Source organism: Nuphar pumila, chromosome 1 (genome assembly GCF_984573655.1).
Source record: "Nuphar pumila chromosome 1, dmNupPumi1.hap1.1, whole genome shotgun sequence".
NCBI classification, from domain to species: domain Eukaryota; kingdom Viridiplantae; phylum Streptophyta; class Magnoliopsida; order Nymphaeales; family Nymphaeaceae; genus Nuphar; species Nuphar pumila.
Window position 1 is genome coordinate 36,748,345 of NC_143249.1, and position 72,089 is coordinate 36,820,433.

General features: G+C 36.6%; 2 protein-coding genes, 1 long non-coding RNA gene and 1 pseudogene across 5 annotated transcripts in view; all 4 read right to left on the bottom strand.

The window, feature by feature from the left end:
* Nucleotides 1-1,522: 1,522 nt before the first annotated feature.
* On the bottom strand, nucleotides 1,523-5,741 carry LOC149848697 (vesicle-associated membrane protein 714-like). Its single transcript, XM_089996969.1, has 4 exons — nucleotides 5,438-5,741; nucleotides 3,837-4,027; nucleotides 3,316-3,479; nucleotides 1,523-1,995 (listed from the first exon to the last, which is right to left on the bottom strand). Exons 1-4 carry the CDS (start codon nucleotides 5,652-5,654, stop codon nucleotides 1,905-1,907), a joined length of 663 nt encoding a protein of 220 aa, XP_089853095.1. The 5' UTR covers nucleotides 5,655-5,741; the 3' UTR covers nucleotides 1,523-1,904.
* Nucleotides 5,742-29,165: 23,424 nt separating this feature from the next.
* On the bottom strand, nucleotides 29,166-30,214 carry LOC149848698 (WD repeat-containing protein LWD2 pseudogene; annotated as a pseudogene). The gene has a single exon (XR_016433052.1). The product of XR_016433052.1 is annotated as a WD repeat-containing protein LWD2 pseudogene (transcript).
* Nucleotides 30,215-33,828: 3,614 nt separating this feature from the next.
* LOC149848699 (peptidyl-prolyl cis-trans isomerase CYP18-2-like) lies at nucleotides 33,829-55,048 on the bottom strand. Its single transcript, XM_090012222.1, has 6 exons — nucleotides 54,929-55,048; nucleotides 54,694-54,789; nucleotides 54,525-54,579; nucleotides 54,329-54,418; nucleotides 50,158-50,242; nucleotides 33,829-34,204 (listed from the first exon to the last, which is right to left on the bottom strand). The coding sequence occupies exons 1-6, from the start codon at nucleotides 54,998-55,000 to the stop codon at nucleotides 34,066-34,068; spliced, it is 537 nt and encodes a 178-aa protein (XP_089868348.1). The 5' UTR covers nucleotides 55,001-55,048; the 3' UTR covers nucleotides 33,829-34,065.
* Nucleotides 55,049-71,632: 16,584 nt separating this feature from the next.
* Nucleotides 71,633-72,089, bottom strand: part of LOC149848700 (uncharacterized) — an 8,322-nt gene continuing 7,865 nt past the window's right edge. For both annotated transcript variants that reach the window (XR_016433057.1, XR_016433056.1), the window contains exon 2: nucleotides 71,633-71,867. This is a non-coding gene — a long non-coding RNA (uncharacterized LOC149848700). The remainder of the gene's footprint in view (nucleotides 71,868-72,089) is intronic.

Consider the following 72,089-nt stretch of genomic DNA (forward strand, 5'->3'; position numbering starts at 1 on the left):
CGCCGAAGCAAGGAAAACCCCGGGTGAGGCCCCACAACCACCCTGCCTTACGTGGCCCACCTTTAAAAGCTACGGAGGCACCCGTAAGCCAGCAGGGTTTGATCCGGTGCCTTCATCTCAGTACCCTCACAACCACCCTACTGGCCATCCGGGCGACCCGCGCAGTGGTGAATGCATGAATTTGTTTGTTGTTACAAAACTTAACATAATTCTTGGGTGTGTCTTAGGGCAGTCAATGGCTTAAGGCTTATCCAACTAAAGCTATGTGGACCTTATAATAATCGGGTCTGGACCATCCAAAGTAAGTCCAACCATATAAGTAGGCTGGGCCTATAGCGTCCAACTAGTAACCATGTCTGGACCTGGACTGATGGCTTATAAACCAGGCCCCAATCCCACAAAAAATGAAAAAAAAGCGTATGGTTTTTTATAATAGAAAGAAAAGGGGTGGCTAACCTAATTAAACCGAATTTATTTAACCATTTGGATCCTAACCAGGACCTGGTCCACCAAGTCACGTTCGATCGTACCTAAACACAAGCAAACTTAGCTGGGTCCTGGCCAGGTCCGACCATTAGACAACCCTAGTGTGTTGAATGCGTCAGCATATTCAGAAAGATCTGATAAGAATGAGAAATGAAACATGAATCCAAAATATTCTTAATTATATATTATAAATAAAAACGCTTAGTGCCCACAAGGGGGCTTGCTCATTTGGTAGGTCCGACTTGTGGATAGTCTAAGGGAAAACCCCCCATCACCGACCACACGTTGGCTGGCCTCCAGTTGGTAAAACCCTTGAGATCTCCCCTGCCCACCGGAGAGTACACCCAGCTTCAACCTTGCAGCAAGTGATGTCTCTCGTGCATTTCAAACTTGTGACGCCTCATCAACTTGGTGACATTCATAAGTCACCCCTACCAGATGAGCGAAGCCTTGGTGGGCGAAAAGTTTCTGTATTACCAACTTCAATTTACACAAAAAAAAAACCTCCAAGAACTTCCTATCCATAGGACAACATTGCAACTCTCCAATCTAGAAGGCCGGTTGCTTAATGACCCTGAAAAAAAGTCTAAAAGACAAGAACAACCCGATCCTCTTTTCCCGCAAGCATTAGTGTATTTAAACTAAATTGACCACTTTGCTTTCGACTTATGCAAACACTTTTTGTTATTAATTACACCTCAAAAGAAGAAAACTTAGTGAGGGAATCATTTTCCTAAATGTATTTCATCTTAATTGACTACGTGCTTATGTTATTAATTGAGCACACACTTGGGGTATTTGAACATGCAGTGCAAACACTCGGTCTACAGTAAAGAGAATGGACTCAATGGACAGCTAATAGCTTAGGTTATTCCCACAGGAACCAGCCATCTATCGAAGCATGATGAGCTCTGGAAGGTGGGCTGGACCCAGGTTGCCTTAACACATGGGATTTAACAATGATTCACTAACTTTGCTTACTGCTAAACAGCTTAGAATTCAAGAAATATGTGAAAAGTTATCAACAAACTATGGAGAATAAACACAGCTAATTCCCATTGATCTCCAAATAGACAAAACGAAAACACCAAAGAGAAAATAGACTTCGCTTTTTATGGCAATTGAATAGAAACAATTGGTTGGAGCAACAAACTGTTCTACTCCTATGTACAGAAAACCTGACATCTACATAAAGCTACCAAACATACAAACACAGCAGATTTAATCCTCAAAACTGAAAATACACACGTCTGTCTGACAGGAGCCATCAATAACGTCCGCGGAAGCAAGTCGAGAATTTTTTGGAGCACTCCCTTCACATGAAGTAAAGGCAAACAACCAAATTTGTGGCACCTCTTAATGTAATGGAACGCGAAAGATCGAATTCACATTTACCTCAATGAAGATAAAATGTACATTCAAGACCGGCATGACTTCAGTGTAATGCCACCACAAATGGCAGCAATGATAATGTATACCACCACCAGGATCAGGCAAATCAGTAAGCACCTGTAACACAAAAGTAAACAAGAATTTTATGTGTACTGCTATTAGATGGCCTAATTTTGGAAAATGCATATACAGTTTAAATGATATAGCTTCTGCCAAGCTCTGCAAAGTGGACATTTACAGTTGGCATGCAGTTTCTGCGGTAGTGAATGCGAAACTGAAATCTGGGCAGCACTCACGTTACAGGCAATGAACCAATTTGCATGAAGTTCAAGAAGGGACCCCATGGACATGGTTATAAATGACTTGTCTTGAATCTATAAAAGTCTGACTTGACTTGCTATAGAATCAACTTAGCAGTTAATAATATTAGTTTCAAATTGATAGCGGATGCAACCAGATGATTTGACACTGTTGGGTGTCAAATCTGACCTAAGAGTCCCAATTCCCATATCCCTGATTTTGGACACTGGTTTCAGTGATTCCCCATGACAAACATCCCACAGATACAGATGGAACCATTTTAAGGTGATGTGTGCCAGGTAAACAACATATGATGTACAATTCATAAGTTCATGTCAGTTACACAGGTCCCTTCTGTGGCTTCCTGACAAACCTCAGCAACAGAAAAAGTATTTTTTTTTCTCATGCTGCACACTAAGAAGTGATGGGAGTGTAGTGAAGCTTGGTGAGCAAGAAATACCGATGGATGATTGTTTCAAATATTTGGGATCTATCATTCAAAAGTATGGAGAAATTGATGGAGATGTAAATCATAGGATAAAGGTTGGGTGGATGAATTGAAAAAGTGCAACTGGAGTGTTGTGCGATCGTAGAATGTCATTGCGGTTGAAGGGAAAGTTTTATAAGACGACTATTAGGCCCACTTTACTATATGGTACGGAATGTTGGGCTGCCAAGAGACATTATATTCAAAAAATGAGTGTAGCTGAGATGCGTATGCTTAGATGGATGTGTGAAAATACAATAAAAGATAAGATTCAGAACGAGGAAATACGTAAGAAGGTAGGCGTTGCACCCATTGAAAATAAGATGAGGGAGAATCGTTTACGGTGGTTTAGACATATTCGGCGAAGGCCTAATGATGCTCCAGTTAGAAGGATGGATAAATGGGAAAATATATTAGTTAAAAGAGGTCGGGGTAGGCCTAGGAAGACATGGATGGAGATGATAGGAAAGGATATGAATGCTTTGAACCTCACCGAGGACATGGCATTGGATAGAAATGATTGGAGGAGAAGGATTCATGTGGAAGACCCAGAATGATTTTATTTTTTGGTTCATATCGCCGACCCCAATTGTTTTGGGATGAAGGTGATGTTGTTGATGCTGCACACTAAGAATCAATCCAATACTTACAAAAGCTTGACATTCTTCATCCACAGAGCACGGCGAAGACCTCTAGACTGCTTCTTGAAATGAAATGCACTGTCTTGCATTGTTGCAGTTTTATCAACAAGAAGTTCAATTCGATCACCTCTCTCAAGAACCTTCTCAATGTTTTCCACCATAATAGCATGCACCTGAGAAAATGCGAGATTGTCAGTCCACCAACTCTAGAGATACAGATGCTAAACATCATATGGGGCAACAAAATGGAACATGTCTCGAGTCAGAGTAAATATGATCATACAACGTCCATGAAATAAAAGAAAATATGCATTACTGAATGGGTGAAAAAAGGAAACAAAAAATAAAAATAATGGCAACTTTCAGAAGTCAGTGACATGAAGCCATGATTCTTTTCAGAAACAACCTCAAGGTTCCCTTGATACGTTCAACAATATCAAAGTTGTGTTCCCTCCCACTAACAAAATTGCATTTCGTCATCTCTACTTTCATCATAAATCATATATGTGAATTCAACTAGAAACACTTGCCTCACCAACTTCAGCCCGCACACGGATGAGAGTATCTGCACTTGGGTTACTAGTAAAGAACTCCATCTGTTGATGTAACACTCTAGAGAACTCATCATTCATTGCATATGGTGGAGCTGAATGAGCTACCCGACCATAATTTTTCAAGAATCTCATATGTATGTCCTCCAAATACGCAAATGGGAGACGCCCTGAGATAACCAATCAAAATAAAAAACCACAACAGCATAAAATAATGTTGTGCATAACCAGCAAAAGAACAAAAGATCAATCATGATGCCCTACCTTACAATACCCAAAGAGGAAATGAAATTCCAAGGATCTATCCTTAAAGTGGAAAACACAAGAAGAATATCCAGGCACCTAAACATGAAAGCAATAGAAATCTGATACATAGGGGAAAAAAAACACGAGTGGCATATTTGCAAATGCATAGATGTCCTATGTCAGTGTCTCTTTTTCCTTTTCCCCCTTTGCAAACAAAATGTCATTAACAGCATACCAAGGTAATGGAAGTCATGCAAATAATCACATCAACAAAGTTTGTATGGTAGAACTTCAGTAAAATTAGGGATTAATGTCCATCTCCATATATTATCTGTTTATCCACTATCCCCTTCAAGTTGTGACATGATGCAGGCCCCATTCATCTCTCCCAGTCGCTTGCTTCTAGCTTGAGTTTGGTTCATGATTATTTTGTTATATGAAACATAAATTATTATTATGAAGAAAGTCGCTATGGATTGCCTACTCCATGATGGCATGACAGCTACAGCTAAGTCTTTAGGAAATTAGTGAGAATGCCAAAAAAGAAAAAGAATTTGGTACTATACATAAATCTATAAATTTGTTACTGCATTTTTCTAGCTGATTTAACTTCCATATCTATCCATGCTATTGCAGTGTCCAACTTCTCAATAGTATGCGCTGAGATCCACCATTTACGTTTACGATTTACATAAATTATACCAAATAAATAAGAAAGATAGAGAAGGGCCATTCAGAAAAGAAAATCATGCACAGGTTTTCCCACTCATCAACGTCTAGCAACCAGAACCCTAAAATTTCAAGAAATTTATTAACAAAAAGTAGATAGACGATACCAATAAATTTTTCTTCTCTCCAATAGCAATAATCACTAGATTCATACGGAAACCTAAGAGTCAGACTTCCGAGAAAAAGAAGAGCCTAACCATAGGAACAAGTTCAGATCATCTCGGACTCTCTCGTCTACCAAGCAATCCACAACAGAAACGCTAAGCCTCAGATAAAAATGAGCAAGCAATAAAGTTATCCTTCTGTAAAACAAAACACGAAGTTCCTTCCCCTAATTTAAAGAGAAAAGGAGCATCTACGACAATTCAGTCACTAAAGATCTCCAGAGAGAACAAAGTGTGAAAAGAAAAACTAAATTCAGGAAAAAGAACAACAAAATCCAACTCGGACCTTCTCAATTACGAAATCCACTCCCCAAAACACACAGAAAAACAAAATTTTGATCAGAAAAAAGAGAAGCATTAAACCGTTATCGTTCGTTCAGATCAGAAACGACGAGGGTTTTGGAAGCGAGGAGCAGCGATCGATGCGGGAGAACAACTCACTGCCGAAGGTGTCGTTGGCCATGCAGAGGAAGGTGAGGCCGTCGGATCTGAGGATGTGGAAGATGTAGCGATCCTGAGAGAAGCAGAGCCTGGATTCATCCGCCGCCGGCAGCTTCTCCATGATCCTCCGGGCGACCGCCCCCGCGTTTCCGGTGACCGCGCTGAACTCCGCCAGTACCACGCTCCCCCTAGCTACCACCGCGTAGAGGATCGCCATTTTCCGACGGAGAGAGAGAGAGAGAGAGCTCCTCCTCTCGCTTTCGGTGGGGATCGGAGCGGAGGAAGATCAAGAAGAAGAAGATCTCATCGAGAGATCGAGAAGAAGATGGGGATTTATATTAAAAAGAAAAAAGAAGAAGAAAATTCAGAATTAAAAGGTGCAAAAATCCGCTCGGTCTACCTGACGGTCCACGAGCAGCCAGGCAGAGCTTTACGTATCGAACCGACACGATACGAATCGGAATCCGTTCGTATTTGGTTCGTATGTTGGCATTATTGAATATACGACGGATATTGCCTAATCCGGATCCGGATTCGAATGAGAAAAGCTAATCAAGGATCCGGATCTGACTAACTTACATAGCTCATTTTTTCATGCATTTGGATTCAGATATCTATTGGAAACTTGGACTCATATTCAGACTGAACGCGGGTTCCAGTTCGGTTTACTATGTACCAAATCTGAATCTGATTAATAATGGAATATTGTTTGTTTCTACTGAATCTAACTGAACAAATTTGGAGTTGATCTGATAGTCAACCTGAATCCATACTGTTGGCATCCCTTGAAGGGGCGTCAAGCAGGGTATCTGCTTGGATCCAAATTGGTCAACTGGATATGGTTGGGGTATCGCTTCGTCTATGCTTTCGGGCTGTCTAGTGTTTTGTTTTTGTTTTTCTGTTTTTATGATCAAGCTAGGGGATTGAGGCCCCCTCATTTCCATTATACAAGTCCTAAAGGTGGCTATACAACCAGGCTGTCTATTTTATTATCAAATAAAGAAGGGAAAGCACACATTTTTCTTTTCTTATCGTAATATGAAATCGTATCCTATATATATATATATATATATATATATATATATATATATATATATATAGAGAGAGAGAGAGAGAGAGAGAGAGAGAGAGAGAGAGAGAGAGAGAGACTGAAATATGTAAACTAGTATGAACAAAGATTTTCATAGGGTTTTTTGTAAATCTAACCCTGTAGATGCATTTAGTGTGATCCATGCATTTGCTTGAAATTGACTATTGGATCATCATAATCTGATCAAGAAATGTGATTTTGTATGATTGAATATTTACACAAATTTTGAGCCATTGATTTTCAAACCTTAAAATATTCTTCTTATGCATCCTAATGATCTAAGAGTTTGTTTCTATAAAACCAAGCATCTAGATCACATTCATATGGCAAATTTTAAAAAAAATAAATTATGAAAATTTTGGTGCATACGAGTTTACATATTTTGCTGGTTTACATATTTCAGTTACCCTATATTAATTTATTTATTTATATGTATATATTAAGGGTAATGTTTGCATCTCTCATGCGTTAGGAACTCCTTATTAAAAAATATAATAATTTTATTTTTGTAGTATTTGTGCAAATGTGATCTACATATTAAGTTTAGAAAAAGCTGACCTCGTTTTCCTAACATATGTCATATTTTTATGATTTTTTTCCATATTTTATATAGGAAAACTGTGTGTTCGGGGGTGGAGATAGGGTCACCTATGCAGGTGATTTAAAACACCAGGGCTAGGACCCTCATCTCCAGGACCTATGCTGGGTTTTGGATTAAAAAATCATGTACTGAATTTTCAAACCTAAAAAAAAAATGTCCAAAAACTATAATAGAAAGGTTGTTTCTTAGTATTTTGACCCAACTAAACATATTCATGAGGGCGGATTTGGTCAAAACAACTTCCTCCTATGAGTTCCAACTAAGGAAGAGGGGGGGTTCCTTGCCCATGAGGTTTCTTACTCAGAATGAAAAGAATGGATATTGTAGTGTTTTGATGTGATTAGGGGTGTCAATGGGTCCGGTTTGACCCAGACCCAAACCGTATCAAACCCTATAGGGTCAGGGTTTTGATAATAGATGAGAAGGTCTGATTAGAATCTGAGTTAATCCCAAAGGGTCCGATTAATATATGGAGCTGGGTATGATTAATTTGTAAAATTTCATACCAGACCCTGGCTCGACCCGGGAATTCCAACTAAGATCCACAAATTTTCAATGTAAAAAAGATTAAAAAAATATTATTTTACCGACTATGGTTCATGTAATTCTTATAGAATTTGGGTATGGTTTCTCTTATGATGGTTCAATTGGACCCGGGTTCAAACCCTGTACCATCACCTCGAATCAGGCCTGGGTTTGGTTTCACGTAGTTCCAACCAAACTCAACTCGTTGACACCCCTGGATAAGAACCTCCACACTGGCCACTTTGTCTAGTCGGGTAACCCATCTTCTCACACAATATGCACATCATCATATAATCTAGAGCCAAGCTAGGTCCACGCAATGTCCCTGAAAGTGAGACAATAAGGTCCCATCTTCTCCCCCATATTGCTAGATTCATGCAAGGCTGGCGACATGTAGTTCTACGTCCGATTGCAACTTTCCCTTTCTAGCAGTATTTTTTTCTTTTTCCTGAGAAAGAAAATTCACTTAAAGATATAATAGAAACTTGATGAGTAAAGTTAACAAGAGTGACTAGAGGCTAATTAGTAGCCAAACTATAGAAATTGAAGAAGCTTGAGAAAATGGTTACAAAAGTCTGCCCGCATACATTAGTATATGTGGGAAATACATAAGTTTGTTGAGAAACATTTACCAAATAAGATCTGAATGGGCTGCTATTAAAAAATAAAAATAATAAAGCGTTTCAACAATTTTATTGGAATATGGAAATATCTGAAGCAGCGTTTTCAGTATATATACTTGCTTGGAAGGCAGTTGGGCTTGCCAGCATCTGTGCTCATTCACAAGATGAATTACGGTTGCCGTCGACCTTGATGCAGGAGCAGGAGCAGGAGCAGGAGCGAGTCATTATCGGGTCTACAAGGTCCATCTAAATTCATTTTCATGATTTGATTTTTTTGTAACTATTTAGTTGGGATCTTAGTTTAGGATTTTATTTTTATATCAGATCTATCTCAAATCTATATTGGTTCTTGAATCGTATTCGGATGATAGTTTAAAATTAGATCTATCTTAAATCCATATTAGGGTCTGGGTTTCTAGGATTGCTTTTAGTGAAATTCTTTTGGTGTTCAAGTGAGTTCCCTTGAGTATATGTGAGAATTTAAGTGTTGTGCTGTTAAGTGTGTATGTGCACTTGAGTTCCTTCCTCACATCTCCTTCTCTCTTTTTTCCTTTTTGGCCATTTCAAGTTCCACTGTGCTTATTGGGTTTGGCACCTTGAATGCATTGTAAAAAATTCGACATTAACTTCGATGATCTTGTCCTTGTCCAAGGCGATCGTCGGTGGTGGGATATACTGTCAACACTGCTAACTTTCTCCGAAGCCGAAGGGACGATGAAATAGTCCTCATGGATAAGATTACAGAGATCTCATCTTCAATCTTCTTCCTGGCCCTATCTATCTGTACCCTGTCCTTGTCTGCAGCCATTGATGCAGAAATCAAAAGCTCGCCCTTGCTCTGAAAGCCGATCCATCATTGTTTAGTCGAGACCCTGTTCGGGCCTAATTAAAAGATCATCATAGGATTTACGAGTGGAATCCTTAGTGAGCATTTCATAAGAGAAACTTCAGTGACCTGAACAAGGATTGCTGCCATAGGATCGGTGTTCCTCTTGTCCGGATGGAGTTCTTAGTGCCTTTGCCTTCTATGCATTGGGATTTTTTTATATTTGCATGGAGAAAGTGCCCCCCATGATCATAGACCTAGCCGCGTTGCCTCTGCTTGTCGTACTTATGGTTGCTGTTTTGACAGCGTACAACTCTGTGCTTGTCCACAGAAAGTCATCACGCTTCGGCTTGTGCAAGGGGTGATACCCATGAGATTTGAACCTAGACCACCAGCCTAGCGGCTTAGGTCTCGTCCCACTATGCCAAATCCCTTTGGGACTTGTATGCCTTACTGATGAGTGGCCGTCTAGTTTTGGCCTCAGTTGAGTAATAACGGTGACATTTATATGTTGCCATTAAAGGGTACACCCCCAAATAGCAGCAACTTATCCTATAACGGTGATGCCCTTAAGTTGCTGTTATAGGAAATAACGGTGACATATAACTCATGGTTATAAGATATTAAGTCTCTGTTATTGGCTTATAGCAACCTTTTTTGTGGCCCTATAGGCTGTAGCGGCCAAAAATATATACATTGTTTGTTTAGCACCCAAAACCTACCACTAACAATATATTACAATAAATGCATAAAATACTGAAAACAACCAAAAGTCAATCAGTAAGCCTAGCCTTTCAGGTAAGCTCTCACCATAAAATACTGGAAATGCTCACCAAGCTGCTAAATAACCAACCAGTGGAGACTCAAAAATATAAACTAGAGGTATCCAAGATAGGAATGCATGAAGTGTTGCTATGAGTTCCGTTCTTTGGGACATGGACAATACATATAAGCTTAGCTCTCGTGTATAAGTTGAAAGTCACTGTGACAAGACCAACAACAATTATCACATTGGACATTGTTCCAACCAAAAAAATGTAATGCAACGATACATGAAAAGGTATAAAGGTTTTTGGCTTTAAAAAAAAAGTGAAATAATAAAGAAAATAAATAGCAAAACTTTGTCATAAAGGATTTTGCTTATGGCACCTGTTCAATGATTGTTTTAATTCTTTGATCTTTTGCTGTGTCATCTCCCCTCTGGAAAAATCAACCACCACCTCACTCAAAAGTTGATAGCAAAAAGGCACGCGACCATCATAGCCAGACCATATCAAGCAAACAATAACTGTTGCTGTTTAGTTGTAGACTATCTTTTCCTTTTTGGTGTTGCAGTGGAGGACTAAAGAAGCTGGTGAATCAAAAATAATTTCATAATATCAGATGTTACCTTTAAAATATGCATGCAATTCTCACATATTGTTTCACTGCTCTTCGAAACTGAAATAAGATCAGAAATAAATGATGGCCATCTAACAGGCCATTCGTGTTTCAAGACCTGCAATACACTAACAATTTTGGAATTTAACTCACTGTACTGTCAACTGGAGGAAATATTTATGAAATTCATGAAGGGATAATACCGAGAGGTTAGCACTATTTGACAGACTACATGCTAAGTTTCACAACTTTTCTTTGTCTGCCGAGTGTATGTGTGTGTGCATCAGTACAAAAAATTGTAAACGACCTAATGAGCAAAATTCCAGGACAAAGCAACTGGAAAGGAAAGTGAATACAAAACAGGAGCAATCATACTTGATGAACAAGTATAATGTTCAATTTATTGACGTAAAGCCTTTCCCGCCTAAAAGAGATCTCATTACTTGAGAGCTATTTTAAGATACACAATCAATGAAAAGAGAAAAACATACGCCTTGGAAGCAAGAAATACATGAGGAAATTACCAAACTAACTCAATTAACTATTATGCAATACATCTGACCAGTGGCGGAGCCAGGGGTGGGCGGCCGCCCACCCTAAAATTTGAAACCGAATCGACTCATGACTCGGGAAACTGAGTCGAATCAGGACTCGTAAAACCGAGTTGACCGGACCCGGGCTCTCGATGAGTCTAGAGCCTGCCAAAAGGGGCGAGAGGTAAAACCCTTGCCAGTTTTCTAAAGCTCTGCCCCTCCGTTCCGGCGTTCCCCTTCTGTCACAGGCAAGGCGGCAACCCCATTCGCCGGCAACCCCTGTGCTCTGCAGTGCTGCCGGCCTCCCTTCGGTGAACCTGCGGTGGCGGTGCCCCCCTCTGAGCTTCTTCCTCTCTGCTGCAATCTTCGGCGATGCGAGGCACCGGTGTCGCAGTCAGTTGGACCTTCGCCAATCTCCGGCGACCATCGCTAGCAGTTTGAAGAAGACCCTCTTATCTCCTAAATTTGAGGGTGGGTTTTGTTCATGTTCAGTGGCTCTGGTGATAAAGTGTCCAGTTATCCATTCTACAGGAGCAATACAGGCCAACCCTTCAATTTGGTTCTTGGTCCTTTCTTTTTGGGGCACAACTGAACGTGGGTCTAGTTTCTTTCCTCCTTTTTGGGCGCAACCTCATTGGAAGAGTCAATCTTGCGATCCTTTCTTGGTCATCGTGCGTGCATAGGACTCTCTTTTTGTCCCTACTGCTAAAACAAGGTATGGATGTCTATCAATGTAACGAAGGCAACAGATAGTGTATCTTTATCTACCAGATAGTTGGTGTGAGTGAATTGCTTGTTCTCGATTGTCTAGGATTCTTGTAGTGAGTAACTGTGGCCATTGAGAGATTTTAATAATTGGGCGTCTGTATTTTTTGTCTAACAGGCATTTTTATACTCTTTTTGCTTGAATTCTGCATATGGTGCATGTTGGTCATCATCGGTGTCATAAAAAATGTATTCATTTTTTAGCTTAAAGTTTTTTCTGGGTTCTACGGCCAATCTTGGTGGTCAGAGGCGGAGCTGGGGGGGGGCAGGACTGGGCTGTAGCCCAGTCCTGCCTCCCGAAACAGTTAATTTTTTTTTAAAAGCCCAGTCCTAGCCAAGCTCAGCCCTGACTGCAACAAATAGTTTGATTTGTCCATATAAAATAGATTTTTATTAATAATTGTAGCCATTTTTTATTTTATCTCAAAAAAAAATTTTGGGGGGCGCTGCCCCCGAACCCCCGACTATCACACCATTTTTTTTCTACACCCTTGTTTGCCCACCCCTCACATCAATCCTAGCTACGCCACTGCATCTGACATTATGAAATTACCAAACTCTGTTCTTTTTTCACAAGGATCTCTCACCAAAAAACTCAAAGATCGTCGGCCTTAGCCGGCGGTGTTGTCTGAGGCGAGAGGCTGCAGAGAGAGTCGTACGCAGCTCCTGGTTGAGGCGGCTGCAGGCGGAGGGACAACCCCTCTGGTCGATCATGATCTGCAATGAAGGGAAGCGGCGACACCTCCATCCGTCTGTTCCCTGACCGAAAATCCCCCTTCTCGCCGGGGACATTTCCTGTATTTTTTTTCCTCTTAAAACCTGAGTTTCGTCGAGGGAACACCCACCGCACATATTGTCGTGGGTGTTAGATCTCCGACTGCTCTCCATCGCTGGACGATAGTGTGTGATAGTTTCTACTGTCGGAGAGACGCTGCAGCAGAGAGCTCCGTCGAAAGGGCCTGCTCGTCAAACCACTGAGCCTTTAAGGTCGGCTAATTCCGGCATAATCTTCAATGACAGACGACGACGGTAGGAAGCGGCAGAAAGAAAAAAAGGAAAAATAAGAGAGGGATTAGGGTTAGAGAAGGGTCGAGCCCTTCATTTTTTTTCATTTCATTTTAATGATTGTTAACATGTTTTTACGTTACAAACTTGGCAATAATTTAACCGAAGCAGGTTATATGTCTCCCCCCCCCCCCCCCCGAACAGGGGAGTTAGCTACATCTCGTATGTAAGCATGTGCGTCTCGTATCCCCATGTTTGTCAGCATTAATTAGCGTTGGAGTTTGATGCGATTGCAAAGACTTAAGTATCCTCTCCTCCATTGGTGTAAAAAAAATGACGATTCTTGAAAAGGAGTGGTTGTAAAGACTTAAGTGCCCCGAAGATGCTTATTTAAAACCCAGTCTCTGCACTGCAGGATTATTCGAGAAAGAAATCTACCCTGAAGGAGGCCATGAACATCAACCCTCTCTCTCTCTCTCTCCCTTCTCTTTTTGCTTCTGTGCGCATCCAACAGAAGATCATACATTGCTCCATCAAGCACTGACTGACCTGCACATTGACTGTTGTGGAGCCTGATTCAGAGTTTTGATCCTTACAGGAGGAGGGTTTGGGGGCTCCTCCCAGCGTGTGTAGCATCATTCAACTAAATGAGTTGTAGATCCTGATTCAGAGTTTTACCCTTACAGGAGAGGGGTCTGGGAGCTCCTCCCAACGTGGGTAGCATCATTCAACTTGAAGAGTTGTGGAGTCTGATTCAGAGTTTTTACCCTTACAGAAAGGGGGGTCTGAGGGCTCCTCCCAACGTGGGTAGCATCATTCAACTTGAAGAGTTGTGGAGTCTGATTCAAAGTTTTTACCCTTACAGAAGGGGGGTCTGAGGGCTCCTCCCAACGTGGGTAGCATCATTCAACTTGATGAGTTGTAGAGTCTGATTCAGAGTTTTTGCCCATATAGGAGGAGGGTTTGAGGGCTCCTCCGAGCGTGGGTAGCATTGTTCAACTTGATTCGTTGTGGAGCTTGATTTAGAGTTTTTGCTCTTATAGGAGGAGGGTTTGGGGGCTCCTCGCAGCGTGGGTAGCATCGTTCAACTTGATTTGTTGTGGAACCTGATTTAGAGTTTTTGCCCTTATAGAAGGGGGGTCCGGGGGCTCCCCCGACATGGGTCCCGGGTGTCATGGTCAAAAAATGCACAGGGTATCGTGGTGAGAAAGACATATTTTTGTTCCAAGAAAGGTTGGAAGAAATCAATGGAAAATCCAGCAAGGAGCATGCCAGAATCAAGATGTGGATGTCAAGCGAGAATGGTGTTGTGCAACTCAAATAACACAGAATAATAGGGGTCTGAATTTTAGTTAAAATGAGGAATGAAATGACAATAGAAATCACTGAAAATTTAAAGAAATAAACTAGACTCAATAACGAAGACACCACTTTTTACGGATTTGGAATATGACCTCCGGTTAAGGAGATATGACCCTGACAAGTTGGTCCTAATTCATGTAGTGATTTAGAGCGATTTGCTTACTGAATAACACTACAAATCGATATAGTGATTTGCGGAAGACACTACAAATCGTTATAGTGAGATTCAAAAACACTATAAATTGCTATAGTGATTTGCGGAAAACACTACAAATCGCTATAGTAAGATCCAAAAACACTATAAATCACTATAGCGATTTGCGGGCTCGTTGGAGACCCAAAAACACTACAAATCGTTGTAGGAAAGCCCGATAACACTACAAATCGTTGTTGGAAGGCCCCAAAAAAATTTGGTCCGGAGGGCACTGCCCCCCGAGCCCCCCGCTAGGGGCGGCTCCCCCTCGACCCCCGCTCGCTGACCGCGCAGCGGGATCCGCGCCGAGGGGGAGCCCCCAGACCCCCCTTCTATAAGGGAAAAAACTCTAAATCAGGCTCCACAACTCATCAAGTTGAATGATGTTACCCACGCTGGGAGGAGCCCCCAAACCCTTCTCCTGTAAGGGCAAAACTCTGAATCAGGCTCTACAACGAATCAAGTTGAACGATGCTATCCACGTTGGGAGGAGCCCCCAAACCCTCCTCCTATAAGGGCAAAAACTATGAATCAAGCTCCACAACTCATCAAGTTGAACGATGCTACAGTCAGTGTGCAGGTGAGTCGGTGTTTGATGGAGCAATATAGGATCGTCTGTTGGATGTGCACAAAAGTAGAGAGAGAAGGGAGTGAGAGTGAGAGTGAGAGGGTTGATGTTCATGGCCTTCTCCAGGGAGAACTCTTTGCCTCCCTTGATTTTTTCTCTAGAGAGAGAGGGTTTTACAGTGTTTTACGGAGAAAGAAGAAGAAGACTTTGAAGAGTCAACATCATCCTCGACTTTCTGGATGGAGGACATGTTTGTCCTTTTTTTGAACCGTTTGTTTTTTCTTTTTTGAATAAAGGGCATTTTTGTCATTTTCTCAAACCATCACTTTATGAGAAGAATAGCAAGAAAGGGTACTGAAGTCTTTGCAACCACACCAGATTCCAATGCTTAGTGATGTCAACATACACGGGAATACGAGCCCCATGTGCTTGTATACGTGGTGCTCATTCAAAGCCCCAAACACAGACGTGGGATTCAGTGAATCATCCGGGGGGAACATACACCACCCTCTCTAATTTAACAACAACTTTTTTTGTCACCGTTAAAAACACAATTTCTTGTATATATATATATATATATATGATTGTATTATAACATATTTTTCAAACTGCCCTTATAATTTTTAACATTTGAAATTTTGCACAAGTTTGAAAAAAAAATCATTTGAGGCTCGATTTTTAGACTGAAGTCTTTGAGTTCGGGCTTGACCCAGGTCTCATCGACAAGGTCGAGACGAGCCAATCGAAACGTAAAGAAGAGTTTTATTTTTTACTTTTAAATTCAAGTAAAATTTGAGCAAAAATCGAGTTATTTTTTGGCGAAACTCAAAATTTGATATTCATATAATATGTCGTTAGATGCGTCTCAAAATTTTAAGCGCAATTGTATTTTAATTTTCTCGATTCGGGCTACGATTGCGTGAAAACCACGTTTTTATAAAAAAAAGAGCAGTTTGTCGAAATGGATCCTAAGTTGGATCGAATTGGATCCAAAGCCTATAATTCGAATTAATATGAATCTGGGTCCTAATTAAGTCCTACTCAAATATGGATTTGATCCAGGTCTTGATCCATTTTTGTTTTGAGTATAGGTTTAGATCTTAGATCCGGATCTAAATCTAAGCCCAACATTTTTCTAGCTTTAAATTCAATATAAAGCCTTAATTTGGGGTTTAATAAGGTTAAGAAGACGTCTGGGTTAATTTAGCTATTTTTGAAAATATTTAGATAATTTTAATTAATTAATATTTAATTAATTATTTATTTATTTATTAATGTTAATTCTGAATTTTATTTTAGGGTTGAGTAGGACTCCTTAAAAGAGTCTTTATTCTTACTTAAGGAAGAGTTTTATAAAAATTGAAAGTTTAAAAAAAAATAAAAAAGTCAACTTTTTGAAGAGTTTCAAAAAATTTAGAAACTAGGTAGAGAAAGAGTTCCTTTTTGAGAACTCTTTGACAAAACGCTGGAGAAGAGGGAGACGTCACCCCCTCTCCCACTCATTATATAAATAGAAGGGAAAGAGAGGAAAAAGGAAGAAGAAGAAGGCGCTTCTCCTCCAGCCATCCAACCCCTTGTTCCACCATTACTTTTATTGTTTTTTCGATCCACGCAAAGGAAAGGGTTCTCTCTTTTGAATCGAGCAAGAAATCGAATGTTGATTCGATTTTCATGCAATATTTAGTGTACATCCTGATTAAAGAGTGAATCTATGCGTTCACTCTACAATCCATGGACGAGGATCCATGGATCTCCTTTCATAAGTATGTTTTGGTTCTTTACATACTCTAAAGAAATAAAATTTGGTATAGGTGTTTTCTACATATACAGAATTTGATTTGTCCATATCTATGTCTTTTGCTGTAATGATACAATGCTTATTTTTTTGTTGTAATAGTAATAAAGGTTGGTGAAATTTTTCAACGTTGTTGTTTGTATTGATTCAGATTTTTGAAGAGTAATAACATGTAAAATTACTGTTGGGTTGGCAGGTTTATTAAAATCTCTACTATGGACATGGTGTTTCACTGCAGAGGGGTAATTATCTCATATCAATCAACACAACCAAACTCTTAGATTTTTCATCTTCTTATAGATGAGAAAATTACAATTTTAAAAACTCTAAATAAGACAAGGTTCCTTCTTGCAATCCAAACAACTACCTTATTGATAACTTCCAATCAAAACAAACGTATCTTAAAAATATTGATCAAACACAATGATCCAATATCCAATTGCAATTATCTAAATCTACATAAAACAAAGATGGATCCAAGATGATCCAATGAATCTCAGTTGAAGAAGACTTGCCCTCACGTATGAATTCTGCTTATGTTCCAATTTTGCTCCACTTTGAGGGTTGTGGGTCTACAATATGGAACTGAATAGTTTATTTGCTCCAAAAGTTGCATTGACCAAACAGAGCATGCTTTAATATGTGAATGAAAGCCGGAGATGTTCTTCACAAATCATCTATAGTCTGTTGGATCTCTACATTGATATGGATTAAATGGATCTAGTGGCAGTTTGATTCAGGGTGGACAAGTTGATAAGTCATCGACTTGGACCTCCCACTCTAACATGTGTTGATCTCTGTGCCATTGTTGATCCTCTACAAACAAGCTTAGGTTTTGGGATGGGTTCTATTTGGGTAAGTTGAGTTTGGGTAAGAATTGGATTTGGGTAGGAGGTAGGGTATGGGAAGGTTTTTGTTTGATTGGATTCACTTGGTTTAGATCCAACTTATGGTATCCTGTTAATAGAATAATGGGGTTCAAGATGGGTTTTGGAAGATCCAATATAAGGGATTTTAATTCAGGACTTGGTTTTGAATCCAAATCTTCTTTAATTAGATATGAGTGTTTGCTAGGCTCTAAGAGGGGATTTGGAATGAGTTTCAGATTTGCTTCAAGATCCAACATACATTGAAAAAGTTATTCAAAGGATGTAAAGAAGACAATATACAACTTAAGAAAAAGGAAACTGTGAAATCCAACAGTATACTTAATGATTTGTTGGTCAAGGGTCTCACAACTCTGTGTTTGTAGTGTCAGTCTATAAAATTCTTTTGTGTATTCTTACACTGACGTTGAACCTTAATAACAAACTTGGTTTGAAGATTGGTAGAAGTGGATCTTGAGACATGTGGGTTATTATGAGTTTTTGGCCAACCGTAGATCTTGAGTTAAGAAATGATTTGGACAGGTATGAGAATAGGTTTTGGCATGGCATGATTGTTTTGAGTAGGTATTTAGGCCATATCTTGTTGGGTTACGAAAGGTTTGAGGTTTATTTGGGTTTGAAATGGATTTTAGCGGATTTTGTTATTGATCCAAAGGGTTTGGGCTAATCAAGTTTGACTTCGGGTCAATTTGGTGTTGAGAGAGGCATTTGAAGCATCCTATTTTGAATGCATAAAACGATTCTAAGAAGGTGGTAGACAAGTGGTTCATGAGATCAAATCAGTTCATAAAGAAATCAGTTTGGCTCACCTCCCTCCAAGAGAAAATGCTCACCACCACCACTAGCAAACCATAGGCCAACCAGGGATCTCTCATCAGTGGATGGGGTTTTCGCTGGTCGGTCCTGACCAGCGGCATGTCACCTGTCACATCCCTGTCAGCAACAACCCTAGTTCCTGCCAGATGTTGGTAGTGAAAACCTGAAGGGTCAAGCAGCCATTCGGTAGATAGATGAAGGTTCTGTCAGTCAAGTGTGACCAATGAAAAGTTGGTGGTGGGCCGAGATGGGGTGGAAGAAGTGGGGGCTCAGGTGGCTGCCATCGATCTTGTTGTCTAGGTGATGGTGAACAGGGAAGGCCAGCGATTGACAGCTAGGGTTGCCACCGGTCAAGACTAGTTGGTGGTGTCCCTATTTCCATGTTGTGGTTTTTGATGGAGGGTGTGTGTGTGCACTACTGTTGGTTATATTCAATGTTACTGTATGGCCATGCACCCTCACATGCATGGACTAGGAGAGAGGTGGGCACAATCGCTTCTCAATGCATGGTGATGCAACATTTTCAATAAAGCATTTTAAAAATATATTTTCAATAAAAATATTTGTGCAAACCGTGCATCAAATCATAAAAACCAGTTCACACTAGTGGTGAAGTTCGGGTCAAACTCAAGGAACGAGAAAAATACTTTGTATTCCACAAATAACTAAGCTACTCTTTATTGCCTTGAAAACTAACAAAATTAATTAAATAAATAAACTAAGAGTGTTGCCTCTACAGAGGGCTTAAACAAGTAAAAATAAAGTGCCTTATTACAAACCCAAATTGAATTGAATTGAAATAAAATAAAAGCCTAATCTAAAAAGAAAATAAAAGGTCTTTAGTGCATGAGCTTTTAGTTCCTTTCTTGAACTTTTGGTTTTCTTATTTCTTGAGGGCTCCGTGAGGGGCTTTCTGAGGACCTAAAAGGCCTTTTGAGGGGGCCTTTTAGGAACTTCGGAGGGCTCTTTGAGGGTACTTTTGAGGGCTCACCGTACGTCTGAATGCTTTTCTGCAAAAATCAAAAGACAAAATACAAAAACTCACAGAAATCTAATGTTAGTTTAAGTTAAAAATCACAAAAAAATATGAGTTAAACTAATATGAAATAAACTCATAAGATGTAACTAACCATGAACTAACTTGAATGAACTAAACACTAAATGACATAATAACAAAACAAACTCACTAACATTCTAACTAAAAGCCAAGAACTAATAAAAAAATCAAACTAAATTAACATAATTATATGTTGTACGGAAGGTAAAGCTAAACTAATCTAACAAAATCTGAATATAAAATAAAAAATAGACTAATTATCTAATTTATGCTACCTACGTACTCAATGAATAAAAGCTAAAGAGTAACAATCGGCTATATTAGTTTATATTCTAAGCTAACAATATTTGCAATATTAAGCTAAGCTAATTAAAATCAATGTGAATTAACACAGATCTAAGCTAATTAATACATGCTGGAAATAATAAAAACTAAACTACAACACTACTAATTAATTATCAATGCAACTAAATAATTAAACGAAATCGGCTAATATTTGAACTAGTTAAACTATCTATGCAATATTCAAGATAAAGACTAAAAGCTAACTAACTACAATTGACGTGACTAACCTTAAATATGACTAACTGAATTAAGTTAATATTAAACTAGAATACTATGCAATAAAAATAATAATCTAACTTATTCTCAAGAAAATGCTAGTTAAAAAAAAGAGAAAACGACTATGAGTTACTTTCCTAACTAAGCAAGATTGAACTCACAAGTCGGGCGAAACTAATGAATTAAAATGAATCTAACTTAACTGATCTAGTTCTGGAAACAATAAATTACTAACTACAATTATCTAAACTAATTAATTATCAATAAAAATTGAAAACTAACGAATCAGCTAATATTGTATTCTATTCTATGCAAGATGGTAATGGAGAAAAACATAGACATATGTGAATGATTGTATGAAAAAAAATGAGAATCAAATTCTAATAACTAAATCAATTAACATAGACAGATGTGAATGATTGTATGAAACTAACTAAATAAAAAAAATAAAAAATGTAGCAATAATGGGAATAACGTGAGTTGTGCTAAAACAAAATGATAATAGATGAAACGAGGATTCTACTCTAACGTCTAACTAAATTTAATTGGGTTAACCAAATTTAATCTAATGACTGTAAATTAAACACTATCTTATGCTACAACAAAACATGATTAACAAAATACTCTACACTATATTAAAAAGAAAAAAAAATCAATATCAATACCCTAATCAGCTAATATTATTAAATCTAATCTCAATTTAATTAAACTAATTTCTGAAACTAAACTAACTAAATCTAAGAAAACAACAATAACTATCGTGAAACAAGATTAACAACTAAAAAACAACGATTATCTATTGGCATGCAAATCAAGAAAAATGATTATTTTATAATTTAACATTTTTTTTAAATTTTCAGATACAAGAAAACTAAACTAAACTAGACTAGATTAAATCAAATGAACATGCAATGACATTATTTATGATATGCAAAACTAAAACTACAAAGAAACGAGGAAGAAGAAGCAAATCGTACGATCGACTTCCGACGGATGGGTTGAGAAGAAGAAGATGATCTTTACCGCTGCAATCAAACGAACTCTGCTCTCTCTTTGAAAGAGAGGATGCGAGGAACTGACAACAACAGGATTTAGAAGAAGGATTGAAAATTATAAGAATCTAGAAGAAAGAGGTAGACAACCGGTCGATTGAACAAGGGGGAAAAAAGAATAAGGGGATGCAGAGAGGAGAGTGAGAGAGAGAGAGGAAGGCACATGCTACAGAGGAAGAAAAAACATGGTCTGCTGCTAGAAAAATTCTATTTATACTAAAAATTAGGTCAAAACATGATTTTCTATGAAAGTCCAATTTTTTTTCAGAAATTCCAAAACAAGTCTTCCTTAAAAATGTGTTTTTCAAAAGAGGTTTTTCCTAAACTAATTAAACTTAGTAACTACTCTACTAGTCTAATTAGACTATAAATTAAAAACTCCTAAATTAAATAAAACACTGAAAAATGCAGGGCAAGCTTTGAAATATGCAATTTTCTGATATTTTCAATTTCAATGCGGTTGCTCGAAACTAACGATAAAAATGGGTTTTTGATGTAATTTTTATATGGATCATGCAAAAAGTAGTATGAATAAAATATAAAATGTATGCATGATCATATGAGATGCCTGATTATGCATAAGTTTTGTATTTTATTCATTCATTTTATGCATAATCTGTTAAAAAATTATATTAAAAATTCATTTTTATCAATGTTTTTGAGAAACTACTTTAATTTTGAAAATAAAGGAAAAACCATATCTTTAAACCCTTGCATTTTTTTAGAGTTTTAGTTAGTTTAGAATTTTCTAATGTGTAGTCTAATTAGATTAGGAGTGTATTAACTAATTCTAATTTATTTAGAAATATATTTTTCTTAAAAACACATTTTTCTAGAGGCACTATTTTGAAAATTTCAAAAATTATTTGGTCCTTTTTAGAAAATGCATTTTCTGACCTAAATTAGAGTATAAATAGTGTTATTTTCTTAGAGGGAGGCATCTTTTCCTCTTGAGAAAATGCAGGTCTCTTCTCCTTCTTCTTTTCTCTTCTTCCTCCTTCTCGTTCCGAACCAGTTCTCCCTCATTCTCTTTCTTTCTTTTTTTCCCGTTTTCCTCTTGCTTCTAACTTTTTTCTGGCACTGGTTCTTCTTACCCTCATCGACGAACGCACATGCAACTCAGAGGTAAGATCGTTTTTTTTCTCAACCCTCCATCGAAAATGGATTGTGAGGTACGTTTCTTCTCCCTCGTTTCTCCATAGTTTTTAGTTAGATCAGTGTTTCATTGCATAAAGCATGGCATACTCATTGAATATTGTTTGCATTTAGATAGTTGTAGAGTGGTTTCTTTTCATGAGATTTGTGATTTTTAACTAGTTTAGGTTTAATGTATATTTAATTTACATTAGGTTTTTAGATATTCAGTATTTGCTTATAATTAATTAATTAGGAAATCTAAAGTAGCTTATTAGGGTTTTATAATTTTTTTATCAGCTTTTAATTTTCAATACTTAGATCTAATCTTTCCTGTTTATTTCCATTTAGTATTCATTAAATCATGTCTTTTACTATTTTTGGCATGTTAGATTAAGTTTCATTTAGTTTTAATCAATGTCAAATAGTTATTTCCTTACATTAGAAATCAGTAGATAGAATAAATCGTTATTTAGTTTTGTTTTATTATTCAGCCAAATAGATTAAATTTATTTATTATTTCCATCAGTTAGTTAGGTTTATTTTCAATCTCAAAAGTTTTACTTCCCGTATTTAGATTAGGATTTAATTGCTAATTATCATTTTTTTAGAATAGATTTAATTTTTAGCCGATTTAGATAATTGTGACTTTTCTTTTAATTAGTTAATTTTAATGTCATGTTAAATCTTGCTTTTCAGTAATTAAACTGATGCATATTTAGTTTTATGTCATTAGAGTAATTAGAAATTAATTAGATGAATTATAATTAGTTAAATTGATTTAGCCATTTTTTATTATTCCATTGCAATTCTCGGTTTTATTAGATAGTATTAATTTAATTTACGTTAAGTTAGTTAATAGTTTAGTGACATCTTGATTTTATATTGCATAGGATAAATTAGTTAATTAGCAAAAATTAACGTTAGTTGATGCATGGTACTTGTTTTAATTCATTGAATATTTTAGTTAGTTCATATAATTTTGTTAGTCTTATTTAGTTGTTAAATCATTAAATATGGTACAACAAGTAGTTACTTTGTTATTTGATTTAGTATTTAGTTACTTAAGTTCAATAGTCGGTTAGCATACTTTGTCTTTTTTGTGGTTAGTTGATTGTTGCAATGGTAAAATAGAGGTCTCCAAACATCCACCCAATGTTATATCTGTGCGCATCCGCCGATACACATTGTATCGCCAGAAATTCGATAGGCTGCAGGCCTGAATTGGCTATTTTTTAATAAAACATAAAAGATAAAAAAATATTTTTTAATAGTTTTAACACATGTCACGTTACACATAATAATTTTTTATTAATTTTTAGGCCGATACAAAACGAGAACGATTCAGTTGAGTATGATTATCGACCGATACAGCTGAATAGGTGGCTCAATGATTCAGGGCTGATACCGATACTGACAACATTGCATCTACCTGGTGAGGTAGTTTGACCCAATGTTGCCAACAACTGGTCTTGAATCGATACAAATGCACTATCGGTGTGCCCACTCTGACCTGACCATAAACAAGGTTGGGGGGTAGCACTGCCCACATTGTTGGGTGGGTCAAGGTGGGCACTGTCCTAAAGTCTAGGTGTATTTGTGCCACCTTATAGTAAAAATTTTGGGCCAAGGAGGGCACGTGCCCACCCTGGCTCCAATGCGGCTCCACCCCCGAGCTTAACCATACAATGCAGAAGATGAATGGATGATTTAGTTTTCAACATTATATGGTTTCTACTTAATCTGAACCCCCAAACATGTTTATCATTGCTCATTTGCTAAAAAACATGCTTTGGATCAAACTATTTCAAGGAGAAAACTTGAATTTCTATTTGAAATTTGGATGCAATATAAACCATTGAGTTTTAGATTCATTTACAAATATGTATAAACAACAAAATTCTCTAATTTAGTACATAGTTTCCACTAAATAAACTATAGATAGAGATCAGATTTTTTAAGGTCTTATTTGCAAAACATGAGATGAAATTTTGAAAACTAAAACTTTCGAAATGTGACATAGACTAGACATCTGGTATAAACCTCATTACACATAAAGCTCATCAAACTTTTTCAAGTTACAACTCCAACAGAGCATTAGCATAAGAAACTTTGCTTCTCCAACATAGAGTGGCAATTACATTATGAAAGTGAATCAAAATCTACCCACCACTGGCTAATGGAGTTTCTTCAAGAAGGTATAAAAGTGCCAAGGAAAGAATAATGTGATCGGTTCTACCTTTGAAATGCTAAGGTCCCTTATTTCAGAAATCAAGTGTCATGAAGAGGAAGAGGATTTTTTGAAGACTTTTCTGACATATATGCAAAAGAAAAAAAGAAACTCAGAAGGTGACCTGTTACTGACAAGCTGGGACTCTTAGAACTGTTAGGAAAGTTTTAAATTATTAATGGTTACTACCAAAAGTGTTTTGAAAAGTTTAGTCCCATATCTAAGAGAGAAAAGTTTTTCAAGAGGTTTAAATAGAGAGTTTGTAATCTATTCTTTACTTTGGTAAGCCTTGAGTATTTAGGTGGATTGCGGACGTTGCTGCGCATCGTGCAGCAACGGACACGCCGTTCGCGCACACGCGCGTGAGTGCGCAAGGGCGCTTGAGGCGCAATGTGGCGTTTTGATGGCGCACTTTGCACTTCACACGCTCGCAGCGGTGCGAGGTGCATATGAGGCTCAAATATCCATTTTGATTTTTTCGGTTTTGAGACATCTGGCCGTTTGAAAGGTTTTAATAGCATTTATATTGAGTTTAAGGCGCTTTGTGACTGTTGGACGGTTTTGGAGGCCTTTGATTGACAATCAAAGGTGGGTGACCGTTCAGGTACCTTTCATCCTATTTTCAAACTGTCAGATTTATGACCTTTAATCTCATTTATCGCAAAACGTTTTGGCCTCTCTAAAAGGTTATAAATATCTTCTATTTTCGTCTTTTGGATATCAGAATTTCTGACTCTCCAGTTTTCTCCTTTCTTTCTTCTCGGTTTGGCTTGCAGAGTTCATGTGTGGGAGAGGTCATCTGTTCTTGCGAAGCAGTGACTCTCTTGAGGTTCAAGCCTAGTTGTATCCTGGGAACTCAGTCGTAACAAAACCCTTTTTCGCATCTTCGGAGTTTCCGGAGTGGGGCGATTGAAGTTCTAAAGATAGCGATCTTAAGAACGTGCCTCTAGGCTTGAATTCTCTTTTCTGAAATCCTGTTTTCGCTAGGTTGGTATAACAAGAACAACTCAACATCGACAAGAAAACAATTAGACCTTCATTTGTCTAGTTGATCTAAATAAACAAGTCACGACACCTGCAATACCCTGGATCTCCATGTTTACCAAAGCCAAAAAAAAGGCATGTTCATCCACAAACCAAAAAATAAAACAGAATTAAATCCAGGAAATTCTGCCCCTTTCACAAAACCAACCTCAACAGTTGCTTTTAGCAAGCGCCTATACACAACAACAATCACAATTATGATAATGTCATAACGGATCCAAATAACCAACAAGGATAGACCTAATCTCAATGAAATATGACAATAGAGGCAATAAAAGCAAAATCTAGCCTTGTGGTTTCTACCCAGTCTGAATCTTATCCATGCAATAAAGTAGAACTCCCACAGGCAGCTAGATTCGAAAGATCATACGTCAGAGCAGAGCCTCCTTTTAACTCATCTATGGTTTGATGGTGATGATATTAACCATATTATTAACAAAAGAAACATATAACAGCTGTTGCATACAAAAAATGACATGGAGCTTAATTATGAAATAAAAATACATTAATTTCTTTGGACAGGAACCATTCAAGCTGTCATAAAACCCAGTAACTTTGTTAGTAAGACAGCATCGAACATTACAACACAATATAAAAAGATTACTAAAAGGGCATATTAGAGGTGTTTCTCTTGTTTCCATTTTTCAGGAGGAATCAATATGGGAGCTTCATCTAGATAGGATGCTAGTAGGTACTAGATACTTGATATGGGAACACTAATAAAAATATAGTTGAAACCTGAAAAAATGCAAAGGGCATGAAAGGAGCACCAGATAAATCAAGTTGTGCCTTTAAAAATGAAAGCATTAGAACAAATCACCATATACCAGTTGACCAATTCAGCATATGAAAGACGGGCACTCATTTCTGTAGTAGAGGACCTAGAAAATAAGACACCAATGGTTTTCCCTGCAAAAAGAGAAAGATCTCAACAGCCATGAAAACTCAAGAAATGCTGAAATGAGAGAGAGAGAGAGAGATGCAAGGAATGAACCAGGAAGTAGAAAAAGCAATAATGTGCAAACCCAAAATGCAAAATTGACAGTTAAATATCAAAAGAAAATTTCTTGCTGATTTTATATTTTCCATTTGATTCAATATGACCATATGGCCTTTCAACAACAATTGTTCATGTACGTAAACTGTCACATGGACACTTTAGTGGCAGAGCCAGTAATCTAAACTAGAAAGGGGAAAAAAATGCTAAAAACCTAAGGTCTAGTTCCACCTGGGTCTGAACCACACCTGACCCGTTGACACCCTTAGTTCAGATGTCCTGTTATGAGCTGAGAGGTGCCACCTTGACCATGGACCTGTTTGGGCCGGTGCTCGCAATATAAAACTCGACGGATTACGATAAATTGGATCAGATTTTGCAGTTTTTTTCTTCTGCAGTACCTGGACGTGACATGAACATAAAAAAGGTTCAACAATCGGTTTTATAAGGGCTAAAAACGAATCACTTATTTTGGCTTTTTGACCCCATATTGTAGGGTGGATCTCAAACGATATGAAAGATCTCCTTCCAAGCCGTATGTACGACTTTCATCGAAAACGGCTTTCCACAGAATTCCATATATTCAGCTGAGAAATTGAATTATATACCTTATCCCCACTGACCAACAGTGTTAATGGAGAATATAAAAAAAAAAATTTTAAAAAAAAAAAAAAAAAAAATGGATGCAGCAGAAGTCTCTTCTTTCCTTCTACAGTTCCACTGGCTTCCTAAGGGTCCTCTCGGATCCTCTCCCGTTGCTGTTCCCGGACCACCCACCCCTTCGCCCGACCCAGTGAGGTCGGAAAAGAGATCTCTCGAACGAAGTGAAATGACAGGAAGAGAACACTGCACGCGGGAGAGTTATTCTCTATGAATGCTATGAGTTGAGAGAGAAAGAATGACTAGTCTCTATTTCAAATGCCTTGAGTCAAGAGTGAAAGAATGACTAGTGCCTAAAAAATAGCCAGCTAAAGCCCACTTCCATGTGTTTGATTGGTAGTTTCATTAGTTTCACTTGTATGATTGGATACAAAAAGAAACACATGATTCAATTTCACCTAACAGCCATACCATTGATAGTCAGTTGCTTGAGATAATGTCTGATTTTTATCTCAAGTATTGATATTTTAATCTATCCCTTACATAAAGACTTCTTTCTAGGGTTTGTTTTCCTCATTTTCTACCTTTGCTGCTTTTTTCTAGTGGTAGATGCGGATGGTGTACTAAAATTGAGTTTACTTGCATTAAGAGTTCAATCTGCCTTTCCTGAAAAATGTATAGTGTTTGGTTGGTCCAATTGATTCAAGGAGCCTTTGATATTTTTTAAGATTTCCAGCTATATAAAATGACCAATTCATACCAATGGGAGCTCCGCTTGTCTGGTAGGAGCAGCTAGTGCAGGTCACTTTGTGTTGGGACGTTGCAGGTTCAAAACCCAAAGCTATAGTTGTATAACTGGTAGGGGTCTGCCTAACCCCAGCTTGTCTTTCAAAAAAAAAAAATGACAAATCATGGCAAACTGGGTCAGGAGGAGTAGGTGTTAATGGCTCGAGAATGGGTAAAGGGGTGGGGGCATGGATGGTACTCGAGAAAGGGCGGGGCGGTGCGGGTCTGAAATACTCGTAAAACGAACTGAGCTTTATTGGGCCTATCAAGCCTTATCGAGCTCGGTAAGCTGATCAAGCTCGGCTCATTTGCTCAGTCCAAGTCTCAGAGCTAATACAAGCTCAACTCATTTAAGGCACGAGCTGAGTCCGGGCCGGCTCGGTTCATTGTGCATCCCTATCTAGAAGGGGTAATTTTGTTAAAACATGGCAGCACCTAAAATGAGATGGCGGTGTCCAAATTCTTTGATATTTTGAATTAAAAAATAAAAAACCAAAATTTACCAAGAAAAATTGAGAAATTAATAAATTAATTAGTTAAAAACTAGAAAATTAATTTCTTGTTGATATTGACGTGTTTATCGGCTGAGTAATATTACATGTTAATTTTCATGATACAGTCCCCTCTCTCGCAAATGACATTCAAAAGCTAAAATCATAGTCATAAGTCTAATTCTTGGGAAAAATCATGCGATACTTTCGAAAATCAAGTTTTCCTTAGGAATGTCTCCAAGAAATATTAGTAGATAAATATATATATTTTCTGAGATAACCGGGAAAAAACCCACCATGATAACCGAGTTCATTGGCATGAAACCCTAAGTCCCTCCTCACGGCAAAGGATGCCCACGATGTCACGAACTCATGACATCCTATCAGACTTGGTGGTGTTCATGTGTCACCAAAACACCAAGCCTATCAGACTTGTGAAGCCCATGAGGGCAATATATAAATATATATAATATATAACAATAAAAAACGAATAATTAAAAACCCCTGAAAATTTTGTTATTATCATGTCGATATATATTTGGTAAAAAAATGTCGCTTTTGTTGGGCATAATATATATCATCCATTGGAATATCACAAACAAATTGCTATAATTTTCAAAATATTGGCAATATTTGTGATCTTAGTTAAAAGGCTGCAAAGTGTTACAATCAGATCCACTAGATTTTAATTACAACCCAAATTAGCTGGAATCTGGACAAAATGTGAAGGAAAAAAAATTAAAGATAGCCATTTTTAACTAAAAGAACACATTTTCATATCATTAGATGAAAAATTAGGGAAAGACACTATATTCTTAAAAGTTGCATCTTATTGGAGGAAGCTATTGCAATCCAATCCGGCTGTAAGGAAGACCACTGCACTTGGTTTATCTCCGACTCGGAATTATAAAAAAGATTCGGTTTCAGATCATCGTTGTCGAGAACAGGCTGGTTAATGAACGGCAATTCCCAAATGAGTGCGCGTGAATCGTCTCCGACCGAGCACAGATGGCTCGTGCTATGCGGCGCCCAAGCGACACCATTAACACTAGCATGATGTCTCTGCAATTCCGATACGGGATATGTGGGGTATCGGATATCAAGTATGACCACTTTGTTGCTATCCATAAGTACAGCTGCCATGAACTTCAGATCCAGCTTGTTCCAAGCAATTCGAAGGATCGGTGAACCGGGTTGCGGGTTCTCGTATATTATGGTTGAGCGATCCTTATCTCTAAGATCAAATATCCGAACAGATCCATCAGCTGAGACGGAAGTGAAAATTCCGAGTCCCCCCCATGCTACATCATACACTTCCTTGTCATGTGCAATCAGTTGTGCATCTACTAGCTCCCTCTCTATGTCCCAAACAGTGCATGTGGTATCTATGCTAGCTGTGACGATTCGCCGGTTATCGGTCTCATTCCAATCGAAAGACGTCAAGGGCGATGAGAATTCGCTCTGTTTGCTGTTATTCAGCAAGCTTTTGAGCTCAATTCGGTCTTCAAAGATCTCCCAAACACGAAGGTAATCGCCGGAAGTCGAAACCAGATCGGGTTTGGAGCACTCCTTATCAGGGATGAACATGAGCTTAGTAGGGGGATAAGGGTGGTCGAACACTAGCCGCGGGTCTAGCACGAACTCACCCGAGCTTTGTTCCAGTTCGATGAGCTCAACCTTGTTGCCATACTCCTCTAGAAAGCTGCCAAGTGCAAGCCGGAATTTCTTGTCTGTCCTTATGGACCAGTTCATGCTAAAGATCTGCCATGGGGCTTCATAGGTGTAGATATTCTGTTTCCTTGTTTGGTCTCTGTGGGGACGATTCTCCATTGGCTGTAGAGAGAGGAATAGAAACTTGGGAGTAGGGAGGTTCAGATGAGAGAGAGAGAGAGAGAGTTGGTATTTCTAATACTAGCACGAAGGAATGGCAGCAGGTTATATGGGGAGAGAGAGAGAGAGAGATGCACAGGTAGTTGGAACAGATGGGGGTTGAGCATCCTTTGCATATGGAATGGAAGGTGATACCTATAAGTCCATTCTAAGTTGACCACTTGGGGGAACTACCTCCCTTGTTTAACCACTGCGAGTGTCTAGTCACGATAAAAAAGAAGCGGGTGATTTTCATGCAATTTCGATTTTTCTTTTTATTCTAAATCGGAAAAGGCATCATGGTTGGCATCTGATTGATGTACCCCTACCCACCCGGGACTAGGGGTGGCAAAACCTGACACGACCCGCCAACCCGCCTCTTAGGCGGGTTCGGGTTGGGCTTAAGCCAACCCGTTTAATAAACGGGTCGACCTGCCTAACCCGTTTATTAAACGGGTCGGGTTCGGGTTGGGGGTATGCCAACCCGGCTGACCCATTTAATAAACGGGTTAGGCGGGCGGGTCAACCCGCCAACCCGCCCACCAACCCGACCCGCCAACCTGCCCGCTACCCGCCAACCCATTTATTAAACGGGTTGGCGGGTCATGTCGGGTTACCCGTTTATTAAATGGGTCGGGTTAGTGTTTGCCACAGCTAACCCGTTTAATAAACGGGTTGGGTTCGGGTTGAGGTATGCTGACACGCCAACCCGACCCATCAACCCGATTGCCACCCCTACCCACTCATCTTTGACCTTGCACCTAGAGACACCACTTGTGGGTTTCTAACTTGTGACGTCCTGTCAACTTGGTGAAGTCAACTTGGTGAAGAAGGGAGCCCTTGTGGGTAGTTCAATTTTTCTTTTAGAAAATATGATGAACATACAATTTTTTTTTTAACTTTTAAACAATACAAAATTATTGTTTTATATATTAATGTTAAAAATATATTTTTATTGAAATAATACTTTAAAATATTAAATTATTATCCATACGTGACAGTCTTGTCTGCTCATGTAATAATGTGTTTATGTGGCAGAGGTTTTCAGTGGATAAAATACATGCGCGAGTTGAAAAGCAGGTTTTCAACCTAGGTTAGGGGTGGGCATCGGGTCGACCCATCGGGCCCACCCCTAACCTAGGTCAACATTTACCATCTTGAAAAAAAGTGATTCTTTTTTTTGTTTTCTGTATTATCTTTCAAAAATTGAAAAACACTCATTCATCCTCCTCGTGTTTTTGTTATTTTTGTACATATCTTTCGTTCTTATTGTTTTTTGGTTCTGAGAAGGCAGATCACTTTGAGTGTGCTGCTGTACCTGACATCCCTACATCTACTGTTGGGCCCCACAACCGACAGGCTGTCAGCCAAAGATGAAGAGCAACCTGCTGCAGCAATACACTCAAAGTGTGCAATGTGATTGCACCTGATCCCACCTGCAACGGGCCCAAAACCAAAATTAGCAACACTAAAATTAGAAGATGTCAAACTACATCCACTTAATTTCGTAGGCTTCCAAAATCTAGGTTGGCGTATTACATCAAGAACTTACTCTAATTGTTGGAGGGTAAAAAGATACTTTAGAATAACCCTAAGATAGTTTGATCGTAACTACAACTAATTAAAAAAAAAGTTGTTTTTATAAATAACCCGAGAAAATCACCATGAGTTCATTGGTGTAAAATCCCCAAGTCTCTCTTGTTTTTTTACAAGAGAGGGCATTCAGTTTTGATCTTGCAGTAGGGGAGACACGTGAGGATTTGAAACCATCGCCTTTTTGAAATTTTTATAATGTATGGTGGTTTTCTCAAATTATGGTAAAAAGTTTAGGTGCCATTTTTTGAAAATTTCCCCCAACCAAAAAGTTAAAAACCGCCATGCAACCCTTAGTTTTGAAACCCACAAAAAGTTGCTTATTTATTATTAATTTATTGCAAGGAAGCAATAAAAGGCGCACCATTGGTACCAAGATATGAGGTGAGGGAAGATCAGGTGAAACGTGATTGCACACTTTTGGTGTGCTGCTGCGCAGAATCATCCTCCATCTACTGTTCACCACAGCTGACAGGCTGTATCCCAAACATGGAGGGTGGTCAGGTGCAGCAGCACACTAAAAGTATGCAATCACATTGCACCTGATCCCCCTCCTTGTTTAGGCCTATGCCACCAAAGCAACGGCTGGGATTGGTTAACCACTGGCCCATCCTAAGGCCAACATCCACCAACCGGCTCCCCTTGATCTCCTAACCATAGTTACAAATATCGGTATTGGCTATATCACAGCGTGGTTATTTCTCGTGATATTCTAGATTTAGTGAAAAATCTTAAAAAAACCACGTGGCTTAAAAAAATATAAAATATATAAAAATAACAAAAATAAGTAAGAAAATATAATGTTTAAACAATAAAACACATATATAAGTAAGAAGTAAAAAATGTAAAAAAAAGAAAAAAAACATATTTAATGTGTAAAAAAAAAATTTGACATTATCATGAGAATATCGCGATGTAATCAAATTGACAATATTTCACCTATAATATCATTCACTGAAAATACAACAATAATATCATGATATATTAAAAAGATCGCCGACATCTATCACTGTGCTCCCAACTCATCTAACGTGTGAAAACTCAATCACGTCAGCATTTTGAGCGGGGCCCACATTCTGTGGCCATGGGGCCAACAAAGTGCTGCCATGTGATTGGTTGGGAAGACATAGTGGATGAGTTAAGCGATTAATGGATCGCAGACATCCATCTGACAGCACAGTCTGGCATGATCAAGAACATTTATCATGAAGGGCTCAAATTATTGGACATTCTTGCTTGCTGACTGAATTCATCAATGGAGGGCAGATTAGGTGCAATGCGATTGCATACTTTGGGTGTGCTGCTGCACCTGATCACCCAACATCTTTGGTTGGGCCCCACAGACAGGCTGTATCCTAAAGATTGGTGGGTGATCAGGTGCAAAAGAATTAACTAAAAGCATGCAATCCCATTGCACCTGATCAACCAATCCTATTAAAGAGTTTTGGAGTCCGCAGCTGGCGAAGCATGGGGGCTCACAAACACACTCCCTTTGATCCCTTTTCCTCGAGAGCATATCAGGTGATCAGCCAAATCACGGTGGAAAGTGCTCTAACATCCCCAACGTCCATTAATCTCATCTAACCATCCCCAGCAGCCGACCTTAAGGGTGCTGATAACATCATCAGTTGGCAGTTATGATAGTGGCTGTTGATCACAACAATGGTCGGTAAGGATGTTAAAGCATTTTCCCACCCTGATTTGGTAGATCATATAATCTGCTCTGCTTTTTCAATAGGGTCCAAGTTCTAGCTACCAAAACCACGTGACCTATATGTCACAAATGCCACAAATATTTTGAAATTATCACACTTTTATCACGATAATTTCAAGAGGTCATACTACTGAAAAAGATGAAAAAATTCAAAATACCTCCTACTTCCAGAATATTACATTTTATAATTATACTAATTTGATAAATCAGTTTTTTGGTACTTTTATGCTATTTGTAACGTTATTATGCTTTTATAAATCTTTCATATGTAAAATATCAGGCAGTGCAAAATATGCTGAAATTTTTTGGACCGGATCATTGTTGTGAAGTATACGTACATAGTTGCTGAATCATTGTTGTGAAGTACTCATCAATGTCCACCTAATCTTTTTTTTCCCGACTAATACATTTTTTAAACAAGATATGTCCTTGTTGTAGGACCATAAGATGTAACTATTGCAAAGAAATTGCCCACAAGGGCTCTGTTCATCTGGTAGGGGTGACTTGTAAATGCACCAAGTTGACAAAACATCACGAGTTCAAAGCCCACGGGAGGTGTCCTTTGCCGTGAGGTCGAAGCTGGTTGCACTCTCCAGTGGGCAAGAGAAACCTCAAAGGTTTTACCAACAAGAGACCTGCTGATATTCGGTCCATGATGGTGGGCTTTTCCCTTGGCCATATAAAACTTAGTTGCATTATTATTGGGGATAGAGAAAAGGCAAGAGCTACATCTACTAATGGTATTCCAAAGAAGAACAGTGCAATCCTGAAAACAAAAATCCTACAAGCTCTCACACAAAACAAGTTTATGGAGTTTTTCTTTTTATATATGCTTGATTTTATAAGAATTGGCTCTTGGATCATCTAATTATGACAGGTAAGTAGGTTTTTTATAGTTTGAAAATCAACAGTCTAACATTTCCATAAAAATTTATGTCTCAAACTTTTTTTATCAGAAAAACACTATCCAAATGTCAATTCCTCACAAATGGACCATAAAGGACACATTTGCAAGGTCAGATTTGCAGAAAAAGTGCTGAAAGTGACAGTTTGTACCCAATTTTCATTTTTTATTACATTCCAAAGAATGGTTGACAAGGAGAACAAATAGCCATGACAAATAATCAAAGTGTGAAAGAATGAAACATTGTCACAATAACAAATGTCACATTAGAGTAGCCTTAACTAATAAAAGATTAGTAATTAATCAAAATCTGTACATGAACAATCAGTTTGACACAAAATAAGCATGTTATAGACCATATCATAGTTACCAGGAAACAAAATGGATATAAGAAGCGATGCGTGAAGCAGAAAGTAGTATGAAATGGGAAGCGAGATGCGGTTATGAAGCAATTATGCAAGTGCATGAAAAATGAAGGAAACACATAGAACACAATATGAAGAGCACGCGAATGCAAATAAGAAATGACATGAACACAAATACAAAACGATATAAAACCAACATGAAAGCTTTTTATAAAAAAAATATATAATTTTCTAATATAAAAAATGTAAGAAGGAAAAAGTTAGCGAAACTTGACAAGAAATAAAAAGAAACCTTTAACTGAAAGGAAAGGATGCGGACTTTCCACTAAAAGGAATCGAGTTTCTCATATTTTGGAAGCAGGTTGCCCAAAGCTTCTCCTCCTTTCAGGAAGCGAGAAGTTTCTCCTTTTTGAAGCGAGTTTCTCCATGTTGCAAGAAGCTTTTGGTAACTATGGACCAATTCATGCTATAAAACCTTATTAGAAATGGGGTTGTCAACTATGGTTATGGATCCAAAATTTAAGGCCTCATTTGTTGCTCGGGAAAGGAAGCCATTTTTGCATGAGAATGGCTGCCTGAAACAAACAGCTCCCTGGATAAATGTGGCACCAACGTACTACCTATGTGACAGTGCATTTGGTTGACCCACGTTTTCCTGGTGGCTCCTCATTTTGTGTGAAATGTCTTTCTCACAAGGGAGTTGTGGGGAAGATATTTCATATGAAAGTTTCCAAACCATGTACTCCTTCATGCAAGAGGGGGGTTCCCGCATGAGCACTGGAACAAATGGGTCTTAAAATTTGGTTCAAAATATGAAAACCTCAAACTAAAAAAAAAGTAGAGGGCCCGTTTGGATAAACCAAATTATTCGGATAAACAAGATATTAGAAAATTAAAATTCTAGGCCTTTTATTTTCTGGTGTTTGGTGATTAAAATGGGATAAATAAAATTCGGATAGCCTAAAAATCATGAAAAATAACAATTCCAACTAGTAGCTGGAATTATAAAAACTGGAAAATTTTCTAGAAAGTTTTATCCCAAAATGTGGTCACCTTCGGCCCAACATTCCTCATTGTGCATTGCCTTTGTGTGTGTGTTCCAGACTACTCTAGTCTTGCCTTCTCTTCTCTAGCTCCCCTACTCAGAACGTTTTCCTCTGCACCATCATTCGAGCTCGTACCAACTCTACCGATCATGCCCTTCTACAATTCAATGGTCTGTGCCGGTGTCATGGTCTGTGCCGGTGTTGAGCCCAACAATCACAAGTTCTCCTTCCTCCAAATGCATCAGAGAGATGTATCATGAAACTCGATATGCAGTTGGTACTCACAAAATAGGTGTTTCGATGGGGCAGGTGGGGTGCCTAATGAGATTGCAGTGGTTACCATGTTGGCGATTTGTTTAAATGTTTTAAGCTCTGTTGTGACAATTTGGAATGCAATTGTGGATATGTGTGCAAGATGCGGGGATTTAGAATCTGCATACCAAATGTTTGATGAAATGCGTCAGAAACAAAGTTTGTGGAATGCTATTATTTTAGGCGCCTCTTAAAAATTGTGTTGTAATTGAGATTAAGACGTTTGGAAGCATGTTGGATGAACCATGGCAAGTCTTCTTCCATTACCTGCGCAATTGATCTCCTTAGGCAAGTACTGTCAGAAAACGATGAGAGAGGAGAGAGAGGCTCTGATGGCTACAGAAGAAAAAACCCAATAGGGTTTGCGGTTTTTGCTTTACATTAAGTATACACATGTACAAAAATTAGGATACGAAAATATCCATTACATAATATACTAAAATTATAACATGCCATTAATGAGCATGTGTTTAAATAAATAAAATGAATTGGGTCTGGATCCTGAGTTCCAGGCCTAATCGTAAATGACGTTTTTTCAACCTCCCTCAAGTTGTACATGGTTTTGAACCATGAACAACTTGCCTTTTAACATCCAAAATCTATCCTTGATAAGTCCTTTTGTAAACAAGTCAGCAACTTGATCAGCAGTCTGAACGTATTCTGGTTTAATTTTCTTTTCTTTGACCTTCTGGCTTACAAAATGTTGATCAATTTCAATATGCTTAGCACGACTGTGGTATATAGGATTGAATGACATGTTGATAGCACTTTGATTGTCACACAAGAGAATGCTTTTAGAAATCCATTCTCCTACTTCTGTCAACAGGTGTCTGATCCATGTTATTTCGGCTATAACAACTGCCATTGATCTATATTCAGCTTTTGTGCTCAACCTGGCTATGGCCTTTTGTTTCCTACTGCTCTAGGAGACAAGATTTAAGCCAATGAAAACACAGTATCCTGAGACTGACCGACGCTCATCTGGATCTCCTGCCCAATCTGCATCTGTGTAAGAAGTTCATGTTATGTGATGGTCATGCATACTCTTTCTCTACAGAAGACCATCTCCAATAGTTTCCTTCAAATATCGAAGAATGCGTTTAACAACTTTCATATGCCCAATATGTGGTTCATATATGAATTGAGATACCTGATTGAGAGAATAGACAATGTCAGGCCGAGTGAAGGTAAGATACTGAAGCATTCCTACTATCCTGTGATATCCTGTAGGGTCCTCATACAAATCTCCATCTTGGGAACTGAGTTTCTGATGAAGTACACTGGGTGTGCTTAGAGGCTTGCAATCTGTCATACCTGCCTTGCTAAGAACATCAACGGTATACTTATGTTGAGTAAGTGTTATGCCTTCAGGAGTCCTGTCAACTTCTACTCCAAGAAAGTATCGCAACTTATCAAGATCTTTCATCTTGAATCTATGGTTCAGAAGGTCTTTAACCTGTTCAATATGTTCATTAGAGTTACCTGTAATGATAATGTTATCAACATATATCAATAACATGGAAACTATATCTTTACATTTGAATATGAAAAGAGAATGGTCAAGAAGAGACCACCTAAAGGCATATTTTTCTACTTCAAGCGAAAAACTGTCAAACCAAGATCGAGATGCCTGCTTTAGACCATATATAGCTCTCTTTAACCTGCACACATATTCTTTAGAGTTCCCTTCTGCATACGCAGTGGGTTGCTCCATGTATACTTCTTCCTTCAAAGTTCTATATAGAAACACATTTTTCACATCCAGTTGGCTGAGAGTCTACTGATGCTCAACAGCCAATGATAGTATGATGCAGATAGAGACCATTTTCACGACTAGACTGAAGGTCTCATCATAGTCTTGTCCTTGCTCCTGTGTAAAGCCTTTGGCAACCAGCCTAGCCTTGTATCACTCGATAGTACCATCTGGCTTATACTTTATCTTGTACACCCACTTTGACCCAACTACATTTCGATTGTGTGGTCTGGGAACAATATCCCAAGTGTCACATTCATGAATAGCCTCCATTTTTTCGTTCATGGCTTCAATCCATCTCTTAGAATTTATTGCTTGATAAAATGTTGTGGGTTGATCTTCCTTGACCAAATAGGCTAAGAAGAGTTGAAAAACCATCGTGAAGTTCTCATAACTAACCCACCTATCAATTGGATGTTGAACAGGTGATTGAATGGAAACAGAATGAGAATTCTGCTCCTGATTAAAGTTGATAGGTATCTCCTTCTCACGTCTAGAGTAAACAATGTCTTTATACCTTTCAAGGGCCGACAGTGGTTCAAAAATCACACTTTCCTAAGTTCATTGCGCAACAGTAGATACGTTTCCCTCATCTCTTTGATTACATTAAAAAAACAAACATCATCAATACTAGAAAAGAGATATGAGTTCAACCAAAGATGATAAACTTCAATTTCTGGAGGAGTGTTAGCATTATGACCAAAATTTGATTCGCCAAACACAACATTTCTAAATATTTTGATGCGCTTGCTCACGGGATCATAGCATCTGTAGCCTTTGTAATCATCAGTGTACCCAACAAATCTGCACTTTAAGGCCTTATCCTGAAACTTGTGCCGCATTGAACTGTCAACATGAACATAACATACACATCCGAATACACGCAAATCGTGATAGTTTGGATGCACACCACGCAAAGAGAAATAGGGTGATTTGTTTTCCAAGATGTTCATGGGCAATCGATTTATGACATAGACTGTTGTATGAAAAACCTTTGTCCAGAAGGTAACTGAAAGATTACTATCATGCACCATGCTCATTGTACTCTCGATAATATGGCGATGCTTCCGTTCAACAATCCCATTCTGTTGAGGTGTATAAGGGCAAGACACCTGCCTACTTATCCCATTTGTCTGGAAGAAACTAATAAAGTCATTTGAAGAGAATTCACCCCCTCCATCACATTGAAAACAAATGATATTCTCAGAGAATTGATTTTGAACAAAGGAATGAAAATTCTGAAATAACTTGAAGGTTTCAAATTTACTTTTCATAAAAAAGATCCATGTATATCGAGAATAGCTGTCAACAAAAATGAGATAATATCTAGTGTCAGACATTGAAGGAACTGGAGTCGGACCCCAAACATTAGAACATATAATTTCAAATGGTCTTGAAGATCTTTTATTAATGGAATGAAATGGAAGAACATGACTCTTACACTAAAGACAACTAGAACATTTTTTATTATCGACACTTAAATTCAGACTTGACTTGGGAATAAGACTATTTGAAACAAACTTATCAATAAAGCGATTACTACAATGACCCAGACAACCATGCCAAAGATTTGGCTCAATACATTCAGAAAGATTAAAAACACTGTTAGGAGGAACTGAAGATGATGATGTGAGCTTCAAGATGGAGTCAACAAGCTGAACACGAGAGAAAGGATTCTCTTGAAACACATACATATTCTCTTGACGTTTTCCTTCAGCGAACGTTTCCCTCGTGTGAAGGTCCTTAACACAAACAAAAAAAGGAGTAAACTCAACTGAAGCATTAATGTCATCTACAAGCTTATGTAATGAAATGGTGGTCTTCAACAAATGCACGAATAACTCACAAACAAGTGTCTATTGGAGACACTACAAGCATGACCCTTGAAAGGGTATAAAAGGAAGAACACTTGAAAAATAAATAATACTTTATTCATGAACAAAATGCTTAAGAAGCATAGTAATTTACATTGAAGGGGTTCACCCCTATATATACAAAAAAGTGGAAGAGAGAGGAGAGCTCATTTTGAGCTCTCCAAAAGAGACGTTGGACTGTAGTCCAACGTCTCTTATTATAGCTGTTGGACTACAGTCCAACAACATTTATTATAGCTATTGGACTACAGTCCAACAGCTATTTGCACTGGATCAAATATCTAGTTTCTATTGAACTAGATGCTAAAAAAGAAAATAAAGAAAAATAGAAAAAGAAAATAATAAAAAAAATATAGTAATATTAAATAATATATATATATATATTACAGTTTACATTTTAACACTCCCCCTCAAACTTACGGTACAATGAGCGAAAGTTTGTCTAAGAGGAAGTGAAATCTGGGAGCAACGAGAGGCTTGATGAAGAAGTCTGCTAATTGATATTCTGATGTAACATATGGCAGATCAATGGTTCCATGTAAGAATTCCTCTCTGACATAGTGACAGTCCATCTCAATGTGTTTAGTGCGCTCATGGAATGTCCGGTTGCTTGTAATGTAGATCACACTTTTGTTGTCACAGCACATCTTTGAAGCTTGTGTTGCTTTAACTCCCATATCCGCTAGCAATCGTCTGAGCCAAACAACCTCCATAGTGGTGGTTGCCATGACTCTGTATTCAGCTTCGGTGGAGGAAAGAGAGACTTTCTGCTGCTTCTTGCACCTCCACGAAATTAAGGCTTCACCTAGGAACACATAAAAACCAGTAGTTGAATGTCTATTATTGGGATCACCTCCACAGTCAGCATCAGTATATGCAATTAAATTTAATGAAGATGAAGCAGACAAGAAGAGTCCTCGTGAAAAAGAGGATTTTAAGTATCTAATAATACGCAAAATTGCTCCCATATGCACGGAGGTGGGAGCATGCCGAAACTGACTGGCTGTATGAACCACATGAGTTATATCTGACCTAGTAATGGAAAGATAAGAAAGAGCTCCAACAAGCTGTCTATAAGGAGTATGATCATCAAAAAGTTCTCTATCATCAATTTTCATTTTAACATTGACAACTTCTGAAGTGTCTACTTTCTTATCATCTGTAATTTCAGACCTGGAAACGCTATCAAGAGCAAATTTAGATTGAGATATCAAATACCCCTAAGGGGAATAAGCAACTTCAATGCCTAAAAAACATCTTAATAAACCTAAGTCAGTCATTTCAAAGTGAGTTTTAAGAAGAGATTTGATATTTGCAACTCCCTGTTTGTCGCCTCCGATGATGATCATATCGTCCACATAGAGAAGAAGAATAATGATGCCTGCATCAGATTTCTTAACAAACAAAGCAGTGTCAGTTAAACAAGGTTGAAAACCAATATCAAGCATAACATGACTAAATCGGTCATACCAGGCTTTTGGAGCCTGTTTAAGACCATAAAGAGCTTTTTCTAGACGAAGAGCTTTACCCTTAGGGATACTAATACCAGGTAGGGCTTCCATGTATACTTCTTCAACGAGATTCCCATTTAGGAAAGCATTTTTGACATCTAATTGAAAGATAGGCCATGTTCTAATGGAGGCCAAGGCTATTAAAGTTCTAACAGTGGTCATACGTGCCACAAGAGCAAATGTTTCTTCATAATCGATGTCATACTCTTGGGCATATCCTTTTGCTACTAAACGGGCCTTATATCTTTCCAGGGTCCCATCACTTTTGGTTTTGACTTTGTATACCCACCTACAGCCTATAGGTTTCTTACCTGGAAGGATATCTTGGATCGTCCAAGTATTGGCCTTTTCTAGTGCATCCAATTCTATTTTCATGACTTCTATCCATTCTATATGATTTTTGGCTTGAGAATAGGATGATGGTTCAACATATGATTGTATTAATGTAATGGCGGCCCTATACGTGGGTGAAAAAGATTCATAAGACAAATTTTTCTGGAGGTCTAGAGATTCTAGACGTTCTTCTAGGTGAGACTTCAGAGTATTTTTGTAATGCACATGGAAGATTTTGCTCTCAACGTCTTGAATATTGTAGACTAACATCCCTATGGATTTGCTCTTCATTATCATCATTTTCAACAACAATAGGACTTTGATCATTGTCAAGGTCACATCCAACATCACATTCATTGGATTTTGAAGTTGGATCAATTAAAAACGAGTATTCAGTGACATCCTTGGATTTTTCAAATTCAAAGAAGCTTTCTTTTTCCAAAAAAAAAACATTTCTTGACACATAATTTGTCATTTTGAAAATCGAAACACCTGTAGCCTTTTTTATTATCAGCATATCCTAAAAAGGCACATGAGATTGCACGAGGAGAGAGTTTGTCATTTTTGTTGGTGAAAACAAAACATTTGCATCAAAAGACTCTTAATCTAGAATAATCTGGAGTTAAATTAACAAGCTTTTCTATTGGAGTTGTATTCTTTAATGAGGAAGATGGCATCCTATTAATGAGGTAGGTGACAGTTAGGACCGCTTCAGCCCAAAAACTTTTTGGAACTTGATTTGCAATTAGCAATGTCCTAGTAGTTTCCATAATGTGCCGATGTTTGCGTTCGGCTAGGCCATTCTGCTGTGGAGTGTGTGGACATGATCTTTGATGTGTAATACCATGTAAATTGAGATAGTCTTTGAATTCGTTGGACATAAACTCTCCCCCTGAATCAGTGCGAAAAATGGAAATATCATTTTGAAACTTATTTTTAACCATTTTATGAAATATTTGGAAGTTAGCAAAGACATCAGATTTATGTTTAAGAAAATAAATCCAAGTATGTCTAAAAAAGTCATCAACAAAAATGACATAATATGTATAACCACCTTTGGAAATAACTGGTGCGGGGCCCCAAACATCCGAATGTATTAACTCAAGTGGTCGTGAGGAAACAAAAGTTCTACTAAGAAATGGTAACCTTTTCATTTTGCCAAGAATGTAGTCTTTAAAAGAAAAATTTTCAAAATTACAAATTTTTTCTAAACTTGAAAAATATTGAATTTTAGATATATGAGGATGGCCCAGTCTTTTGTGCCATAAATCCAATTCTAATTTCTGAATCTTATAACAAAATGCATTCTTGGGTAATTCCAAAAAGTCCATGTAATAGAGTCCTCCTTCTCTATGACCTTCCACAATCAGCTTCCCTGACTGGTGATCCTGTACCCAACAAGCATGAGAAGAGAAGGATATATTACATCCATAATCAGATATTTGCGAGACAGATAAGAGATTCAAATTAAGTTTATGGATATATCTAACTTCTGGGATAATTTTTTTTTTTTGGATTTTTGAAGATTTTCAAAACATCCTATTCATTTTACTTCAAGAGATGTGCCATCGGCTGTAAAAACCTTTGACACACTTGAGTTATTTTTAAGACATTCGGATAAACTATTAACATTTGAGGTCATGTGAAAAGAAGCACCAGAATCTAAAAGCCAAGGAAAGTTACCTGGACCGGAGAAAGATGCAACTGCCGCTCCAGTTGAGGCTTCGGTTGAGGAGGATACCCCTTTAAGAAGAGGTTGAAGGATTTCCATCAGTTGAGCCATAGACACAGGTGCATCTTGATCTTTTGACTCGGATTCAACAGATACAACTCTTTTTTCTTCTCTTCTTTTTAACTTTGGACATTGAGGCCTATAGTGCCCCGGTTCATGACAATGATGACAAATAACTTTTCTTTTATCAAAATCGCCGTTTTGCCTTCCAAAATGAGGTGACTTGTAAGTACGAGTATGATTCCCCGGTCTAGATACAGCTAAAACTGAGTCATCATCAACTTTTAGAGTACTTTTTCTAAGTCTATTTTCTTCCATAGTGAGCTCTTCTATAGTATCAACAATAGAAGGAATTTTTCCATGATGTAATAGGGCCGATTTGGTGGATTCAAACTCCGGCCTTAGACCATTCACAAATTGATAGAAATGTTCCATATCGAGTTGCTTTTGGCGAAGCTCGATATCTTCGGCACAATGTCATTTGGGCTCAAGAAGAGCCAACTCTTCCCAAAGTTCGGACAACTCATTATAATATTCTCGAATAGTTTTATCTTTTTGAGTCATTGTCCGAACTTTGTCTTGTAAATTGCATACATGTGCAACATCTTTAAGGGAATACATGTTTTTGAGGTATTCCCAAGCCTTATCGGCATGCTAAAACTTAGCTAGACTAGAGCATTTTTTAATGTCTATGCTATTGATGAACCATGACATAATTTTTGCATGCCCTATCCTCCACTCTTTTCATTTCTTTTCATAAGTGGCTAACGCCTTACTCTTCTCTTCTTCCATTAGAGAAACCTCTTTATCACCCTCTTTCTTGGTAAGAGATAGTTTAGGTTCCAAATCAGAACCATCCACTATACCCCATAAACCTTTTTCCCAAATGTGGTGCTTCATAATCGAAGCCCACATTACATAGTTAGTATCATTTAGCTTCATAGGAATGATGATGATCTTATCATTGTCATCCATCTTTTACAAGGGTAAGAGAGGAATAAATAGGAGGAGAGAGAGAAAGAAAAATAAAAAGAAAAGAAAAAGAGTAGACAAGGGAATAATAGAGGATACAAAACCAAAAATTTTTGTAGCACAAGTTCGCCTTTCTTCAAACAAATCTTCTTGAGCCAAGAACAAGGTGATGAAACACCTTTTGTAAATGTGGCACAGAAATCGAGACGGAAGCACTTCAAGATCTAAGGATTTCATAGCTCTGATACCATGTAATGAAATGGTGGTCTTCAACAAATGCACGAATAACTCACAAACAAGTGTCTATTGGAGACACTACAAGCATGACCCTTGAAAGGGTATAAAAGGAAGAACACTTGAAAAAATAAATAATACTTTATTCATGAACAAAATGCTTAAGAAGCATAGTAATTTACATTGAAGGGGTTCACCCCTATATATACAAAAAAGTGGAAGAGAGAGGAGAGCTCATTTTGAGCTCTCCAAAAGAGACGTTGGACTGTAGTCCAACGTCTCTTATTATAGTTGTTGGACTACAGTCCAACAACATTTATTATAGTTGTTGGACTACAGTCCAACAACTATTTGCACAATCAAGTTCCAACAGGAACTTGACTGGATCAAATATCTAGTTTCTATTAAACTAGATGCTAAAAAAGAAAATAAAGAAAAATAGAAAAAGAAAATAATAAAAGAAAATATAATAATATTAAATAATATATATATATATATATATATATATATATATATATATATATTACAGTTTACATTTTAACAAGATACAAAAACAATATTTTTCTTGATATTAGGAGCATGAATGACATTTGAAAGAGCAAGAGAAGAGGTGGACATAGGAATTACAAAATTTTCAATGTGCGAAATATGGTGGTGAGACCCATATCCAGTGACTATATTATTTCTACCAACATAAAGAACAAGATTTAGAAACTTACCAGCATCACCAATGACATGAGTGGTTGCACCAGAATCAACATACCAAGTGCCTTGATCATTCTGTTTGATATTCAATTCAGTCAAGGCAGTTCATTGACTTCTCCACTATTCTTCAATGTATCTGTTTCATTTCTTATCTCCAATTGATTTTCTTTATTTTACGGGTTAAACCAACAATTTGCCTTTATGTGCTCCCCTTTTGTTGCAGAGAAAGCAGGTAGGTATTGTTCTTTGCTTTTGCAGATTATGAGGCATACTGGAAGTAGGTAATATTCCACGAGTTCCTTGTCCATTTCGCTCTTGACCTCCCCTTTCTCGAGATTCATACCTGCCACGCCTCGACCATAGTTAACTCCTGTGGCAAGAACATCGTGTACTCCAATGGGATTGTGATTACCTTCAGATAATCCTTTCAAAGTCATCTCATATTATAAGAGCTTAACACGAAGATCTTCAAATGTAGGTAAGTCTGGCAAACACAGCCCGCTCAAAGTTTGTTACACTATATCTTTGTCACTGTCCGCGCAACCCACAATAGCCAATTGATCTGTGATAGTTTTCATTTTGTTTAAATACTACATGACAGTCATGGAGTCCTTTCTCAACATTTGAAACTCTTTCGTTAAAAATAAGACTCTAGCCTGAGAAACTTGAGAATACGTCTGAACAAGGCGATGCCATAACTGCATAGCTATGCAGTCATCTAGAATTGCCACAAGCACCTCCTGTGACAGGGTGGAAGTGATGTAAGCAACCAAAGCCTGATCTCGCTTCATCTAGGATATATATTCTGGATTTCTGACAAAAGTAATGGAAGTGTCACCCTCCCCAGTCTTGCCATCTTGTGATATGAACTCTGGAAGAACAGAAACAAAGTCATCTAGATGTTCACAAAGGTCCTGACTTCTTATGAATGGGATGATTTGTCTTTTCCAGGTGAGAAAATTGGAGTTCAGTTTTTCAGATACAAGTTCGCTAAGAAAGTTGGAAGAAAGGCCAGATTGAGAAGCAAAAAAAGAATTCATAGGCGATTGAAGGCGAAAGCAAGACAAAATGAGAAACAAGACTGGAGTAGAACAAAGGAAGTAAAAGAGCAACAAATAAAATTCAGAAATAAAAGTCAGAACCAGAGAACTCGACTGCCTTTTTTTTTAGCAGACCAACCCGAGACAGAAACCGAGGTTATGCAGTAAAGTGATCTGAATAAAGACCAACCAATCAATGAAATGCAAAACAGAAACACGTTATTTGAATGTAACGTGTTTTTCTTTTCGAAAAATGTAAAGAGGAATAAAAAATAAGGAAACCCGAAAAGAAAAGGGATCTGATATTTTACTCAGATCTAAATCTGACCTTATTTTTCTGAAGAAAATGAGGAACAATATGGACATGATGTGAAAAGAAAATGAAATCACGTCAAACACTATGAGATTAGATGTGAAAAGAATAAGTAGGATAACGAGTAAGAAATAGATGCAGATTCAGATTTTAGATATAGAAAGAGATTAGATGCAGATTTTAGAAGTAGAGATGCAAATTTTAGAAATAGAAAAAATATGTAGAAAAGAAAGAGAATGTGTTGACTGGAAAGGGATATTCTGCAGAATATGTTGGCTTAGAGATTTAAGAGATTCAGAAAGAGTAAGAAAAAAGAAAAATACCTTGGAAGAAGATGTTGGAGAGGATCACTGCTCTGATACCATGTCAGAAAACAACAAGAGAGCAGAGAGAAGCTTTGATGGCTATAGAAGAAAAAACCAAATAGGGCCTGCGGTTTTTGCTTTACATTAAGTATACACATGTACCGAAATTAGGGTATGAAAATACCCATTACATAATATACTAAAATTACAACATGCCATTAATGAGCATGTGTTTAAATAAATAAAATGAATTGGGTCTGGATCCTGAGATCTAGGATCAGCCGTAAATGACGACATCTTTTCAAGTACATGGCATCATGTAATGGAATACCATGATATTGTGTTATACCATGCAGTATGGACTAGAATCAACAATTAATCTGTTCAAAAGTATGAAAAATGATGGCAAAACACCTGGGTGGAGGGTGAAGATATTCTATAATTTCAAATAAATGGCCAAATGGAAAAAATTAATCTGGTGCCACTTTTAGATTTTTGAAGTGCATCCAAACCATAGTCACCTATATCATTCAAGGTATTATCTCAGTGAAGATATTTCTCGGAGAGATTTTCAAAAGTTGAAAAATCTCATAAAAATATCAGGAGTTTAAAAAATTGAAAAAAATATAAATAACAATAAAAAGATAAGAAAATAATAAGTTTTGCATTATTTTTCTTCCAAAAAATATAAAGAAACATGTTTTAAAGGTTTTAAAATATAAAAAAACAAAAAATAGGAAATGAAAATTAAAAAAAAAGGTTTTTCCAAAAAATATCCTGATATTATCGTGATATTTTGAAAATAAATATCACAAGATATTCCCTTTAATATCAACTACCTTAAAATATTGGTATTTCTCGTGATATTTTCAAAATATCGCCGATATTGGTGACATTGATCCAAACACTACTTATTTTCCATATTTTAAAAAAAAACAAAGTTTTAAAAATTCAAAAAGACCAAAAAACTTGAAAAATTAAATTTCTAGATTTGTATCCAAACATGCCCTTATGGGCAGGACGCATTTGTGATCCATAAGACAACTTCTCCAAGAAGCATCAAATATGCAAGTGCAATTTCAAAAAAATAAAAAAAGCAGTTGCAACTAATCACTTCATGTGCAACATGGGATATTTCAACATCTTTAACTGATTTTCCATGTATCAATGTTCATTTCATTGATCTAGGTTTTAAAATATCAAAGGCATAAACAAGACCAAAGTACCAGTTGCTTATCTGAAATTGATGAACATCAAACTTCAATAAAACCAAACAGCACTTTTCTTTCAATAATCTTGGAAAATGTCACCTCTTAACATTTTCTTAAAAGTCGTTTATACTCAGATTTGGTAGGATATATGGATACAAAGGTTGCACATAGCAGCTGCCAAGGTCACTTGATCAGATCAATCTTTCACAGTGGTTCTCAAAAATTTTAACAGTTGCTATTGAGGCACAAATTAGAGCCTTCTACAGGATCAGATGCTATACACACAATATGTAAGAATTTACTATAGAAATAATAAGCACCACAAAGAAATAATGAGTAGCTTCTCAATGAAAACATTTTTGTTTTATGAACAAGTCCTTAGATAGTGTAAGCTCCCGATCTTTCTTCTTTTAAAGTTCATAGCATACCGTAATCGTCAAACCCTCTGTTGATACTTCATATACCGTTCAGATTTAGTGTTCAGTAAGCCATAAGTTGTTGATATAGAAGATTCATCTCAATCATGTCAGCTTGAGATGACTTCACATAACATAGGCTTATTCATAGTAATTCTAAACAAAGTTTGAGAATCATATATTACAAAAATACAAAAATGCAGTTGCAATCATCTCAAGCATGAAACGTAAATTCAAGGTCTGTATCAATTCCGAAATCTTCTTCAAACTACTTACTGAAGTTGACATGTAATCCTATAATTTTAAGAGAATTTTTGAAAAATAATAGAAGCACAAGATAAATGCTATTAGATTCTTCACATGCCTCTAATAACAAGGGCTCTCTTTCCTATCCAATAGTAGATAGAGAAGGAAACATGGTATGGTTTTAACATCTTGCATCAACAATGAGAAATGAAAATACATGAATGGTCATAAGAGGAAAGCCCCGAAGTAGGAGAATACTGCAAGAGGATCTATGAACAATAAAATTGCCGAGAAAAATCTTCCCATGACTTTCCCAAAAAGTTGAATATTTTATTGATGGATAAGTATGTATACAACACATTTCATATCCTCATTATTAATAAAGTTTCCATGTCAATAATGAGGATATGAAATGTGTTGTATACATATCTGCATTACGACTTATCCATCAATAAAATATTCAAGTTGTCACGATATTTTTTCTCCGCGTCTTCCTGACTCGTGCGGAGAGGGAGATTGACGAGTTGTCTCGGTCGTGCAGCATGCAGCACGTAACTTGCCTTAGGCTTGGAGCTACGTAAGCCTAGCGAAAGCGAGATCAGAGTCGTGCATATCCTATGCACGCTTAGCATAGCGGAATATCGAAAGCGAGAGAGTCAAATGGGTCAATAAAGTGGGCCAATGTCAATTGTCAGTGTGAAGAGCCTTCAAGCCTACAAGAGACGGGGGTGTCGCCTTCCTATGACGAGTGCACAAGCAATCAAGGGTCGATATAGCCAGCTACACGTACGAATAATCATCACGGACCTTAGAGTAAGCATCAAGTTACAAAAATGCACCGAAGGAGGGGTATATTGCATTTTGGCACCTGCAGGCCCCGGGAACCCTCTGCTACGATGGAGAAGACCTTTCGCCTCTCAGCCTAAGACAGTTGCTAGTTTGACGTAGTGAAACTCCCTAGCCAAGAGAAATTATCGTCGCTCGACAAGAACTCGTTGAGCCCCTCGCAAGGGTGCGAGGTTGGGCGGCAAGGCGAGTGGCTAGAGCGGGCCCCACGCATGCCCGCTGATGCCCATGGAGAATTTTCATACTTGTGAGCACCCCCGTGCACTCTGATGTGCTACTATTGATTTCTAGATGGACTTTAAATCTTCATTGCACTTAGTAGATCCCATTGTCTTCTAAAGAACTTGAATCCAGACACGGTTAACTCAATGTCAAGTCATGAACTAAGCATTCTTAAATGCAATAAAAACAAAAAACATTCAAATAGAGAATTATTTATGGTTTGCGATTTTATAGATGATAAAATAAATAAGGCTAGTGAAAGTGGAATGACTGAATGACATACCTATCATTTTTATCTGTCTGAACACTTCCAAGTCGTTTGACGATTTCCATCCCTTTATAAACCCTGCCAAAAATTGTATGTTTTCCTGCAGAATATACAAGCTTGCATGATGGAAATAGAAGAATGTTGTTGCGCACATTTAAAATGGAATTCCTATCCATTTTCTAGAATAGAAGAGTAAACAACATGGATAGTAAAATGAACAGCACAAGCAGCACACACAAAGATCATGTATAGGTCTAAACTTATGCATGTATGTATATGAATGTGTATGCATCATAGTCACAAATATAGGTATCGGCTATATCTCGGCGATGTATAATATCGAGATATTATCGGTTTTCTAATAAATCTCAAGAAAATCTCAAAATTTTAAAAATGAAATAAAAATAGAAAAAAAATAAGAAAAAATAAATGTAAAGTTCCCTTTCCTCTTCCTTCCTCTTTTTTTTCTTCCTTTCCTTTTCTTTCTTTCTGTTTTTCCTTCCTTCCCTTCTTCTTTCTTTTCTTTCTTCTTTTCTTCCTTCCCTTCCTTTTTCTTCCTTCTTTTCCTCTTTTCTTTCTTCCTTTCCTCCTCTTTCTTCTTTCTTTCCTCTTTTTTTGTCTTCCTACCCTTTTCTTTTTTTCTTTTTTTTATCTTCCCTTCCTTTCTTCTTTTTTTCCTTCTTTTCTTCCTTCCTTCTTTCCTTTCCTCTTTCTTTCCTTCCTTCCTCTTCTTTCTTTCCCTGTTACGGTTCTAGTTGGGTTGCAGCAGCGATAATATCGCGATATATTTAAGTTGTCGATATTTTGAAAATATTGTGACATTTTGCCGTTAATATCGTTTGTTCAATTTCTAGCATTCATATTGCGATATTTTCAAAATATCGGCCATATCTATGAATATGGTATGCATATAAGCTAGATCATAGTATATAACAAGAAGATGAATGAGAAAGTCCTTTATATGGCAAGAAAAACAAGTTTTTATGGATATGGTTACATGCTCAAAAACCTGCAAGTCAAGTGTATCATTTATAGAAAAGTTATGCAATCTTATGCACCACATTATAATGTAATATTACTTAAAACCCTTCTTCGTAGTAGTTTCTACCAAGGTTGTCCACATCATATCGATACATATCGTTATTATATAGAAAAACGATATGATACGGATCCGTATCGTACGATACGAGTGTGGTGCACTTAAAAAGGGCAAAAAAATAATTTTTTTCATTTTGGGGTTTTAAAGACTTCTTGAGGGCCGACTCCCTCATTTGTTTAGAGACCATTACAGAGGTATCCACGCACCCTAAGACTCGTGAAAGTGATTTAGGGGGCTAATCCATGCGCAAAGAAAAGGACTTTTGCGATTTCATCAAATTTCCACCATTTTTTCACTCAAGGAAATGGGTTAAGGTAAAAAAAAACTATTTTTTGTTTCTTATTGAATTTTTTTGGGGAAAGATGGCATCAAATGATCCGGCATGGCAATGGAGCACTTGAATAATTAGTGAAAACCAATTGAAAATCGAGGACAATTATTGTTATACTGTTATTTCGGGTGGTATCTCTCGGTTTAAGCATCATTTAACTGGGACACATCTAAATGTTGCAGCCTGCACTTCAAGGAGGAGAAGAAGAAGATGAACAAAAAAAAGATAATGATTATTGATGGTATACTTCTTAAAAACTTGGTTATATATAGTAATTTGTAATTGCGAACTATTCATAAACTTGGTTTTTTTGTTTTTTGATGAATCTTGTGGTATGTTCTTAATTGAATATATTACTATTTTGCAATGTACTTGTGGGATTTGATGATTGATTATGTGTTATGTAGCTCATAGAGACATAAATGCTTCACATGGGATTTTATGGTTGCATTTTTTGCATTTCATCATTGTTTTATGTGTTATGATTTTTTAGATTTTTTGATAATTTTTTCTGATTTTTTACGATTTTAAAGTTTTTTTTCAAAAATTATGATTTTTTACGATACAATACAATTATCTTATTTTGGGCCCGAATGATAAGGGTTACGATACGATACATACAACCTTGGTTGCTACCATGACTTATTACTTTTTCTGTACTTTACAAATAAGAATATCCAAAACTGATCAATTACCAAAAGTAAATAACGATTCTTTTTAGACCATGTTGATGTCTCCAAACTTTGTTCACCTTTAGAGAGAAAAGGCACATGAACAGAATATCAACAATCTAATATTGAACTGATTACGTCTTTTTATTATTAAACATGCTAAACAGCAAGAAAAAGTCTATGTCAAATGAGCATTGCTTGCCATTGACAAGCAATAACTTATGAAGCCACGTATCTGAGAACTTCAAAATTCCCAACATACCTGCACCAATGCAGATGCAGCTGGGTGGTTATACAGGATATTGCTGGGTATTGCCATATATATTACCAATTAGCAGCCACAGTTGTCTAATATTGCACATATGCACCAACCCCCATGCCTCATGGCTTAAAAGACACTTAAGTTTGCACACAAGTCATACATCTGGGTGTGCAAGTTTCAACCCACAAAGAAACTGAAAACTTTGAGAGTTTACCAGTTTCTACCATTGTATTCTTATACCCAAATGTTCTCCTAGCTTTTGAAAAACTTGCACCTTTTATAATAAACATAATTTCAAAATTTTCACCTTTGAGATTTGTCACAAGCTCCATTGTTTCATTCTTTTTAATTTAATCAAATTCATGCCATTAACGTCTACATCTCCGTTCATATTTTCCCCATTGAAGACTAAAAGAAAAGAAGTGGAATTAAAAAATTTCATGAATATCTTCAGTGATAGGCCGAGCCAAGAAGTAAAATACTTCAATGATGGAAGCCAAGAACATGGAACTTGCTACAGAAAAATCTTCAGAAGATTATCCTGAAAATTCTCACTATCTTATTGGTTTTGCAAAGTATTCACTGGTGTTCCAGTCACTATTAATTCTATGTTGATCTGCTACAAAATGCTAAGGTGAAACAACATCCGCATTGGAAGTCCAACACAAACAGTCGTTGAAAGTATCACCCTGTGGAACTTTCTAAGGTCAACATCAATAAATTCCTTGAATGAATATTATAAAGCACAAGTTATCAAGGTAAATATGTTCTGTTCATTACAGTGTTTGAAGAGCTGCCTATGCTCCAAACAAGTAATAGCTTTGGGTGTAGCCCACAGTCATTCTAACTAAAACAGCCAAAACTACTGAAGTGGCAGCACTTGCTGTCACAGGCATGCCTCCCTGCCAGCATACTGACAGCATTACATACAATTTGAACAATTCCCTGGCCCCATAAAATCAGAATGCAGCTCAAAATAGTTCTCACCCTCGTTCTGCAACAATGTTCCCAACGAAAGATGTTAAGAGTTTGAAGTTCAAAGACTTCCTACTATACCTATAGTTCTAGCAGTTCAACTTGATTCCACACTTGTGTGTGCGTGTGTTTATTTATATGCATGTTTTGCTTTGTGTAATCAGACTATAAAATTGCATGATGTGCTGCAATACATCAATTCTAAATGATTGCTTTTTGCTTTGTAGAAGATGTTAAAATATCACTGCTCTAATTCGTGTTTTCTTTCCATGGAGACCTTTTAGTAGCATGATCCTCTTATTGATGCAAAAGAACATGCTCTAGCTCTCCATATATATTCTTGTCAAATGATCATGGTGGACATTTAGGTACCTCTCAATCTACCATGTCCCACCCATTGGATATGCATAAGTGGGCAAAGTCTTGTGCTTGCAAGAAAGCCCTCGATGGCATTACTACAGAAACTATCAGTGGGCGATTCATATATTTAACCATGCTAAGTTCTATAAATGTAACTACCAACTTGCAAGCTCCTCTAGAAAAACCACTTCTTCTTGAACTGGTAATTCTTCTATCTATAAACTAGTTCTGTTGGACAAGTATGCTGTGTATAACATTTCTTCCAAGAACCACCTTACTTGCCTCAGCACATTGCTAACATAAAACTAACACGCCACCGAATCTAAAATTTTCCCAAACTCAATGATACCAAAACAATCCATTTACAGCAATCCACTTCTCCATGAATCGTGGTATTTGAATTGGGCAAAATTTGATGAACATGGCGCCGAAGAAAATTGGTGCAAATAATAAAAAATTTGATAAGCGGGGAAGAGAACAGATGTTACCATCCAACCAAGGGAGGAGTGCCAAAGTTATGAAGAACTGGCTCCCGTTCGTATTGGGACCCGCGTTTGCCATCGACAGAATCCCAGCCCCTGTGTGTTTCAACTCGCTCCGTATCTCATCTTCAAACTTCGGCCTTACCACAAAAGAAAAAAATAAACAAATGAGAGAGAGAGAGAGGGAGGGAGAGACGCTCACCCGTAGATGGATCCTCCACCGCGGCCGTCGGATCCCCACATTGGACCACGAAGTTCTGAACCAAATAGAAACATTCACCAACCAAAACCAAGATTAGAGAGAGAAGTTCTGAACCAAATAGGAGCATTCACCAACCAAAACCAAGATTAGAGAGAGAGAGAGAGGGTGCCTTGATGATGCGGTAGAACTCGACGTTGTTGTAGTAGCCACGCCTCGACAACTCCATGAAATTCCTGCACGTCTTCGTTGCGTGCTTGTGATACATCTGTTTTCAAAGCATTATCATCGGCCATTAGCTCTCTCTCTCTCTCTCTTCAGACCACACACACCCCATTTTTCAAATCAATGGAACAACATCAGAAACTTAGAGAGAGAGAGAGAGAGAGAGAGAGAGACAGACAGACCTCGACCGTGATCGGACCCATGGAGGTCTCCAGAACGACCTGAGGAGCTTCTTCGCCATCACCCGACGACATCCTTTCCTCCCTCTCTCTCTCAAACGAACGAGATCCTTGGCATGACCAAAACCATTGTTTTAACTTTTACCCAGTTAGACTTCTCCTGTCCAAGCCTACCATGGGCCCGTTCTAGGGATGTAAACGGTTCAGGTCGGATGTGGTTGATACCAGATTAGATATTCAGATTAGATTCGAACGGTGAAAGCATACCAAATCTGATTTTTTTCATGTAATTGAATCTAAATATTCAGGGCGATGGTTACCCATGTGGTGAGGAGGGTCCTGTGTCAAGCTGAAGGCTCAGGTTTGAATCCCACTAGCGCATAGAGGCTGCATTGCTTTATCATTGTTGGGGGCAGATAAGGTTGAGTGGTCCTGTCCTCAACCCTGAGTTTTACCTAGCAAGGAGGCAGGCTCATTAAGTGACTTAGTTTTCGGTGAAGGTTTTTTTATCATAAATAAAATAAAATATTTGTCGGATTTAATATTTTTTTTGAATAATTCAAAGAAAACACCTCTCCTCTTCATCAATAACCAACTGCACATTGACTAACCTTCGGTTGGTAAAACCCCTACAATGATAAAGCAATGCAGCCTCTGAAAAGTACAATCAGCTTCGACCTTACTGCAAAGGACACCACCCGTGGGTTTTGAACTTGTAATGTCCCATCAGCTTGGTGACATTCACAAGTGGTCACAGGTGAGTGGGAACCTTGTGGGCGAAACTAAAAGCATATTTGCTTCTTATTACAATCAACAATAGTTTCTGCCAAATGGAGTTTGATTCAGTAGATATCATATGAAATTCAATCAGTTGGCATCTAGTCAGTCCTAACGTTCATAATGTGTCTTGCAAAGAACTATTTCAAAGTGGTTTAACCAACCATTGGCATTAAAAGGCTTAGGTTTGGTCCTAGCTTGATGAGAAACTTGCCTTAGCGACCTATTACATGGGCGTCCCGGTGTAAGCAGCTCGGTTTTGTACAATAGGTAAAAACATGCTTTTGATATTTACACGGAGAAACTACCCCCCAGGATAAGAGATCTATTAGTGATGGTCCTACTGCCGTACTTAGTCATTGTGCAATATCTAAAAAATTTTAATTATGAAATTGAAAAATAAAAAATTGAGAAATCCAATCGAAACTGGAGCGATACAAACTCTAGAGAATCGATCTATACTGGATTCGGATCGACAGAAAACCAAGAAAACCTATTTAATCAAAAGCAGGTTTGATCAAGATCCAAATACCCAAAGCCCAAAGGAACATTACCAAAGAAAGAAAGGAGGCAAGGATATAATGAAAAAGAATATATAAAAAAAAATAACAAAAAAGTGGAGGGGCAGGCTGGGGTTTTCCCATAGAGAGGACCCCTACCCAATAGTCTGTTGCCACATGATAGCCCTTCTCTCTCTCTTATATTTTCCCTTTCCATGGGAGGGTGTTGTGTGTTCTCTCCCTAAGATGCACTGTTTGCTACTGTGCGTGTTCGGGTGTCTGAATGAGCGCCACATATATAAGCATGTGGGGCTTGTATCCCCGTGTGTATCGGCATCACTTAGCATCAGAGTTTGGTGTGGTTGCAAAGACTTAAGTGCCCTTTCTCGCTATTCTCGCCATGAAACGATGGTTCGAGAAAATGATAAGAATATCCTCTATTCAGAAAAGGGGGGATAATCTTAACTTTTCAAAAAGTCCAAACGTTTCATTTTTTCCCTAAACAGTAAACTCCTATGCTGCCAGCGAATCACCCTTTAAGGACACACCATCTGCTGTAACAGAAGCTCCCTTTGATGATGCACCATTTACCGTCGTCTGCTGTCATTGGAGCACCCTTTGTTGTCGTCTCGATTCCAGGTTCTCGCCTTGGTTTTTAGCTTGTGTTACAACACATTGTCGCCTTCTCATTCCTGCCTTATGTTACAAGGTATTCTCGGATTCGTTCCTACCTCGTGGATATAACTATAAATCGATCGACTGGTTCGATAATTGGTGGGCATCATAGGGGCATTTGTCGGCCATCTCTTTTACAGTCTTCTCTTGTTTTTTGTTTTCGTTAGGCAGTATGGAAAAAAACAATGACCAACAAATATTCTAACAAGTGTCATTAAGGCATCGTGACTACCTTTCCATGTCATCATGCTATTGTTGAAGAACGTATGTCATCGTGAGTGCCATTAAGGCGTTGTTTTGTTATTGCAGGTGGATCTTGTCTTTTCGACGGTTAAAAAATTAAAGATATTTGTAAGATGCTGGGACCTGTTGACAAGAATGCTTGGTTACAAATGCGAGGAAGGGCCTCTACCTCATCTGGTATCGTCCATTCACTCAATATATGCAATGTATCACAAATCACGGTTGTAGTAACATACTACCGATTTGTGAGATATTGGTTTGTTTGTTAATATTAATTTGTAAGCTATTATGCTGAATTTTTGTATCGATTTGTAATATATTTTGTGATATGTATATCGATTTATAAGATAGTATGTATTTTATAGTATCAATTTGTAAGTTATTATGCTGAATTGCTGTATCAATTTATAATATATTATGCGATATGTATATCGATTTGTAAGATATTGTGTGTTTTCTAGTATCGATTTGTAAGATATTTGTAGAAAGAATTTTAAAAAGTGTGTGTGCGAAAATACATTGTTGCGCGCTTGCAGTGGTGATTTTCGTATTCAAATCGCTGCTTATTTAGCGATTTCTATTGAAATCGCTTCACAGCGTCATAAATATAATTAAATCGTTGTCAAATGAATCACTATCATCAACACACATATACGATAAATCGTTTATTTTATTGGCATGGTAAATAACAACTCGATGCATAGTATAAGCAAATAACAAATCATTGTTGCTTTTATATTGTAATTCATTCAATCATTTCTTTGACTTGCTTAACCTTATCGGTATCCGTTGTTACATGTATATTGAATAAATCGTAGTAAACTAGATGCGACAACGATTTTCACTAATGGCATAAGCACTGAACAACGACAATTTACCTGTGGTATCAAAATTGTATCTCTGTAGGCTAGATGAGACAACAATTTATAAATGTGAAAGATACATATTATAACGATTTATACATGTGAATGATACATTATTAAACAAAATTCACATGCGATTTCTGTGTTCTATAGCTCACTTTTGAATTAAACTTAGTCTGTCATGAAACAAAATAATATAAGACACTACATTAAGTTTCACAAGAAATGCAAGCATCCTTCAAACATTGATTACATACCAAAAGACTTATAAAACTGAAGCTATCGTACTAGAACAGCTGGTCGGGCGGATAACGATATGTCATTGTTTGTCTCTATGAACGATATCGATATGTAATATCGCGATTTACTCATATCGGTTTGCAACTGTTACTTAAATCGATTTGTAAATCGCTATAGAATATATTGTTGACATAGATAAAGCCCGTAAAAGCAAATCGCGATAGAACAAATCACTTCCGCTTTATGTCTGTGGCTGTACATGTCGTGATCAGACACTTCCTTTATGAAAAACAATTCATGGTCTATTATAGAAAGAATTATATAATCATAAAATGTTACGTTATATAATGAATTTTAATTGGTTGCAAGCCAATCAGTGTCAAGCAAATCGCGATAGCACGTAGCCTTCATACGTATAAATCATAATTTTCACTGTAAATCATTGTGTAAATCACGATATGAATACTGTAAAAGCAAATCATAATTTCTATTGTACACAACGCTAATCGCTTTTACAATTTTTATTAACGAAGGATGAACATTATAATGATTTGTTTATAAGAGAACCAATATACCATGAAATAAGGGGTGATGACGTGTATAGGGTTGTTGTATTGCTTTGAATATACATGGCGAAATCATATATAGTTTATTTCAAACAAATATGCATATGTTAACATACATACCCATGGCATAAGTAAATATACAACTGATAGTAGCTTCATACATACAAAATTACTGATAGTGTTTCCTTTTGCAAATTCATCTTGCAGTCGGTTGATGTTATTTTAGAGCCCTTTGTAGAGTTTTCAGACTCCTTTTTTTTATGAATGTTCCACTGACATTAGCAAAATATTTAATAAATAATATTGCAAATCCTTTCTACATTATACAACACAAATCAAATATACGCCATAAAAGAGATAAATTTTGAAGAAACTCGTCATGAGGTTTAGTCAAAGCCCGTAAAAACAAATCGCGATAGGATAAATCTTTTCTGCTTTATGTTTGTGGTTATATATGTTTTGATCAGACACTTCATCTATGAAAAATAATTCCCAATCTGTTATAGAAAGAATTATATAATCATAGAATGTTACATTACATAATGAATTATAATTGGTTGCAAGCCAATCAGTATCAAGCAAATTGTGATAGCACGTAGCCTTCATACGTACAAATCGTTTCAACCTTTTATCAATTATTGTGTAAATCGCGACAACAAGACCATAAAAGCAAATTATGATTTCTACTGTATACAACGCTAATCACTTTTATAATTTTTATTTACGAAGGCCAAACATTACAACGATTTGTATAGTGGTACTAGTATTTTATGCTTGTTAAAAAAAGAATACATTGTCAAAGCCTAAAACTCGTTGTCCATGTTGTCCAACATCACTGACCCGACCCATTTTCTAGGTCTAAAACCCAAATATATTGTTACTCTCTTCCTCTTTTTTTCGATATACTTCATGAAAAATATGCTACAGTCGTGCGGGCTCCATCTTCTCTGCCTATTGCAATCCATATCTTATGCAGCTTCGTTAACTTTGCCTTAAAGCTTTCTACACTAGCCCATAGGCATGAACGCATGCGAAGGCTTATATGTGCTCAATCTAAAACAAATAAGGGACCACGACTGTGAAGTATTTGTCTTGAAGTATATTGAAGTTTACGCAGAATACAACAATGACAAATATGCTACAATCGTGCGGTTTCATCTTCTCTGCCTGTAGAAACACATCGATGATAATGAGATCCCATACATTCTGCAGCTTCGTCAACTCTGCCTCGAAGCTTTCTGCACTATCAGTGTTTCCTTCTGCAAATTCATCTTGCAGCCGCTTGATGTTATCTTAGAGCCCATTGTTGAGTTTTTGGGCACCTTTTTTTATGGACGTTCCATTGACATTAGCAGAATATTCAATAAACAATCTGTCATATTATATTGCAATTCATTTCTACAATACACAAAATAAATCGAATATATGACATAAAAGAAATAAATTTTGAAGAAACTCGTAATGTGGTTTAGAAAATATATGCCTGATTCATCGTCGTTGGTCGTTAGATGTCGAAGTCTCCTTCCTCGCCATCAATACCCCCTTTGCAATGAAGCAGGTTATATGTTCAGCCCACGAACACGTCGTTTATAAAGAAAATATTGGTTCGTTTGTTCCTTACTCATGAAGTAAAGCGAAGCAACAACCTCCTGAACTTGTGCGATGTGTCATTCATTTATAAAGGAAACATCATTTCACATACTGCTCTTTTTCAAAAATCATGTGCAAAGTATATAATTATATAAACAAATAAATTACATCATGCATTAATTAAAAAACATCGTTTCATTTGCAAATCGCTATAGAAAATAAATTAAAAAACATCATGTTGATTTGTTTATTGTTTTGGTTTTATGCCTTTATGAATCAGTAATTGTGTGTTACACTTATTAAAAAAGGATTTATACACTTATAGAATGTCACATTATAAAGAGGCCTAATGAATCAGTAATCAGTAATTGTGTGTTATACTTATTGAAAATAAGATGAGAGAGAATCGTTTATGGTGGTTTAGACATATTCGACGAAGGCCTAATGATGCTCCAGTTAGAAGGATGGAGAAATAGGAAAATATATTAGTTAAAAGAGGTCGGGGTAGGCCTAGGAAGACATGAATGAAGGTGATAGGAAAGGATATGAATGCTTTGAACCTCACTGAGGACATGACATTGAATATAAATGATTGGAGGAGAAGGATTCATGTGGAAGACCCAGAATGATTTTCTTTTTTGGTTCATATCGCCGACCCCAATTGTTTTGGGATGAAGGCATAGTTGTTGTTGTTGTTGTATAGAATGTCACATTATAAAAAGGTAAATCAATTTCTATCTATGAAGTTACCTCGATTTATAGTTTACTAAGTCTAAACATCGTGTCAATTTGTTTATTATTTTTCTTTGCCGCCTTTTATGAATCAGTAATTGTGTAAATCGCTTTAGGATATATCATTCACAAAGACAAAACTTGTAAAGTAAAATCGCAATAAGATAAATCGTTTCCGCTTTATGTCCATGGCTTTAGGGTTTTACGGTTTAGTGTTTAGGATTTATGGTTTTAGGGTTTAGGGTTTCAGGGTTTAGGGTTTCAGGGTTTAGGGTTTAGGGATACATATCTACATATATATTTTTTAATTAATTTTATTTGGTTATCAAATCAAAACAAATTTTATTTATTTAAGAGGATCTATTTGAAATTTAGATAGAACCAAAACTTAGAACCTAAACCCCAAACCCTACACCCTAAACCCTAATCCTAAACTCCTAAAACCCTAAACCCTAAACACAGAAACCTACAACCTGTAAAAGCCAAAAACCTAAACCCTAAACCCTAAACCAGTACTTTACTAATTCTAAATGGGACGTCGATTTGTACCGTTAAAGAGTCATTGTATAAATTGTGATAGGACATATCGTTGACATAGACAAATCTCATAAATGCAAATCATGATAGGACAAATCAGACACTTCTTCTACAAAAAACAATTTGCGATTTGTTATAGAAAGAATTATATAATCATAGAATGTTACATTACATAATTAATTATAATTGGTTGCAAGCCAATCGGTGTCAAGCAAATCGCGATAGCACGTAGCCTTCATACATACAAATTGTTTCAACCTTTAATCAATCATTGTGCAAATCATGTCGACTAACAGTTGAAATTATCAATATGTGCTGAAAAAAAACTTGCAATCGTTGTCATCATTATTTATGAATTTACCTCGATTTGTATCATTGAAGTTACATCGATTAATACTTAACTAAGTCTAAACATCGTGTCGATTTGTTTATTGTTTTTCTTTTTCGCCTTTTATGAATCAGTCATTATGTAAATCGCTATAGGACATATCGTTCACATAGATAGAGTTTATAAAAGCAAATGGCTATAGGATATATCATTCATAATGATGAAATTGAACACATCATTTATAAAAAAAAACTTCAGTTCGGCAGTTACTTACTGACGAAGCAAAGCGAAGCGACACCCTCCTGAACTTGTGCGACATGTCATTCATTTATGAATCAGAATTATGTAAATCGCTATAGTACATATCGTTCACTAGATAGAGTTAATAAAAGCAAATCGCGATAGGACAAATATTGCTATACTATGAAACTTAAAGACTTGTGGTTGTAAGTCAATTTGTACTTTACTAAGTCTAAACATCATCTCGATTTGTTTATTATTTTTATTTTCCACCTTTTATGAATCAGTCATAGTGTAAATCACGATGGTACGTATCGTTCACTTAGACAAAGCTCGTAAAGGCAAATCGCAATAGGATATTCAAATAGATTTGGTTCGATTGTTTGATGGGTTTAGGTGGGATGGCTGTACAGATCGTGATAGAATATCTTTTATAAAAAACAAATCATGATCTCTTATATTACTAGTTGCAAGCCAATTGGTATTAAGCAAATCACGATAACACGTAGTTCTTATACATACAAATCGTTTTAGCCTTTTATCAATGTTTGTGTAAATCGTTTCAGTCGTTTATCAATCATTGTGTAAATCATGATAGGAACACATCTCGTAAAAGTAAATCATAATTTTCATAGTATACAACGCTAAACACTTGTTTAATTTTTATTTATGAAGGTCGAACATTACAATGATTTGTTTAGTGGCATATATGTGCTACACTTATTAAATTAAATTTATACACTTATAGAATGTCACGTTACAAAAAAAAATTATAGAATTATAATAAAGAATTGTAAAATCCCAATAAATAATTATCAGGATGTCGATTTGTATTTATGAAGTTACTGTGACAACGACATCGATATGTTTGTAAAACCCTAATATAGATCTGTGTAAAACCTTATTCTATATAAAACCCTACCCAACCCAACCCAACCCAACCTGTTGTCCAGGTCTAAAACCCTAATCTATCTAACCTCTCTTCCTCTTTTCTGCGACAACGTAATTTCTTCTTCTTCTTTTTTCTCTTCCGCCTTCGTCTTCTTATTCTTCTTCTTTTTTGTATTTTTCTTTCTTTTTTTGTTCTTCTGTGTTCCTTCTACCTGTGTTTGATAGATGTGGTTCAAAGTTCATAATCATCCTCAATCGTTGCCGCCATACCGAAGCAAGCACAAATATTCTACCTAATTTGCCTAATCTTCGATATACTTTAAGACAAGTATGCTACAGTGGTGAGGACTCTATACTTCTCTCTAAAGTAGTGCATAATAGTTCGCAGTTGAAAAATATCTACCAAATAGTGCAGTGGGCTGCCATTACCAATGAGCTCATTTGCTTAGAGAGAATGTATTCTCAGCTACACATAGAATAGCTTTGCAGTAGAAAATGAACTTGACGATGAACGGTATGGATGTTTTGGTGATCTCTTTTGTAAAAATGGGAGTCTCTAAAAGATAGATATGCATTTAATGGAAATGTCCTCCCATAAATAGCTTTCCACACCTGGATTGCATTAGAAGCACATCACTATTTGGATGTGGGTTTCATACATGTGATTATATTTGTCTTCTTTGATGATGATGGTAATGTATTGTATCTAAGCCAAACCATTGGTCATGATGTATTGTAACTAAATACTAATATTTTTTGTAAATGAATGTGGTTGTAAATCATGTGGATTTATAGTTATGAAGTTACCACAACAATAATATGTCTTTGTTTGTCTTTGTGAATGAAATCGATTTGTATTTAAGAAGTTAACTTGATTTGTATGATTGAAGTTATCTCAATTTGTACTTTACTAATTCTAAACGGGACATTGATTTGTACCGTTGAATTAGTCATTGTGTAAATCGCTATAGAACATATCGTACAAATTGCTATAGCACATAGCCATCATACGTAGAAATCGTTTCAGCCTTTTATCAATTTTTGGGCAAATCGCGATAGGAAGACCGTAAAAGCAAATCATAATTTCTACTGTACACAACGCTAATCGCTTTTATGATTGTCATTTATGAAGGGTGAACATAACAACGATTTGTTCACATAGACAACTCATAAAAGCAAATCGCAATAGGATAAATACTGTTATTTTATGAAACTTAAAGAATATTGGTTGCAAGTCAATTTGTATTTATCAAGTTACCTAGATTTGTAGTTCACCAAAAAACATTATGTCGATTAGTTTTTCTTTATCTTTTTTGTCTTTTATCAGTCATTGTGTAAATCGCGATAAGACAAATCATTGTGCATATACTGTATTTGAATCGTTATACAAGACAATGTCCTATAATGATTTATAAAATGACGTCTATGTCGGAGACAACGATTTGTCTTTGCTACAAATAATAGTCCAACTTATTGGTGTATTTAGTAAAATTGAAATTTTATTTCAACCCAGAGTGATTTACATAATTTGTATACACAGTCTTACAAAATTTGTATACAAAATTTGTATATATAGTCTACAAAATCTGTTAGAAATCTCTATACATCATATTACTCCTGAGGGGGTCGCGTCGTTTGTTGCCTTCTAGGTATTCTTGCCAGTTGATTTTTTTTCTCTTCCGTAATTAGAAACTCTGTCAGTTTTTCTTATAGTTCTGTGCGAAATCCAGTTATATCATCCTGCAAAAAAAAAGTAATGTAACACCAATATATAAATTGAGTCCCCAATAATAGAGGATAATAAAACATGTTTAAGTGTAGAGCATACAACGTCAAAATCAGGTTCTCGTCCATTGTATATTGCTTCAATATACTTCATTATAAATACGCCATAATCGATGTCATTATTTTGTAAAAGAGCATCATGTGCTGAGCGAAACTTTCACTCACCAATGTCGACACCAAAAACGTCTTTGACGAATCCCGCTTGTGGTCAATGCAGAAGCAAGTAAATTCTGGGCCACCGTACAAGATACGATACACTTATAGATAAAAACTTACCAAATGCATACTATCATGTTGTACACCAGTGTGAAAGTCCAATGAGTTGTAGCACCATAATTGTTTTTTCCATAAATCTATCACGTATAAGACCTAATGCTTAGAAGTTTGCCAAAGTGTAGGAATCAATATCTGCAAATCAATACAATATCTTACAAATCAATAATATAAATCGTGTTAGGACTGTTATGCCCAAACCTTGGACAAGAGGTTTCTTCACTTACATTTTCACTTGACCAAAAGTCTCTGCAGTGATCATCGTTACCCCATCATGGTAGTCCATCTTGAAATCCAATGAAGTATGGCATTCGACGGGCAAAACTATGTTGAATGAAACTGTGATAATAGTAAGGTTAAAACATGAAGCAATAAGAGTAAATCAAAAAAGAAAATAAACATATAAGAGAACCGATATACCATGAAATAAGGGGTGACAACACATCTAGTATTGGTTATTGTGTTGCTTTGAATATACATGACAAAATCAGATATAGTCTGTTTACAATAAATATGCATGTGTTAACGTACATACCCATAGCATACGTAAATATATAACTGATAGTGGTTTCATACGTACAAAATTACTGATAGTGTTTTCTTTTACAAATTCATCTTGTAGCCAATTGATGTTATCTTGGAGCTCTTTGTCGAGTTTTCGGGTACCGCTTTTTGTGGATGTTTCACTGACATTAGCAAAATATTCAATAAATGATATTGAAATTCTTTTCTACAGTACACAACATAAATCGAATATACGCCATAAAAGCGACAAATTTTAAAGAAACTCGTCACGAGGTTTAGACAATATATGTCTGATTCACCATTGTTGGTCGTGTAGCTATCATCGTCTCCCTCATCACCATCGCTGGCCATGTAGTTATCATTGTCTCCTTCTTCGACATTGATACCCCCTTTACGACGAAACAAATTATATGTTTGATTAACAAACACGTCATTTATAAAGGAAGCGTGGGTTTGTCTGTTCCTTACTCACGAAGCAAAGCAAAATGACACCCTCCTGAACTTATGCGACGTATCATTTATATATAAAGGAAACACCATTTTACATACCGTCCATTTTCAAAAACCGCGTATAAATAAATTGCATTGCACATTAATTAAATTAAAAAAACATCATTTTATCTGCCGTTTATAAAACTAGTTAACGCTATGGGACGTATCAAGCAAATTGCGATAGCATGTATCGTTACAGTGAAATCGATTTGCAATTAAGTCTCAATTTATAGTTTACTAAGTCTAAACATCATGTTGATTTGTTTGTTGTTTTCTTTTTTGCCTTTTATGAATCAGTCATTTTGTAAATCATGATAGGACATATCGTTCGCATTAACAAAGCTCATAATAGCAAATCGCAATAGGACAAATATTGTTATATTATAAAACTTAGTCTTTCAGTTATAAGTCAATTTTTATTTATCAAGTTACCCGTATTTGTAGTTTACCAATAAACATCATGTCAATTTATCTTTTCTTTCTCTTTTTTTGTCTTTTAGCAGTCATTGTGTAAATCGCGATAGAACAAATCATTCACATAGATAAAGCCCGTCAATGCAAATCACGATAGGATAAATCATTACAGTGAAATCGATTTGCAACTGTTACATAAATCAATATCAAGTTATAAATTGATTTGTATTTATGAAGTTATCTCGATTTTTACTTTTTCTATTCTAAACATTGTCTCAATTTGTTTATTAATTTTCTTTTCCACCTTTTATGAATCAGTCATTATGTAAATCATGATAGGATATATCATTCACATAGACAAAACTCATCAACGTAATTCGTGATTGTATAATGGGTTTAGGTGGGAGGGGGGGGGGTGATTGGATTGGGTTGGCTATGAGACACATTTAGCTCTCATGAAATCCAAACCCAATCTACATCGTAAACCCTAAAACCCTAAACCCTAAACCCTAAACACCAAAACGTATAACCTAAACCCTAAACCCGTAAAACCCAAAAACCTTAAACCTAAATCACAAACCCCAAACCTAAAACCCGAAACCCTAAAACATAAAACCCTAAACACCAAAACCTACATCCTAAATCCTAAAACCCTAAACCCTAAATTCTAAATCCCTAAACCCGTAAAACCTTAACCCTAAACCCTAAACCCTAAATTCTAAATTCCTAAACTCATAAAACTCAAAAACCTTAAACCTAAAACCTAAAACCTAACCCCATAACCTAAACCCTAAAATCCTAAACCCTAAACCCTAAACCCCTAAAACCCTAAACACCAAAACCTACATCCTAAACCCTAAAACCCTAAACCCTAAACCCTAAATACTAAACACTAAACCCTAAACCCTAATCCCTAAACCCTAAACCCATAAAACCTTAAACCTAAACCCTAAAACCTAATCCATACAACATAAAACCCTAAAACCTAAATTCAAAACCCTAAACCCCTAAAACCTTAAACCCTAAATTCTAAAACCCTAAACCCTAAATTCCATAAAAAATGGGTGTAGAGATCGTGATAGAACACCTTTTATAAAAAACAAATCAAGATCTCTTATAGAACTGGTTGCAAGCCAAACTGTATCAAGCAAATCATGATAGCACATAGCCTTTATACGTACAAATTGTTTCAACCTTTTATCAATGTTTGTGCAAATCGTTTCAGTCTTTTATCAATCAATGTGTAAATCACGATAGGAACACAGATCGTAAAAGCAAATCACAATTTTTATAGTACACAACGCTAAATGCTTGTTCAATTTTTATTTACGAAGGCTAGTAATTACAACAATTTGTTCAGTGATATTTGTGTGCTACACTTATTAAAATAGATTTATACACTTATAGAATGTCACGTTACATAAAAGAATTATAGAATTCCAATAAATAATTATTAGGATGTCGATTTGTATTTATGAAGTTACCATGACAACGATATGACTTTGTTTGTCTTTGTGAACAATATCGATATGTTTGTAAAACCCTAATATAGATCTATGTAAAACTCTATTCTATGCAAAACCCTACCCGACCTGACCCATTGTTCAGGTCTAAAATTCTAATCTATTTAACCTCGCTTTCACTTTTTTGCATCAATGCAACTTCTTCTTCTTCTTCTTTTTCTTTTCCTTCTTCTTCTTCTTTGTATTTTTCTTTCTTCTTTGTTTTTCTGTGTTCCTTTTACCTGTGTTTGATAGATGGGGTTTGATGCTGATAACGTAGTTGTTTCACACTGTGAAGAAAGATCTATATAATCTTCGATGATGATTATGGTGGTTATCTTCTGTGTATACATCGATATATTCATGACACATACGACTATGGCGTATTTGTCATGAAGTATATCGAAGCTTACACAAAATATAACAACCATAATCATCCTCAATCGTTGCCACCATACCAAAGCAAGCACAAATATTCTGCATCGATATATTTACGCTTGTTGGAATCCATACCATATGCAGTTTCGTCAACTCTACCTTAAAGCTTTCTGCACTAGCAAACTGGATTTCATGTGCACCTAGATTGCATTCGAAGCACATCACTATTTGGACATGGGGGTGATGCTGCTGATGATGTCTATTTTCTTTGATGATGATGGTCATGTATTGTATCTAAGCCAAACCATTGGTCATGATGTATCATTGAAGTTACCTCAATTTGTACTTTACTAAGCCTAAACATCGTGTCAATTTGTTTATTATTTTTTCTTTCCACCTTTTATGAATTAGTGATTGTGCAAATCATGATGGGACATATTGTTTACATATACAAAGCTTGTAAAATTAATTTACGATAAGACAATCAATATCAAGCAAATCACGATAACATGTTTCATTACAATGAAATCCATTTGCAACTAAGTCACGTTTTATAGTTTACTAAGTCTAAACATCGTGTCAATTTGTTTATTAATTTTCTTTTCTGCCTTTTATGAATCAGTCATTGTGTAAATCGTGATAGGACATATCATTCACATAGACATAGCTCATAAAAGCAAATCATAATAGAAAAAATATTATTATATTATGAAACTTAAAGAATTATGGTTCTAAGTTGATTTGTATTTATCAAGTTACCTAGATTTGTACTTCACCAATAAACATCATGTCAATTTATTTTTTTCTTTCTACTTTTTGCCTTTTATTAGTCATTGTGTAAATTGCGATAAGACAAATCATTGTACATATATTGTATCTGAATTGTTATACCAGATATTGTCCTAGAGCAATTTACACAATGACGTATGTATTGTTGAAGTTAACTTGATTTGTTCTTTACTAAGTCTAAACATCATATCGATTTGTTTATTTTTCTTTTTTGTCATTTATGAATCAGTCATTGTGTAAATTACGATGGAACGTATCGTTCGCTTAGATAAAGCTCGTAAAGGCAAATCGCAATAGGATATTCAAATGGATTTGGTTCGATTATTTTATGAGTTTTGGTGGGATGGCTGTACAACTCATGATGAAACACCTTCTATAAAAAATAAATCATGATCTCTTATAGAACTAGTTGCAAGGCAATTAGAATCAAGCAAATCACGATAGTATGTAGTCTTTATACGTACAAATCATTTCATCCTTTTATCAATGTTTGTGTAAATCGCGATATGAAGACAACTCGTAAAAGCAATTCATAATTTGTGTAGTACACAACGCTAAACGCTTCTTTGATTTTTTTATAAAGGCTGAACATTACAATGATTTGTTCAGTGGCACTTGTGTGTTACACTTATTAAAAAAAGAATTATACATTTATAAAATATCTTGTTACAAAAAAGAATTATAGAATTACAATAAATAAATATCAGGATAAAAAAATCATATAATGTTTATTTAGTGGCACTTGATGACTCAGATGGATTGTTTGCTATAAATCATCTTTTTCTTTTTCTTGGTGGACTCTCTTTCCTCGGTGACCTCTTGGTTCCCTTGATCTTATTATAAACACTGGTCATCATCTCTACCAGTGTATCATATTGTGACCGCATTTGTCTCTGCAAGTTTCTCACCTGCTTTTGTAACTCCTTATTCTTCCTCTCCAATATCTCTAACCTTGTGGCAGAGACTACCTTCTTTTTTGTAAGCTGCGTTCGCTCCTCATCATGTACTGCAACTAAAAGAATCATTGTTGTAGTTGAAGGGACATGACAGACATGTTTTCTATGCTGGGAGACAACATGATGGGGGACAGGAGGGACGCATGGGTTCCCAACATTTTCACGTTGCTTATTTTCAATCTCCAGATTTTCACACATGGGTTCCTAATATTTTTTGAAATAGTTGGAGTCATATTGTCGTTCTTTATAATCATATGCTATGACACAAACACCTCCTTTGTTCCAGCTATCCAATTATTTCCTGAAGTGTTCATGCCAATTCATGTTCCTGGCCCCACCACTATTCATCTTCCTTCTCACTTTCACAGACTGCTTTGGGGTAGGCTGTCTCAAACCAGCTTGTAGGAGAACTCAACTACCATGTTGCAACTCGGCTTCATAATTGCTAAACAGCCAAATATTGCAGCCAAACAGTCTCGCAGCCTGAGCAACAACCTCTTGGTCCTCGTCCTACCCATCTCCATACAGTCTTCACACAACCTGTACATTGGAGATTATGGTTTAGGTATAGACATAATTATTCATGCTAATAAATGCTAAATATTAAAATGATTTATAATAACAAGTGCTAAATATATTACACCGATTGTTACTAATGAGAGTTTTGCATTAAAATGATTTATACTAATGAATGTTACATATTATAACAATTTACAATAACGAATGTTAAATGCTAAAATGATAATGCTTTGTACTAATGAAAAAAAAATCATTACTTAAGAATGCTAATGATTACAACGATTTACACACGATAACGATTTATACTAAGAAATACAAAATCCTGCAATGATCATTACTTAAGAATGCTAACGATTACAATGATTTACACTAATGAAAGTTAAATGATAAAGCGATAACGATTTATACTAAGGAATACAAAATCCTGCAATGATCATTACTTAAGAATGTTAAATATTAGAACAATTTGTACTAACGAAGAGAAAATCTTGCAACAATGTTTACACTACAACAAAGCAATAGATTAGCGACGACTACATTCCGTCGCTAATCCGTCGCTAACATGGTTAGCGACGGATTAGCGACAACGAGGCGACAATATGCTTACGTCGCGAATATTTCGACGCTAACTGGCGACAGAATTATTCCGTCGCCAGGTCCGTCGCTAATTGCGACAGAATAACGAGCGCTATATTCCGTCGCCAATCCGCCGGTACTAAACGGCGACCACGGCTTGGCGACGGATTTACTTCCGTCGCTAGATTAATATAAATAGCGACGGATGGTTCTGTCGCTAATCCGTCGCAAACATGAAAAAAAATTTTAAAAAATTTATTTGAAAATTAAATACCGAGCAATTTCTATTTCCTGTACAATTTATATTTCCTGTAAATAAAAAACAAACCACACAAAAAATTTCATATAACAAGAATCTACAACAATTAATCGTTCCACCTTAAAATTAAGAAGTTTAATTATTTACAATTCAACAATTACAATTAGGAAACATAAAAAAAATAGAACTTCTTCAACACAGTCCTCTAATCATCGCCAAGATTTTGTGCGTCTTCTTGTTCATTGTCTTTATCTGTCCCTTCAGCTCCACTACGCTGATTATCGCTAGCAGCCTACACAAGAAAAGAACAGTCAGTATTGATAAACAAAATATAATGAAATAAATTACACACTATATGTGATTCTATCATGTGCTCATGTGTGATCTAAGGCAATAAACAAACTCTATATGTGATTCTATCATGCTCATATGTGCTCTAAGGCAGACAAAAAGTTATATATATATATATATATATATATATATATATATATATATATATATATATATATATGTG

Coding starts and splice junctions, on each gene's coding strand:
- LOC149848697 (XM_089996969.1), bottom strand. CDS start 5,654: ATGGCGATCCTCTACGCGGTGGTAGCTAGGGGGAGCGTGGTACTGGCG. Junction 3,480..3,836: donor TGCGGGCTGAAGTTGGTGAG/GCAAGTGTTTCT, acceptor GCATTTTCTCAG/GTGCATGCTATTATGGTGGA. Junction 1,996..3,315: donor ATGAAGAATGTCAAGCTTTT/GTAAGTATTGGA, acceptor TTTGTGTTACAG/GTGCTTACTGATTTGCCTGA.
- LOC149848699 (XM_090012222.1), bottom strand. CDS start 55,000: ATGTCGTCGGGTGATGGCGAAGAAGCTCCTCAGGTCGTTCTGGAGACC. Junction 54,790..54,928: donor TGGGTCCGATCACGGTCGAG/GTCTGTCTGTCT, acceptor CTTTGAAAACAG/ATGTATCACAAGCACGCAAC. Junction 54,419..54,524: donor GGTGGAGGATCCATCTACGG/GTGAGCGTCTCT, acceptor TGAAACACACAG/GGGCTGGGATTCTGTCGATG.